The sequence below is a fragment of the Apteryx rowi genome, unplaced genomic scaffold, assembly GCF_003343035.1.
Source record: "Apteryx rowi isolate R43461 unplaced genomic scaffold, aptRow1 scaffold_27, whole genome shotgun sequence".
NCBI lineage: Eukaryota > Metazoa > Chordata > Aves > Apterygiformes > Apterygidae > Apteryx > Apteryx rowi.
Window position 1 is genome coordinate 3,318,494 of NW_020449085.1, and position 70,491 is coordinate 3,388,984.

Here is a 70,491-nt window from a genome sequence, read left to right on the forward strand (position 1 = left end):
CAGCAAGCTGCCACTGTTCATGGGCAGCAGGGTTTATCTGCTGCTGTGAATTATGATCTGATATTGCAGAATAGGGATGGGGTACAGATTCATTGAATCTTCTGCTCTCTCACAAGCTGCTATTATCCTATTGATAATCCAGACCTGAGTGATTATTATGTATATATATATTTTTTAATTTCTTATGATTGCTACTGTGATTAAATTATGTGCCAGGTTGTACTTATCCTTGCAGTAATTAGCCTCTACAAGCCATGGCAGAGTTTGTGTACAGAGCCTGGCATAATGAGACTCAGCTCTGAGAAAAGAGTGTCTTTTCCCATGGAGGACTTTGGCGCAGACCTGCAGAGCGATTTAGGTGTGTTGCTTTGATTGATTCCAGTTTTGGTGACTGTTCACTCATGCTGGCCTGGGTCCTGGGCTTTAGGTCAGTGGATTGCAATCGCTTTTGTTTTGCGGGCTCCTACAAACTTCCCAGCAGAGGTGTAGCCCCTGTGTAGCACGTTGCAGGCTCCAGAAATAGACTTTCTTTGCTTAGTTCCCTTCTGCAGCCCCTTTAGAAATTGCCCCGGTGCCCCTGAGATCACTGGGTCCTGGGTCTGTCTGCAGAGCAAGAGCAGCCCATCTTCTCTGTGCTTCCACTCCATGTCCACAAATTTCTCTTTCCGATAAAGCGCCCTGCGTACGTGGGGACACACTGGCACGCCTTGTGGCCGGGCTCGTCCGCTTGCCAAAATGTGCATGGCGAAGCTCGGGCGCCTGGCAAAGCGGTCAGGAGTGACAGCAGCCTGGCGCGCCGGCGGGCGATTGCTCCTCCACGGCAGGTCGAGCGGAGGCGCAGGCTGGTCACTGCAGTGGCTGGAGGCTGCTCTTTGGATCCCAGATCAGAAGACTGGCATTAAAAAAAGAAAAGAAGAAGAAAGAAGAGGAAAGCCGGGTATGAGCTCCCCGCRAGCTGAAATGCTGCAGCGGGTGTCAGCCTGGGTGTGTGGGGGTCATTGCGGAGCCCTCCAGGCACCGCGCGGGGCAGGGCAGAGCTCCCCGGAGCCGCTCTGGAGCCAGGCCTTCCTCAGGGCTAGGCTCCTTCGTCGCCCTCAGCCTGAACCACCCTGGGCACCGGGTTTCGGCCAGRCTGCAGAGTGCAGAACTGCTCTGGAGGATCCTGCTGAGCCTTGGAGACAGGCCAAGAGGGACACTGGCTTCTTCKCTCCTTTTTGATTTTTTTTAACTTATAATTTCCATCTTTTATACCAAGACCTTTTTTTWAAAAAAAAACCACTTTTATTATATATATAAAACTTTTGAAATTGCCAGGGCAATAAAATAGCTGACCTCCCTTATCAGCTTGCCTGGCCCAGTGAGTATGTGTTAGTATAAGCTGGAGGGAGCCCCCTCCTAGAGGCGCCGGGGTGACGGGGCGGGAGTTTCTGCCTCGCAGCACCCCCAGATTCCTCCACTGACACCTGGTGGTAGTCGTGGAGTGAAAATGGATCATTTCGAAAGRCCAGGTAACTAAGGACTCTCAGCAGTTGTTTTTCACGTACTGCAGAACCAAATCCATACTGTGGCATTGCTTTCTTTTTTCGATCTGATTTTCTATACAATTATCATCTTGGGGCCGGAGTTTTAACAATATTAGGCACCTAAAGATTCAGAGAGAAACCAAGTAAGATCATGTGTTTACACCCTTTTAATTATCCTAGTAGACACTTATCTGCATTTTAAATGTCTTTCAATAGCTGGCTATTAGGGCCAGGTAATGCTAATTGTATGAGTAATTCTGTTGTCTTAGTTACTCCCGTAAACATTGACAGAAGCAACCCCTCCTTAGTCAATATAATACACTTCCCGGAAGAAAATACAAACAAATTGCTCTTCATATCATAACATTTTAACACAAAAATATCAATAAGGAGCTAAGTCAAAACTGCATTTTAGATTTAACAGATTATTCAGCAGAAAAAGCCAAAACAATGAAGCTCTTCTGAGTATGATAATAAGCAAACACAGACGTATTGCTTTTTCAGATCACAAAATCTCTAAACCCAAGATCAGTAGAAAACTAAGTAGAAAATGCTTTTTATAGGATTCAAATTCCAATTAAATTAGAGCAGATTATTCAACAAGAAAGCCTACAAAATGAAGTCTCAGTTTATGTATTGGAAAGCAAAAATGCAAATATGTTGCTTTCCAGCTCGCAGGTTTTCAAACCAAAAGACAAACTTACTTTAAGTAAAAATGATTTCATTCAAATTCTGGGGGAATTGATTCAAGTAACTGATCCTCAACTGAATTATTCAGCTTTTTTATCAACAGACTTATTTCTTCCCTCTTTATTTGTAATTTGCCTATTCATAAATTCCACTGCTTTGTCAGTCATAAGAAATACTTTCCAGTATCTTTGACAAAGCAAAAATTAGCAGGGAAAAGAACAGGCACATAAATGCTTCACTGCAGAATACTTCCTTGCAATGTAAGATATTTTTCTCTTCTTGGAGCTTTAATGCCAGAAGAAATCAATGTGATCATCTAATCTAACCTTCCTGCACAGTGCATGCCGTGCGTACAGCTTCGGCCCAGTGTTTTTGGTTTGCCTATGGGGATGGTTCCCAGGCTGTTGTTAGCAGGGACCAATTTGTAACCAGTAACCAGTATTTGGTACCTGCTGGGGATGGGTGGGAAACCCATGCATCTGGTGCTGGAGTCCTGAGCCGAACCACTGGCCACGGCACCGCAGTACCAGTGTTCTACCGATGGTCCCTGCTCAGCTGCAGAGGCCAGCCGTGGCCTTGGGCATCACCAAGGGAAAAGCTTTTCCTTCAGAAATTCTGCTCCTGACTGAAAGGTCCCATGGGGTAGAACAACTTACTCTTTGCTAATCTGTTCTATTACTCGATTTCCTTTGCTCTTAAAAATCGGTATCATCTCGCCAGTTTGCAATTGCCTAGCTTTGACTTCAAGCCATTGGATCTCATTTTGTTAGCTTGTGTGGGTCACGGGTGTTTCCAGGGGAAATACCAGTGATCATAAATCTTTCCTGTTGATCTACAAACATCAGTCTCTGCTGATCTAAAGAAGATTCAAAGGTTACAGAACTAGGTAAAAATCCTAGTACTGTAATTTTATTAAGAATTGGAAAATATTTTAATAGAGGGACTAAATGTGTCTTTAAATATAGAGCTTAGAAAGAAGGGAGGAATTCGTTCAACTGACATAGCAGAGGAATCATAGGACCTTAGAAACAATTTGTAAAATGTCATTAAAAAGAAAGAATCTCTGTGAATCCATCCAGCTTTCCTTAAGAACTTTGAACCTTCTTTCTTGACCCCAGTTTGGAGCTGCTGAGCAATAACCTGCAGTTACATTCGTTTTCTGCCTCAGCAAGGTGATGTCAGGCCCAAGCCTGCAAATGCTGCAAGACCTAATGCCAGATACCAGGAGTCATCCTGGAGCTGCTCATGGGCTCCATACACCACAGGAGGTGCAACACATGATAATAAATGCAGTCAGGATCAGGTTCCCTCCTCCGTAGCCACTTCTGATTCTCCAGTTTCTCCAAGCGACAGTTCTCTCCATGAGGCAYTCATTAGCATGAAAGAATGAGTGGAAGGGGGAATATATGCATTTGGAGGTGGGACTTTTAGGGGCTGAGATGTGATCTTCCTTCTCCTCCCCTGTAAATATTACTTTATGGTATCTCCACCATAAACTATCTTGCTGTCTTTGTCTTCTGTTTGGAGGCATCACAAAAGAGAAACCAATGATGCTGTTGCTATTTTTGCTTCTCTGGAGAACAGGCTGGGAGAGCACACAGAGGGACCAGCAGGGATCGGAGGGAGTTGCCAGAGGAAAGCTCAAGGATGGTGATCGTGTGGGATGGGGACCAGCCCAGGGTCCACAATACATGTAGTCAGGCTGCTTTGAGAAAGAGCAGCAGAGACACGGAGAAATGTTGCCTTCAGAGCAGCAACCATTGCAGCTGTAACACTTAGAGGGAGAAGGTATTTGTCTTCTTGCTGTGTTCAAGCCACAGCAAAAGCTAGCAGCCCATGTGCTGGGTGGCATCTTTGACTAGGTTTGAACTTTGTGATGCCTCAGGTCAGGGCATGAGTAAGTGAAGGCTGCTCTCTTCCAGCCTCCCCTTCCAGCCTGGGGCACTGGTTTCTCTTGGTGGGACAGTTTGCAACTGAGGGATAGATGTCCCCTCTTCTTCCTCCTGCCCCACAGATGTTCCTGCCATCTGATGCAGTTGCTGCAGTGATGGACCATCCCTGATCAGAGGTGAATCATCCCCAAATCCACTTCCTTTTCTTTTTGCCTCATAATACCAATACCACCTCTCACCCCACTGGCTCTGATCAGGAAGGAGGCTTAATCCCAGTGGGTGTGCTAGTGGAGACAGCTGTTTTATACCTTAGCTGCATTGCATGAACCCCTAGCTCTGTACTTACCTTCCTTTACCCATCAACCATCCGGAAACTCATTTCCCAGAGGAGGTCAAGCATAATGCAGCTCTTAATCGCTGCCTTTCTCTGAGAATACAGAGTCTCTGAAAGACGGTCTGCCAGGAGGCTGACTCCATCTCTGAGCTGCTGGAATCATAAGCTGTCACCCTGGTAAGCAGCATCTTAGCCACCGCCGTTCAGAGATTCCCATGTGTTGCCACCTCTTCCTGGCGCCTCTCATCATCTGCAAGAGTACAGTGAGTGAGAGCAAGGGAGACAGAGTCAAATGTGCTAATTTGGCTGCTCCACTGCCGCACCCCCCCACCCCGTCCATGCAGCTCATTTACTTTGCATCACAAAACTGCTGAGGTTGGAAGGGACCTCTGGAGAGCGCCTAGTTTAACCCCCAGCTCAAAGCAGGGTCAACTGGAGCAGGTTGCTCAGGGCCTTGTGTCAACTCGCATCCAATTACAGGCATGCCTGCTGCCTAAATTATAGACAAGGTCAGACCCACTTGGCATATTTATAGGCCAAGCACCACAGGAATAGGGGTAGACTTGGCACCCCCTGCCCTGTCGGACAGCCGAGCCCTGCTGTGGCATGCCGCAGTCAAGGCATGCCATGCCGCTCCCGCGTGGCTCATGCTGATATTCTGTCCAGCCCATTCCAGACTTGCCGCAAATGCTCAGCGTGCTGCAGATTTTTGCCTCCTAGGATGTTAGAGGGACGCTGGAGGTTTTGGCAGCTGCACTGAGAGCAGCTGGGGTTTCTGGCACCCACGAAGCTATTGAAGATGGTTTACGTGTTTGCAGTAGAAACTTTTGGTGCTTGAGGAAGAAACATGTCTCAACCTTTTTTCTGCCTTGTTTCTTGCATGGAGCATGGGGGTTTACCACTCCTTGGTGTTCCGGTTGTGAGTGAATGAGCCATGGGAGTGGCACTCCTTCGGCACAGCTCTCCTGGTTTCCCAGCAGTTCCCAGTCTTGTGCTGACACATTCCAGCGTGCTGGCAGAGCAACCCTTGGCTGCCTGGTGCCATGCTGTACAGTAGTGACTTCAGGATGTGCGGTGGGGGACAGAGCTGGGCTAGAGACGCTCTTCTCATAGAGCAGGTAAACCCTGCAGCCTCCGCTGATATTTAATATTGTCTTCATGTTTCCCAGTTGTTTTTGTCTGTTGAGACAGCTTCATGGGAGCACCAAAGATTACCAAGTGCCCTAGGGAGAGGGACATGGGTTTTCTGGGAGAAGGGCTCAAACCACCCTCCTTCCAGATTTTAATGGCCAACTGACATGTAGAAGTTGGCAGCCAAGTGAAATCCTAGCTTTTATCCTCACCCCCATGTGGTCTGTGTTTTGTCTCTGGGTAAGGAGAGCAATCACATGTGCAGTGGAGTGGACAGGCTTGGAAAGAAGGCCTTTCTTCAGAATACAGGGGAAATTTAGGACACAGGAAGCTTCTCCCCAGCGGGTCTGACGTTGCTATGGGAATGCAGCAGAGATCCTCTTGCTCCATGGAAGAGACTCTGCCCCCCAGACCGTGTTGTCATACGGCTGAGGTGAGGTCTCAGTGGTCCCTCCATCCCCGTGGCTGTGCTCGGTGGGGTGCTGCAGGCTGCGCACTGCAGTGCCTGCCAGTGTCGTGTTGGAGGCGGTGTTGTCCATCTGACTGACCTGCTCGAAAAGAAGGCAGTGGCTGGGAACTGGGAACAATACTTGCAGAATGACAGGTCCAACTTTGAAATAGAGCATTCTTCCAAAGTCTCCTGTATATCTGAATATCTGACGTGAATCCTTGTGAGGGGGTGAGGAGGCAAGGAAACTTCTGATGCAGAGCTGGGTAGGAGTGGCTAGAAGAGAGACAAGCAGTCTCTGAGCCACCGACCAAAGGTGAGGCCACAAAAGATGGCTTGTTCCCCATGATGTGGCTCAGGGATGCTTTGTCAAACGCTCATCACTGACTAAGCTGCTGGCTTTTAGGTCCTGCCTTGAACACAGCAAGGGGCACGACTCAAGCTTTGCTGTAGGAAAGAGACAAAAAGCAGGGCAGGGACTGACTGTGCTCCTGAAGAGCTGGGAAGGGAGAGGCAGATGGACAGGGACACTCAGGAGGAGAAAGGAAGAAGAGAAAGGGAAGAGGAGACAGAGAAGAGGGAGGCAATGCAGGGCGGTAGGGAAGGCCTGCTCCCTCCATTTTGCTTCCCATTAAGATGGCGTGGCTGGCACGCAGCGTTCCCGCTCTCCGAGGATAATGTGCTTTCTGTAGAGCTCTCTGCTCCACCAAGAGGGAATGAGAAAGCAATGTCAAATATATGTTTGAAATGTCAACAGAAGGGCCCTCCAAGATTGACTGCAGTCTCGTGAAATATTTAGTTCTTTCTCTCCTCATGAAGAGAGACGTTATCCTGGATGAAACATTTATGCAGGGGGAGGAGGGAAAGAGAGGGAGAGAAGAGGGGAGAGAGAGGGAGAAAAAGCGTGTGGGGAGAGGGAGGGGACAGGGCTCTTTCCTTCTCTTGCTGCCTACCCCTAACAGGGCGCCTGTTTGATCTGCCTGCCTATTACTCATCGCTGGAAGTGTTGGATGTTGGTTCATTATCGCAGCCTCATTTATGTCTATCAGCATATTTTCTCCTTCTGGTGCTTCATCTTTGCGCAGATGTCTATGGCAAAGTGTCGGCCCACCTGTGTGTTGCCCAACAAGCCCCGAGACAGACCGTGTCCGCTCCTGTCCCCACCGGGGTCCCCAGCGCAGCCCACCCCAAAGCGAGGCGGGCAGGCGGGCAGCGGGGAGCTGGAGCTCGCGGGGGACACCAGTGGCAGGGATGCCGGCGGCGGGGGACACCAGTGGCAGTGTGGCCCAGCGTGGCACGCTGGCTGCCGGGGCAGCGGTGGGACCGGCCGCAAGCCCAGCAGGGAAGCTGCCCGCTCCCAGGACAGCTTCTAGCCAGGTATTTGTGTCCGATGCTGCACATCCAGGGGCGAGGGGTGCAATTGCGTCTAACCAAGCAGGCAGGGAAAGGAAATGAAAGGAAAATGTGCTTGTTATCTCCTTTCTCTGTTTGCTCAGTGGAGAGTGTAGGGATGCGGTATCATCTGCTCTGCGTTCAAGGGCTTGCTGCCTGTCCATCTGTTTCAGGTTTGGTGAATGGGGAGCCTGCRAATAGACAGACAGCTCTGGGCTCCAGAGGGACCGCTTCATCTCGGCTACTTTCACYGAGGCTATATTTAAACTATTACAGACTGACGGCAGTCGGGAGTCTTGTTCTTCCTCTTCTGTAACCTGCATCCTGTCTGCTTTCTGCAATCATCTCCTGACGGTGATGGCTGATCTGAAGGGTCTTATTTGTCCATGGGAGTTGCCTTCGTTCAGGGAAAACGCGCTTGGTCTCAGGAACGAGCAGGTGGGAGATTGTCCAGGCAACACTGAGCTGTACCCTGGGGCGGGAGGCCACCCGCAGCAGCAAGGCTGCGGAGCCACAGGAGGCGCAAAGGGGGAATGGGATGCRTGCAAAAGCTCAGGGGCCGTGCAACCTGCCGGATCGGGCGCTGCCGTGACAGGCCGTCCAGCTCTCCCCCAGGGTGCACAGCCTGGGGCGGATGCCTGTGGCTCCTGTACCTTGTCTCCTCTGCTGTGCTGTGCCTCATCGTAGAAATGCGTCTTAAAACATGCTTCTCTGGAGCCTCCTGGGCAGTGGAGCTTAATGCTGGTCTCTGGCATCTGTTGTAATGTCCGTAACAGTGATAATCAATGTGAGGTCATGTCAGCAAAATCAGAACCTGCTGAGGAAACATCTCCCCACCCCTGAGAATTTCTGAGATTTAATGGAAATGAATTCCCACCAGCAGCAAGAACAGGGATGTAAAATTTCAACAGCAGTAAGAAGTAAAAGCAAAAAAAAAAAAAAAAACCTTAAGGAAACCTTTTGATTCTACTGAATAGGTTTTTTAAAATAATTTCAAAACATTTTGATAGTTGCTTTTCATTTCTAGTCCTTTTTGCAAAACTATAAATTACCTTAGGTTTATTAACCTAAAAAATAGATTTTCTTTCACTTTGAACATGTCAAAAATGGGACATTTTGACCCTTTGGAGCCTTTTCCCAGAAGTTTTGTGAAATGGGTAATTTGTCACAATTGATCCTTTCTTGGAAGGCTTTGAATTTCAACAAACTGGTATTTTCTGATGAAAACACATTAGTTGACAAATTCCCAAACCAGTTCTGTTCAGACTGTAGCTGTGATTTTAGGTTTCCAGAGCTAAGCGGAGACAGGTTTTGGTACATGATTAGGAGCTTTTAGATACCCCGCAGGGAAGCATCGTGTGAGCAGCTGCAGCTCGTGTTTAGGGCATCTGAAGCGAGGTAACCAGGACGGAGGCTGGCTCCGCGCAGAGGCCGCCGCTCGCCGGGGCTAGCCGTGCGGCGCCGGGGCRCGCAGATGGGGTGCTGCCGCGTGGGCTGGGGCAGCCGTCCTGCAGCGTCAGTGCCGGCGCGAGCACGGCCCGCTCCCGCCTGCTCCTCTGCGTGCAACGCTGGCGTCCGTGTGAAGTGGTTTTAGCATCAGCACGAGCCAACACCCTGCGCAGAGGGCAAAGGCCTTCGTTTTGGGGCCAAGTCAGCACAGCACGGTGGCAAAGGCGATGGCAGAAGCAGCATGTTCCCAGCTCCCGGCCTCGGTCCCAACCCCACCGAGTGGGGCCGGGAGGGCCGAGCTAGCCCTGACTCCCAGGCATTTCAGGCATTGTTTTTTCCCGGCTGCAGGACACAGCAGTGATGGGGCACCTGGGCTTTTGGATGCCTCCTCCCTGGAAGCTGGACTGTCCCCGCAGCGGTGTTCACAGGGGCAGCAAACAGCTACTGGAGGGTAACAGCTTCCTGCTGCTGCCTCCCTCGGCCAGATTTAAAGCAGTGACCAAGAGCTAAAAAGGGTGGTAGCATCCCATCGCCAGTCCGCTGAGCCATCTGCATCCCCACCTTGTTCTGCTTAATGGCATGGCTGGCACAGGTGCGCAAGGCAGAGCAGCACGCGGCAGCTCAGAAACGCGTGGCTCCCCTCGCACTTCCCCTCTGCAACCACACGCAGTGGCATCGCTGGCATCCAAGCTGTTATACTCACTGCAGTGTTAAACCTTGATAAATGCCTTTAATATTTAATTGGTCTTTAAGAAACATAAATAGGCAGGATATTAAATGCAACTCCTCAGGCAGAATAAGGCGAGTAATATGTTACCCAGCGACCGGTGGCATCTTGCAAAATGCACTTAGTGTGGTTTGAAATCTAGGATCTAGGAGAGATTTCCTTTTCTTCTTTATGTTCATGAAAGCAGGAAGCTGACAGCCCCCAGAGAAAGCCTGTTTCCTTCCACCTCCGTGTCCATGAACAGCAGCCCAGCCCAGCTGTAGCCCGTGCAGAGTACTTGAGTATCATGCACAGTGGCRTGGTGAGGGAGGGATGGTGCAAGAAGGCAGGCCAGACTCCTGTTCACTTGCAAAAGCAGATGCATCAGATCTTCTGCACAGACCCCTGGGTCTCCCCGTGCCCCGAATGAGGGAGTGAGGGGAGGCCGTGCTGCTGAGCAGGCAACAGGGATCTCCGCTGCCTGCCAGAAATCCCCCCACCATGGCGTCCCGCTTGGTGTCACAGCCGCAGCAGAGGTCCCATGGTGCCAGGCTTGGCTGTTGTCACCTGAGATGTTCTGGTGTGGCCTACAGCTTTGGAGGAGAGACCAGCAAGGTCTGCCTGGGGACTTCTGGTGAGGAGGGATGTTCCCAGGCTTTCTTAGTGACCTTTGTAGGGGTTTTGCAGCCTGCATCCCACTGAAACTTTTCCCTCTGCCCAAGCAAGTGGATTCATTGAAGCCTGGGTTGGTGGTAAGGGAAGAAGGAGGGAGCAAAAGGAGACATTTGTGACTATTTGGTGAATGCTGGAATAATGCTTGTGCCTCAGAAGCACAGGACATCTCTTGTATTTGCATTATACCTCCAGAAAATTTTGTTTGTGGGATTGAGTGCAGAGGACATGGCTTGTTGTAACAGGCATTGTCTGTGGCTGCCTTGGCTTACCTGTTCAGCTTGAACTCTCTTTGAGATCCTTCCCCCTTGGGCTAAGGAAACACCAGGCAGGGAATGGGAACAATGGCCTGTGGATTAAATAATTAACTGCACCCTGTGGGCAGCCAGAATAATGGGTTGCATATATCCTGCTAGCTGGACCCCTATTGCATCCAGCCATGTTTTCAATCATAAGTGAATTTGTGAAAGTCCAGGTGTGCTCATGGTCCTCCAGCAGATGGGAGAGCCCAGCTTGCAGAAAGGATTTGCAGTCTCTTCTCAACACGATGTTGCATGACCCGAGTTTCCAAGCAGAACAGCAAGTGGGCTGTTGCGCTGATGGGCAGAAATCTAGGAATGGGCAGCTAATGGAGGAGCTGTAGCAAGGCAGAGTAACATGCTCGTGTTCCCACTGGAGAGTGGGAGCAAACTTTTTCTTATCTGGAGGTGGAGCCATCAATAACCAGTCACAGAAACTGCCCTGCTTGGTACTGAGACATGCAAGCTGATGCATGGCTTGTTCCTCAGAGTGGAGTTTAGAGGTGCTAAAACGTGGGCACTGCACTATCTCCAGAAATGAGACATGCACATTAGTTATGCATCCTCCATGGTGCCTCTGAAGCCATGTTGTATGCTAACAAGATCACCAGAATCCCTTCTGCTCTGACCCCCGTGGGCTGCCTTAGCTGAATGGGCGCTGTTAATTCTGTCCATTAAAAAATGTTTCCTGAGGATCCAGCAGTTGTTATGTAATTTCCAGTAGCAGGTAGGGATGAGAGATAGCCCTGGATCCTAAACACCTGTAAGTTCAGCTGGGAATAAGACTACGGAGCCAACTTAGGGGACTGAATCACTGGGCTGTATCCTCAGCAGAGGAAAACGGCAGCAGTTCCTCCAGCTGCAGTGCAACAGTACTAAGTTACATCAGCTCACAATTTTGCAGGATTTACCTGTGAATTCCCACCTTCAATTGTGCCATGTTTTCACAGGACTTCAAACCTACACATCCTGGCTTAAGTCCATCTCTTGCAAAGTCAGTTCCACTACCCCAGTGAGACACTGGCAAGAAATCACAAATCAAAGCTTGTACCTGGCTGTTGTTTCAAAGAGCAAGTTATGGAGATAAAGCAGCTGTATGGGCAGGTACACTCAGGAAAACTTCAAAAGCCCTAAAAAGCCCCTACTGAACCATCTTTGGAAGTTCACAGCAGATTCAGCTGATGTGTTGAGGGAAAATTTAGATTTATTAGAGAGGCTGGGGTTCAGTCATTCCCCCCAACCACCCGAGCTAGTAATCCTGGCAGCAAAGGTGGGAGTAATGCAAAGTGCTCTCAGCTAGCACACTTGTCCAACTCTTTCAGCAATGCCAGCGTAAGTGCTGGGTGAACCTCCATAGATCTAGAGGCTGATTTTTCAATCAGATGAGCACTTAAGCATCCCAAAGTTCAGGTACCTGTCTCTCCACTGCCACTCCTGCCTCTTCAGTGTGAACAAGTGGGCTGGAGATCCTGAGGGAATAAGCTTTCCTGTGAAGCTGCTAGTGCTTGGGGCTTGCGGGTTGGGTGTAGCATGAAAATAGCCGCTCTTCGAGTTTGGCTCCCCTGTTGTTCACACACAGCAGTGCCTGAGCTACCATCAGCCTTTTCTAAATATGGAGAAATGCTGCAGGCCTTCCCACAACAGCGCAGGGGAACTGTTGCTAAATGCTTAAGAATAATGATCTTGCTGCTTCCAGGCCCTGGAAGAACAGAGGCATCAGGAGGGAACAGAAGCAGTAATAATAGTAATAATAAACAAGGAGCACTCCAGAGTTTGAGAGCATTGTGAAAGGCTTGATTTGAATGGTGGGTGACAGGACTGCCTGTGTTTTTTCCTGCACATACTGAGAGAAGGGCCTGGGATTTATTGGGGAAAAGTAAAAAGTAGGGAGCAATTTACACCTAATCCTCATCACATTCAAACCACCATAACATCACTTAGTGTGTAGCAGGGAGATCCTTGTGCAGGCAAAGTCTTGTGGAGCGGACTGGAGTGATTTGCAGGTCTTGATCAGCCAGATCCTTCATCATGCAAAGCCTGACATGCTGACTGCCACCTTTGCTGCAGGCTCCAACCCTGAGGTGCGGAGGGCAGTCCAGCCTGGTCTCTCCCTGCTGCCTGCCCAAGATTTGTGCTGGCTGCTACTCCAAAGTGACAATTCCCACATGGACCAGAAGCACTAAAGCCCTTGATTAACCTGGGGTCCACTACACACACACACACTTGTCCTTTTTCTCCCATTAAGCTCCTCAATACCCGCCCAAAACAACCTGGAAAGAACCACCTTAGTGTTGCAGAAGCTGGCAGCTTTTGACTCTCTTCCTTTTCCTTTCACTCTTTTCTCCCCTCCTTCCTCCACTTTTATTCTCCTTTTTGCAGAACCAAAACATTTTGGAGACTCTGCACTCTGTGCTAGCCTATTATTCGCAAAACCTCCTATCTCCCTGCTTCAGGATGCTGCCTGGATCCGACCAATTACCAGCTCCCTTGATGTATAACACCATAAAACCCTTAACCTCATTATAGAAAATTTCTTTTGAATGGCCTTTAAAAACCATCTCATTACACAGGAAGAACTGTAATTACCTTTAACAAGACAGAGATATTGTGCGAGCGAGTGCGTTCGGGCTGTCAAAACAGCAGCGGTGGGAGTTCATCTCGAGCTGGCTTTACCACAAGGGCAAATGCTTTGTAATTCCTTCCCCTGTCCCACTCTTCTTCACAACCTTCCTTCTTGCCTCTCACTCCTCCCCTCTCCCCGCCAGCCCCGACTCTGATCTGCGGTGGGTTTGTGGTCGGGTTTGATGTTCCTCCTGCAGGAGTTTTGCTAATGCGGTGCCCTGTTGACATCTTTTGTGAGCTTAGCTGAAAAGAGGTAAGGGGCATGGAAGGACAAGGTAGCTGGTGACTAGGTAGCTGAGGTGTGCGGGAGTTGTTAYGGGGCATGGAGAGAAAAGCTGGTTTCTGGATCGGTGGGACAGGGAGGGGAGAGAACAGACGTGGGGCTGCTGAGGTCTGCTGGCAGGCCAAGCTGGCACCAGCTTACAACCCAGATTCAGCCCAAACTGCAAGCAAGCTGCATCCATGACAGGGGGAGCCAGGCTCCATATTCCTCAGTTTTATTTTGGAGCTCCCCGTTCAGGCTTCAGTTCTTAGGTGGGCAAACACAACTCCTTGCTAGGCATCTGTTTTTCAAGATAAAACCTGTTTTCCCCCAGTCTCATCTCTCTACTGCTCGTTGCCTCTGCAGTCTGAGCAAGGCTCTTGCAAGGCCCGTACCCCTCTGAAACAGCCAGTGACTGCTGCTAAGGACTGTGGTCCAGGGCTTCTGCATCATTGGGCTGTGGTGTGTGCTTGGCTAAGTGGCTTTCTTTGGGAGATGATGATGTGGTTACTAGGACTTGCTACAATCCAGTCGCTTCTGGGGCTGCAGGCTCCAGAAATGATATAGCCTCTTAGTCCAACCTGKGCTGACAAATCCCTAACAGCTTCCATTGCTGGCAGAGCTCTGAGCAAACAGCTAGGTCGTAGTGCAATACCCTAACATGAACAGCACTGGGAAAGAGCCATCCCTGTCGGCATGTCCCGAGCATCCTTCTCCGGTGTGCTAGTGAAACCTCTCCTGCAGCAAGAGCACTGCAGAACTCCAGCCTTGCTTCCTCAGCAGTGGTAGGTTTAAGGGGACCCCTTGCTCCATCTCCACTGCTCCCCGGGGCTTTCAGCCCAGTCATTCCAGGGCCTCCCAGCACATGGCAGCCCAGTGCCCAGCCCAAGCCACCCCTCCTGAATGCCTGGCTTGCAGAGCTCCAGCCGGCCACTTAGTGGGGCAATGCGTGGAGGTTGGGGCCTGAACCCTGCCAGTGGCTCCAGTGCTTGGGCTTCAGTCTTCAGGAGCCTTCTGCACCTCAGTGTGCAGCTTGACTGGAGCTGCTGGTGAGGATGGCGCTGTCTGAGGCCAGCCTGGGAGAGCATGGGCTGACCCTCATCCCTATGCTCTGTGTGTGCTAAAAGGGCTCTGCCCCAAACCCCAGACCTGACTGAAAACCGGGCTGAACCACCTGGCTCACGGGAAGGACATCCAGTGAAGAGGAAAAATGGTTCTTTGTAAGGCATTTCTGCTCTTTTTCTGCTAGTTCCAGATTTGGCCTCTATTTAACTGAAGGGTCAAAGGTCTGTCTTCGACATCCATCAGAAATTGTCTCTTTGCTGGTGTGTTATAACTTGTACTTGAGGAGGTGGGAACTGGAGGGGTTAAGTTGTTTTCATTTTTGCATGCATGTGACTCAAAAGAAGATATTTTTTCCAAACAAAATTTTTCCATCCCATCTGTCACTAATGTCAATGCACTCCTTTGCCCAGATCCATTTTTAAAAAAATCCTAAAATCTAACATTATTTTAGAAAAATTTGAGTATGTGTTGCCAGAGCTGTGATATTTTCCATGTCTCAGAAARTAGCTGTTGCAACTTTTAACCCTTCGTGTTCATCCTGAGAGGCTCCACTGCCCTTGCCAATCATAGACAATTCTGCCTCTCAATATCATTTCTTTCTTGTGGATTTTCTGGTTGTTCCTTGTTTCTTGCTATCCTTTAGCTCCTTTAGCTTTTCTGCCTCTAGTTTTTTTGTTGTTTTTTTTTCACATTAACAAAGGAGAAGCTAGTTGAGTGCTGTTTACCCATTTCCAACATTTCCATCTTGAGCAGCTCTAGTACTATTCATACTAGCATTACRTTTGGATAAAGCATTTGCCATATATTTCCCCAAGCTATGAACATTTACGAACAAATAAAGAGTCAAAAGCCTGATTCTATCTTACAGCCAGGCCCATTGCGTTCACGATAAAGCTCCCCTCTGCCCTGGCCTAAATAGATCCATTTCTAAATGACTGTGCAAGTTCACCTTTTGCAGAGTACAGACTCCTACAAGATGGGGCCGAAAGGCCCTGCAGGAAGTCCTTCGAATCCCAAAGCGAGAGCTACATAGTATGGACCATTCCTGATAGACATTCCCCTAACCTGATCTAAAACATCACTGTGCCATGTTCTGAGTGGTTCGCATATAAACACTGTATCATAAGTTGCAATGTTGTTTAATGATATAATGCAAAATTCCTTATTTGCGCATTTACGTAAGGGCGAGGGAATGGCACGACTGCAGTTCTAGGTGTTCAGCAGCGAGACCAGCCTTGGAGCTGCACTGAACGAAAAAGAACCATGTAGTGTATTTTCCCAGAAGCTGAGCCCATAGCAATATTTATACATGTATGGGTATATTCTCAACTAGCATAAATTAGTGTTGTTCCATTGAGTTGAATGGAGTGCCAGTAATTTACTCCAGCCGAGCATTAAAGGCCCTGAGAAGCAGGAGTGAAAGTCAGCTCTGCGGTGGCAGGTGCTAGGACTGTTCACTGTCAGATCTCGGGATGGAGCTGTGGTGGGGTTTTGCTGAACCTCTCAGCACTGGAGCTGAAATTCACACTAATTTCATTCCTGGTGGTATAAGCAAACCGATTTTACCTCACATTGAAATCAATTCAGGGGCTCACACAGTGCTTCCTTGTGCCTCACAAGCCATCTGAAAGCAAAGGACATAGCTTAAGCCTATCTTGACTGCCAGTGCCTGAAGCAGATGCCCACAGTAGGGGTGACCCTTCCTCTGGAGGTGCCCRTCTGAAGACAAAGTCGAGGGAACTAGCTGAGACTAGACGCCGACACTGCGTGCACCGCCCAGCACCTATTCCCATGTGGGTCTGGTTCTGCAGCGAAAGCAGCATGTTAGTGGGCAGTGATGAGGCCAGAAGAGCAGGATTTTCCCTCAGCACCCTTGTACCCAAATGATACCACCTGTGGATAGCAGGCTGCCTGGGTGCTCTGCATGAGGGCTTTGAGGTTGCTAATAGGCCTTAATTGCCCTGAGGAGCCTCACCTGGGGCCCCACCCACACCCTGCCCAGGAGCTATATTTAAGCTCGGGCTGGGGCTTCCAGGCTTTTCCTGAGCTCTGCTGTAGGAAGGCTTGTCTCCAGCCCTGTCTCCTTTGCTCCTGGCTGGGTTCCCTGGATGGACCTGGTTCATCGCCCCCGTGTCTGGGGCTGTCGAGGGACCCTGTTAGCAACCCTGGCTCTGYGCGGGGTGTTTGGACCCTGTGGGACTGCGCCCTGCTGGGGAGGGCACTGCCTCCGCTGGGGTCACCTCTGCTCCTGGCTCCCCTTCCCTGAGGGAGCAGCTGGCCTGGACAGCGGATTTCTGAAAGTGTGAGGTGAGTTTTGAAACCACAGCAGAGGACTAATAGCCATGCTCTGGAAAGGCACGGGCTTTCCTGCCCTGTGTTTGGCTAGCGAGTAACTGTTTGAAGTTTCTAGTGTGTATCTTTAGATTTTTTTTTTAAGTGTTCTGTAAACATGACCTTTGGTTGCACTAAGGGCCTAGTACGGAGCCAAGCCAGGTGCAGGGGAGTCGTCTGCCCAGGTGCTGCCTGCCTGGGCCTGTCGGCACCCACAGTGTGAGCGTGGGCAGTCAGGGAGACCCAGTCACAGAGGAGGCTTCGCTCCTGGCCTCTCTCTGACCCCTGGGGCAGGCAGAGGGCATGCCAAATCTTCCAAGAGATGTCTATTGACTTTCTGCTGCGCTGGTTGTGGCTGTTCCCATGGGCTGCATGATCACAGCCCTGCGGCGGCCAGCATGGCGGAGAGCGGCGGGTCGGGCGCAGGCATTGATGCTGCAGCGGGAGCTTGGCGCAGGTGCCAGGGGCCTGGCCCTGCCCTTCCAGGCTGCCGCCAGCCTCGGCCGAGGACCCTTCCCCAGCTCGTCACAGCCGCCCTGCCGAGAGCGGCCTGGCGGGGCCGGGACACCGTGACCTCTGTGGCCTCCATCTCTGCTCGCAGCCTAATCGGGCAGCGGGGGGAAACCAGTGGCCAACGGGAGCACAGAATACCGAAGAGGTCGGAGCGGTTTGGCGCTGGTGGTAGTTCACAGCCCCTGTGGTGGCGGCGCGTTCCTGCTCGCTGCCCGGGCAGGGCGGCGCCTCGGCGCGAGGCCCCGGGGGATCGAGCCCTGGGCGCTCGCTGTGGAGGCGGCTGGTGAACTCTGCGGGCCTACGAGCAGGTCTGTCGTCTCCCGTCCAGGCCTCGCCCTGATGCCGTTTGTTCGTCCCCCCCTTGCTTTGCCCTCTGTGTGTCCCCGGGGGGCACGCGAGCCAGGCACCGCGACCAGGGGGTGAGGAAGCAGCCAGGTGTGGGCCGCAGAGGGAGAAAAAGGTCTTTTAAAGACCACTTATTTCATCCTGCCAAAACTGTCATGGCAATTTACCACTGGAGGTTCCGTATCAGCCCTGTGCCGCAATGATGGTTATTGAAAACATCAAGCGGCACTTCATGTAATTCGCTCTCCTGTGGGCAGGAGGCATTTGGAAAGGACAACTCATTGAGCACAGAAGTGAAAATTTCTGGAGTGCTAGGAGTGAAAACAAAGGAGCAGGGCGAAATAGCGGGATGGTGCTGCGGGGCCAGCAGCTGGGTAGGGAGCAGCCGGTTCCTCGGGTGCCCCAAGGCTGCGCACCAGCACCCGCAGCAGGGACTTGCCCTGGAAGCTGCCTTCCTCATCTGGATGCCGATTCCTCTGCGGACTTTATGCCCAATTGCTGGGGCTTGCCAGAGTTTCTGGCGTAGGAGACTGATTTATGCTGCCTCCTTTGGTTAAATGGCTTGATCATCCTGTCGGTTCCCTGCAGCCAAGCTGCTGCGTGCTCAGCTCTTGCATGCACCTTTACCCAGGCCGTGGGCACCATGGATGTCTGCTGAGCCTGTTGCTTTTTACAGCCTGTGGTTGGTCTGTTTCAGATCCTTGTGTGGTGTCTTGGAGACAGTCCTTCATGTGATGTGTAGCTCAGTAAATATGTAATGTGTTGGTTTAGGGCTTTATTGCTTTTATGCAGCACTACTGTAACAGTATTCGGAGAGCTCTGGCGCTCCCATCACCAGCTGAAGTGGTGCCGAGGAAGGATGTTCTTCCTTTCCGAGCCCATCATCTTCCCCTCCTGATGCTCTCAGCCATGTTGTAGTGGTCTGAAGGAGGCAACTTGTCTCTGTTAGCACACAGCGTAGAACAGTCAATTGGGCCATTAGAAGTGGCTATGGATAGGCCTTGTTTTTGAAAGGGATCTAAAACACTTGGCCAAAACCCAGTTGGAGCTTTTCAACTCCTGGAAAACCTTCTGCTAAACAGTTTGGCTTCCCTGTTTCTAGAGCACCTACCAGAATCATGGTCTCAGGTTCATGGTAACCTCTATGGGGAAATGGAGTTACTCATAAGGCCGGCCTGGTTGGTGTTGTCAGCACCCTGCCCCAGCCCTATATTCCTGCCCCCACCCACATTTGGTGCAGGGAGGAGACAGGACTGTGTGGCTGGAAGAGAGGGTGAGGCTGCAGCAGGGGCCTCTTGCCTAGATCAGTGCGGGGTGGCGTGGATGCACAGCAGGACACATGGGGATCCTTTGATCGTGGTGGTGCAGGTGGCAGCCACACTGCTAGCTTCTGGGGGCATTATGTTCTTGTCTTACCAACGTGTGTCGCATGGGGTTGAAGATGCTTTCCTTTCTGGGGTTTCCTTTGTTCAGGGTAGGACTAACTCATGTGCCTATTTGGAGTTGACTCTGCTTCTTTCAGACTTTGCTGTGCTGCTTTCAGGCTGTTCCTGAGCAGGGGCATTACCCTGGCAGCAGGGTGGGAGCTGGTTTGGTGAAGGAAGCTGRCTGAAAGCACATCACTTAGGGTGAGTTTCCATCTGGGTTGCCCCTTTCCTGGTGACTGCAGTCATGCCTGTTTGAGGGCTGGCCCAGGAAGGGACATGGGCTGCATATACCTGGATGGTGAAGCTGTAAGGAGTCTTGATCTGGATACATTTAAATTGTCATGGAGGTGCACCCATGGAGATCAGCCCTGCTACRTGCTGAGCACTGTGCTCCAGCTGTGCACAGCCCTGGCACTGGGGCTTAACCTGGGGTGGCTGAGCTTGCTCACTGGGGTGCATTGGTGCTCCTGGCAGGCTGTGAAGTTACTGTTATGCTGGATTGGCTCTTTAGCACTTTGCAGGATTGGGCCCCTAGCAGATAATAATTCTAATGCCTAATTTTAGTTTAATGGCACTCATTCAATCTGCAGTTCCCAGAACRTGTTGTAAGTGACATAGATTAATATTACATAGAAAAAGTCAAGCTTCTGGTGCGAGATCAATAGATCATAACTTGGTGACATTTGAAAATACATCTTATTAGCAGTTCTTATTTTGGTGCTTTGCATATATTCCCATGAATCCCCCCCATCCCCCCTGGAGGCGCTTCTGTGCACATGGCTGCTGACGGCATTAAAAAGTTCTGTGAAATCATGTCACCCACACTGAGTGCCAGTTTGTGGCTTTTATCTTGTGGAAACTAAGTACACTGATGGGGAGARGTGAAAGGAAGTGCTGTTGGCCACCACAGTACAGTGACAGGAAGCCATTAATGTCTTGCAGCTGTAGAGACTAGGGCTTTTTCCYGGGCTGGCTCAGTGTCCAAATCTCCAGTAGATGCCTTGCTGTTGACATGGTACACAAAGTGCTGTCATGATCTTTCTCACAGAAAGATCGGAGTTGGAGAGCAGAGGGGAGCTTGAGGTCTCTGTTCTGCCCTAGATAGAGGATCATGGGAGAGATGGCATGGAGCGCCCTTATGTGGCCCAAGCCTGGGCTGTGCTGGTGGGTAGATGAGCAGAAGCTTTACGCTTTCAGGCTTGTAAACCAGCACGTTTATCAGCAGCATTAATGAGGAAAGGAAATAGGAGAGGCCCCCAGAGGCAGGGCGCTTCCTTGCCTCCCAGTGATTCTTCTGGTTTGCAGGAACAGTCGGGGAGGTGATCTTTGTAGATCTTGTTTGACAGCTAAAGTGACTTCTCAAGGACAGGATGCAAGGTAAAGGTCAGGTCTTGCTTTGACTCTGGAGCAGGGTCTCCCATAATTCCTGTGCTGATCTACTCTTCCCACATGCAGTGGATATGATGCTGTGTTGATTTGTCTGCATGAGTCAGGCTCTTTGGCAATGAGTTCAGAGCTGAGTTTTACAGCCAGCTATAATCATCTCTCCAGTGTATGCACACGCGTGCGCACACATGCTGCTCCCTTCACAGACAYGTCTTGCTCTGCTTTCTCCCTCTTATGAGAAATCTAATCTCCTCCAGAGCTCTCACCCATCAGAGCAGATTAGGCAGCGCTCAGCTCCTTCTGTGCTCTGAAGAAATTGCCAAGATCAGAAGCTGGGATCATAGCTTCAGGAGAGGGTCCCTCTTTCTATAAGACAGAATGAGAAAGGTGATGTGCAGTTATTTTGCATCAATGCAGTATGCTAGGAAAGCTGCATTTTTCCCCTGCTCCCTAGAGTTGACAGGAGCTGTGCTTAGTTTTGCTCAAATGGAAGATGTTTGTCTACACTCCTGTAAGCAATGAATTGACTCAGGTTGCCCACTTAGTCTTCTCTTTCTGCAGATTGTTACCAAAGTCCCTCTGGATGTGTTTGAAGCATCCTAAATAAGACCTGTGTGTGCTGTGCTCTGAGGTGGAGGCTGTACTGAGCTTCTCAGGAAAAAATAGGGCATTGCTTTTCTCATGCAGGCAGACATTTAAAGAGACTGTGCAGGAGGAGTGTGGGCATGTGGCTAAATCAGAAGTGAGGAGCCGTTCCCTCCTTTGGCACTTCACCTGCCTTGCTATGAAACAGGGACAAGAAGAAGCCAGGCTGCTGGCTGGCTTTTTTGGTAGTTTTCTCGGTGGCACTGGCTTCATGCAGCACTCCAACCACTCAGCAGAAATCACTGGGGAGAAACAGTTTTCTTGTTGCTTTGCCGTTCTGGGTGGGATTTCCAAAACTGCTCAGCTTTTACCTCTGCTCCCAGGAAAGTCAATGGCAAAACTTGCTGTCCTGAAATGGGATTAGGTAATCGACCTCACAGGAATCCCTGCCTTGCTCTCCCTAATCATTTTTGCAGCCAGATGCCCAGGCAAAATCCAGCTCTGCCTTTCAACCTGAGACACTGTCTTTTTACTAATTAAATGAGGAATATCATCTCTTTACATTTCTGTCGGCTGATTTCAAATTAAAAAGGGACCTATAGGACCAAAAAGAACCTTATCCTCCCTTTGGGGATTGCCTTCCTTTTTATTTAAGTTTTTTTGCAGACCGATAATTCCATCTGAAGGTCTCCTGCGATGTTGCAGTAACCCTTGGATGCTATTCAAGTGCATCCTGGCCCCTGGCATGTGCTCATTGCCTCCTAATTGCTCTAAATAAGTTGGGAATGATGAAATTAAAGTGCCATTGATATCAGGCAGCCCTGGCACACTGCAGTTACAGGCGTGTGAGGAAAGTGGACAGATGGGGAGATGTTAGGATAATAGGTATTAAATGCAGATTTTATCCTGTTTGGGATCCCAAGCTAAGCACAGTTCAACTTCTAAGCACAGAGTTTGGCAGCTTCCACTCTGGTGCCCTAGCTGAGCATTTGGCGCAGGTCGGTTACTTATGGGATATAAAACTGTGCCTGAATGACCTCTCTGTTCCCTTTAGATTTCAGGATATTGGGCTCTCTGGTGCTGAGGACATACAAAGTAACCCTAAGACCAACACAAACTCCTGTCCAAGCATGCTCTGTAAATCCTTGGGGAGTCAAAAAAGCCTGCTAGGGCCTTATTCCAGTCCTTGGGGGAACAGGTTAAACTGAACCAAGCAGGTTTGGGCTGTTGAGACTGCACTGGTTCAAACAGACAAGGCTTGTCCTTACTTATATTCCCTGTCTTAGTCTGTTCCTAAACACTAAGGCTGGTCTTTAACACATCTGTGTCCACACGTAAAAGATGCTGTCTTGTTTAAAGTTTAACTTCTGGCCCTCAGGAGTAATGGATTAAAAGCTGAGATCAGAGGCCTGGCACTTCATTTTCTGCTGTGTGAATGCAAAAGGGATCTGGGCAGGAGCATCCTCCCAGCTGCCTGTGCTCGTGGGAAAGCCAGCATGAGAAACCCACCTGCCTGGGAGCAGTGTCCTGCAGCGTTCCTGCAGCCTGGTCAGGCATCTCACACTCAGCTTTGCTTCCAGAGGTTTCCYGAGGCTCTGCTGAACAATTTGAGGCTTTTCACACAGTGATAACTGCTTTCCTTCACCTGCCTGTTCAAAGTGGAGACTGAAAATGCAAAGGTTATGCACTTCCTAAGCCTGTTCTCCATGGAGGGACCGTACAGTCTCTGAACAGAGCTCACGTTTGCTCTCTTGCCACTACATGTCCTCTGAGGATAACCAAAGAAATCAGTAGCTCACCACTCCTGTAAGCTTCCCATGGTGCCTGCTGGAGGGAGAGCACTTTCCCTGACATCTGAGTGATATTTCCATGAACATGACAGAAAACTAGCCTAATACACCTAGCAACAAATAGGGAAGGAAAAAATGTGTTTTCTGCCTTTCAGGGCCAAAAGTCTCATGGATGAATCATTTGAAGCAGTTAGGAGAGCAGGGGTAAGGGTTGTGGAGCTGTTTTCCCATGGCTCATCCTGGGCACTGTTGATAGCTGGCTTTTGGATGATGCTCTCTGGGCATCTTGATTTTTAGCAAGTGTCTGTAGTCAAAGGGAAAGAGTTCTGTTAGCAACATAACTGTGTCCCATAGGAGCAAGGGGACATGGTTGGATGGTCTGGATAGTACCTGGATCCAGATCCTAAGAGAAGACAGTTATGTGGGTCTCTGTTCCCAGCCAGAGCAGACTTGCTGTGTAACCCTTATGGAGAAATCCATCCAAGCCAGGGCTCTGCCCAGCTTGCCATGAGTGTGCAGGCCAGCAATTCAGCAAACTCATCCCTGTTGCTCTGTGTTCCCATCCCTGATCCTGTAATGAGAGCTGCCCAGGTGTGGCAACACGATGCCTCAGAGGAGTGCATTGGCTAAAGGGCTCTGTTTTCTGAGCCTGTGAGGGCAGCAAGGGAAGGCAGGAGGGGTGGCTGGTCCAGGGAAGTTGCAGGCACAGGGAAGGATGAGCTTCCTTAGTCTAAAGCACTTGTGCAGTCGAGGAGGCTTACAGGTGTATCCAATTTTATGATCATGTAGTCAGTTTTCTGAAGATGGATGGCAGGTATAGAACAGCAGTTTTGTTTCCAAAAATATGCCGATCATTTTAATCACTTGCCTAAGATTTGGGCCGGGTCCAGCCACCTGGATTTGGATAATAACTCTCCCAAGGCTTCTTGAGCTAGCCTTGTAAAGCATCAGTGTTATCAGGACACTTGAAATGAATGGGAAGCACACTGATGTGGCAGCCAGCTGGCCCGCAGAATGGATGATTGGTTGCAAAGTGATGGAAAGTTGCAATGGTTCAATCTGAGCCAGTTCTATTCCTGTAATGGGCCTAGGCCTCAACTTCAGGTGTCACAGTTTCCCCATGGCTCATCAGATGAGTGCCCTGCAACATGCTCAGCCAGGATCCCTTGCTCCAGGGCAGCCTTTCACGGTCAGGTCTGGACTTTCAGAGGAGTTCTAGACCTCTAAATTTCACTTGTTGTATGTTTAAGGAAAGAAGAGACTATTCATGACCTACCAGTCTGACCTGCTACACAAGAGAGGCCAGAAATTGGCTSCTGATGATTCTTTTGTCAAGTGCAGCAAGTCTCAGGGGAACGAAGATGTATGGTTTCCAAAAACATCCTATCCCACAATCTGGGATCTGCAGGATCTTGGCACTGCTGACAGCTGAGAGGTCTCTGAAGTTGCAAAGGAGCAGCCATTTGTTCCTGAGACGTTTGGAGCAATCCTTGGAGCTGGCCTCGGTGACAGCCCACGGTATGTGCGGCCTGGTCGGTGCTGCTGGTGCACTGCTTTGGTGTGGAGGCTGCAGAGGGGTGAAGCAGCCTGTTTGGATGAGAGATTACAGAAGCTGCACTGGGCCAGTTGCATGACTGAGCGTTCAAATATCTCTAACACATGGCCCCTCCAAGCAAATAGCTCCCACTGCACGGGACGGTTACAGTATCTGTAGATTCCTACAGACAGGAAAAAACGATGGCTTTGGAGGGGGTTGGTTTTGCTTTACTAAGTTCACTTTCCTGAAAGGATCTACGGGCTGTCTGGTTGTGGGAGCAATGCTGTTTGTGCTTTCCAGCTAGCAAGTGGGCCAATTTCCCCGTTGCCCATCACCTTCCAGCAGTGGGGTGCCTTTCTGCCCCATCCCTGGCCTTCCCTTTGCTTTTGTGAAAATGCATGCAATGCCAAGTTACAGAGAATAAAATCCAGCAACTGTAGCAGTGCTACAGCCCTCAGCCTTGCTGGTGTCTCTCCTCCTGGTCACTCCTGCCACTGCAGTTCCATGGCCTCAGACACATTGGCCCTAGCAGAGGGTCTGGGGGGAAGCTGGCAGCTCTGGTCTGTCTAGGTGGAGTCWAGGGGACTCCACGGGGTTGTGTGTTCTCAGTGCTTTTGGCAATGACACCGTAGTTGTAACAAGTTGTAGATGGGTGGATAAAACAACTAGGAGCTGTGATGGTGGCTGGGACCAGGGATAGACTATAAAGGAACAGAAAAGGCCCCTTGGTCCAGCCAAGCAGCTTCCAGCGCATCCTCCTAACTGGCCAAAAAGTTCTTAGCCCAGAACTCCCTCTTTGTTACAGAGATCTCATAGATGCTTAGCCTTAGCCAGACATTTTGGAGAAGGCCTTTTCAGTCCATCAGGCTGGAGATTGATGCCCATTGCCCTGCTATGGCGTACTGGGGAGTGGGGGGGCTGGATCACTCTGGGGGTTCTTCATCCATCCCCCTTCAGCCTCTGAAGGAAGCAGCCTGCCTTTGGTTGCAGCCCCCCCCCCCCGGCTCTGCTCGCTGACCCAGCGTGCTGAATTATTGACGAAAGCTAATGTGTGTGCTGGTTGGCACAACGCACCGTGACCTTGAGATCCCGTTTCAGTGCACCTTGCCTCCACTCCTGCCTTTGTGCTGGTCAGAGCTGAGATAATCCCTTTCTCTTCCTCCTTCTCACGTGCGTGTGCTGGCTCATTCGTGCTCTTGCCTTATCTTCCTCTACCTTCCCTTCTCCTCAGCCACTTCCAGGAGGTGACTGTCCCCTGGGCTCAGCACCCTGGGCAGAGAGGAGATGGCCACCCCCTGCCCGGGGCCTGAGCCGGGGCTGCTTCCAGCAGCTTTATTCTCGTTGGTGCTCTCCTGGCACTTGGCAATGCCCGTGCTCCTTTGCTGTGCTAGCTGCTGTCACGCATGGGGCACAACCTGTCCTTGCCCAGAGCTGTTAGGTCTGCAGGCAGGACACAGCAGGGCAGGCACCGGAGGCAGAGCCTGGGGCTGGTGTGCCCCATCCTTACCTGACGCTGTATTTCTCGGGGTAGGATCCCAGGCTGGGGCAAGAGGTGCTGTCCTGCTGCATCTGCTGGAGTAAATTCCAGCTGTGCAGATAAGAGAGGAAAGATGTCGCTGGCTGCTTGTTCACACCCCCAACCCTCTGCTAGAGCCAGTCACCCCTCTGCTTGTGGCCAAGCGCAGCATTGCACTTTCCTGAACCTGCAAGGAAAAGGGTCCCCCTCCTTGCTCGTCAGAAAACAAGCCAGAAACTGCTGCAGCACCAGGGAGGAGGGGAGGAACAGGGAAGAAATGGAGAGGGAAGGGGAGGGCTGGGAAGATGGTTAGCTTGGAGCTCATGGGTATGCTGGATCTTTGCCAGGGCTAGGGTTGGCTGTTCCTGCCAGAGGAAGGAACAGAGCTGGGTGGAAAGCCCTGGTGAGCTGGGTTAGGTGTTGGGACAGGAGGAGGAAAGGAGCAATGCTCGCCACTCCTAGGAGCCACCCTCTGCTCCTCTGTCACCCCATAGGACCCCCTTTTCTGGCAGCTGCAGCCAGCCTGGCTATCGAGGACAGTGAAAAAGGCAAAGCAAGCAGCAAGGCTTGTTTTGCCACCAGAAGCCGCTCAGCGCTCTAGATTGCTGCCTTGCCAGTCTGTGTCGTGCAGAGCCCTGGCAAGGCTTRGACTCGAGCAGCATCATTTCCAGGGAGTGCTTCCTTGCATTTGCTCCAAACAAGTGCTCTCCCAGTGGTACAGGGCGCAGCTCTCCATGCCAGGGCTCTGCTAGTTAGGGCAAAATCCAGCATCCCATGGGCTTTGCATCCCCCCTGAACAGGGCAGATCTCAGACCCTGTCTGGCACTGAGCTGAGCTCAGCTCTCTGCAGGTGTTAGTTTCCCCACTTGCCCCAGGTTCCCAGAGATGTCCTGGCACTGCCCTTCGGGGGCAGTAGGTAAGAGGAAGGACTTTTTCCCAAGTTGTTCCCCCTCAGCTGAGATTTCATGGAACCTTTCACCCAGGCTCTTGCAGTGGCCACCTTTAGCAGCTGCTTCTCTGCACCATGGGTTGTAAATGTCCCCTTAATTTAGTGCCTGCAGTGCACTAAAGCAGCAACCTTTGCAGAGCCTATGCATAATAGCAGAGGAGGCTCGGGATCCTGTTGTCTTGCATGCATGGCTTCTCCCCTTGAGTGCTGCAGCCCAAGGGGCTAATGTCTCGCCCTCGGTCCTGCCGTCCTGTACACACACACGCACAGCTCGCTCTCTGCTGCGTGCTGCAGCCAGGTTTGCTTCCAGAGATGATGGGAGGTGTTGGTGCTCTCTGCCCAGTGTCTGGAAGACATCTGCCAGCATTACAGCCAATGTGTGCAGGGCCCCTCATCAGCTGTCTCAGCAGAGGGTGTGATGCGCATGTATCCCACAACATCTGCAGCAGCCCACAATTAATCAAGTTGTCCCATAACGGAGAAGCTCTCTTCCCACTGATCTCCCTGCCACACACTCCTTCCATATGCCGGCTTTCTCTGATGAGCTTTCCTCTGCCTCTGATCTCTCTCATCAGTGAGTGCCCTGTCTGGTTTCTCGAGGCTGCTCTTGGGCTGCTCTTGGCTTTGTTTTGCTCTTCCCTCCATGGAGCAGCCTGTTTTGTGTTGGGCACTCCACTTCCTGAGTGAGGAGTGGGCCTGGATCTGGTGGAAAATCACAGTGCTGGGGCTGGAGGAGATAAGAAGCAGGGAGGCAAGGAGAGAGCTCCCTTAGGAAAGCAGCCGGGAGGGTGCAGGCTCCTGAGGAGTCGGTGGGGATGCATGGGGTGTTGCAGGTGCAGATGACTGCTGTGCAAGCCCTCCCTGCAGCACTCGGATAGCGGAGGTCTGGCGTTATCTCCACTGAATCCCCCCAGTGTCCCTTTGTCCCTACTGTGTCTCCTCCTCCCGCTCTCAGAGCCCCTTCCCGGCACGGGGTGGGACTGTCATGCCAGGGCTGGGCTGGGGGCTGTGGTGAGGGAAGTGGCTCTGAGGGAATAGCGGTGCAGAGCAGGGCTTCCTGGGCGTGATGATCGTGCCCCATCCTGCATCCCAGGGGGCTCCCCGTGGCCCCTGTCCCCTAGGGACCGAGCCGGTCACTGAAGCACCGTGCTCTTCCTTGCACCGGGCCCATCTACCCCAACACCGAGCCTCCCCATAACTCACTTTGTTTAACAGGGAATTCTCTTTTCAGAGATAGCCTAATCCAACCAGGCAGGTCAGTCCAGGCAGTAATGCATTCCCTTCCCCACTGTTTCATTTCTTTTGGCTAAATTTACTAGTGAAAGGTTTTTTTTTTCTATCCTTCACAGAAGAGAATAACAGCTCTGACCTTGAGAGAAAYGATGAGGGTTCAGAGTTTTTCCTTTTTTTTTTTTTGTTGCTATTTTTCTTCCAAAATATTCAAGTGAGAGGGATTTTTGCTTAAACAATTTATGCCCAGTGAATAGATTTATTCCATTCAGCAGCCAGCCACAAGAAAGCCCTCTTATTCCCTCTGGCATGTTTTTTTCAATGCTCATAAATACTCAATGATAAATCTGATGAGTTTTACTCCTTGCAAACATGAGGGGCTGCACCTCCTTTGCTGGCCCAGCACAGCCTGGCTTGCGGTGCTACGCAGTACTCGGTGCCAGGTACCCCGCGTGGTGCGTGGGCCCTGTGATCCTGGCCTGGGCAGGACTCGCAGATCTTCCTCAGTTTCCCTGCAGGCTCCCCAAGGAGCCTCATGCTATTCCCTAACCCTGCAGGAACTGCCTTCCTGCTCCTGATCCAGTTCTGCTGCTTCAGTATTTCACTCTCCTAGAGATAAAGGCTGTGTAAAAATTGTTTTTTTAATGTCCTGGCACCAAGAGGTGCTTTGTAGGCAGCACCTCCAAATCCCACCTGGCTGTTACCTCCCACACTTCCGTTCCCAGCCTGGCCTTGCCAATGCTCCGCTGTCCTGACTTTTAGCAGGAACTGGGCAAAAAATGGATTTCCTGGCTGGCTGGGTTTTTTAACATTGTTCCTTCATGGGAAAAGAAAAATGTAAGGGTTCAATTTGGGTTCAGGATGATTTATTTCAACAAATGTGTCAGAAATTCAAAGCAAGTGTTTGGACTTGACTGAAGGATTTTCTTTGGAATTTTGGGGAGGGGGGAATGTTTTAAAAAAAGAAAGATTCTCAAAATGAAAAGTGGGCCCAAGGAAAAAAAAAGAGTAATTCTCTTCTAGACATGTCAAAACTGGCCATTTTTAACACTAATGATTGATTGCTTAATAGTCTTTTCTGAAAAACAGTTCCACACTATGAGGTGCATTTGCCAAATGCTGGCACTGCTGTGCTGGTGGTGGTTGCCGAGCTTGCGGCGCTGGCCTTTCGGGGCTGTCGCCGCTCCATCTGGCACCCAGGAGAGTGTCTCCACAAGCCTTCTCGCCTCGCTGGCGCCTGCCTCAGTTTCCCTTCCCTCACCGGTGCCCTTTGTGCAGCCAGTCCGCGGGGTCTGGCAAGCCCAGATCGTCTCTTCTCGTCTCTGCCGAGGTTGGCTGATGCAGGGGATTTGCGTGCTGCTGGAGCTCCCTTCCTAAAGATATTTCCTTTTTTACTTTCTGGTGGCAGGGAAGGTCTGCACTGGGATCTCCAGACTTGTTCCAGTAGTGAGCTGGGACTCAGCATCTCTTCCCTGATGGACAGCTCATTTGCTCTGTCTTCTGAGCGCTTTGGATTTCTTTATAGCTTAGATTTTCAGCCTTCTCACCTCGCTGATAGCACAATATTTTGGGAACAGATGGGCTTAATTTCCGATTCCCACCCCCCTGAACTTCGGAGGAGGTTTGAGTTTAGATCAAGTCTGTCTCTTATTCCATGTGACTTAATTTGRTAGACTCCTGTCTGCAGACAGCTATGTCTCCTGCCTGCCCCGATGGATGCCGAGTGGTTTACTGAGGACCTGGCAAATGCCCATCTTTGCACCAAGGAGGGCTCTCTGAGCAAACGTTTTCTCTCTTAACGGATAAATCCATCTCCGTGCTACCTAAGCAGTAGCAGTGGCTGGGCATCATCACATGGCTTGATRCTGTTGAGATGCTTAGTCTAAGCTTCATCTAATCCTCTTTCATCTCGAAATCAGGCTAGTGATCTCGCAAGAACAGGGTTTCTGACACCAGCCACGGTGTTTTGTGGTGTGTGCTTGTGCTGGAAGGGTAATGCTTCTTGTAGTGTTCCAGTGCCTCTGCTGCTGAGCTGAGCCAGAGGCAAGAGGGAAAGAAAATGAACCAAAATCTCTCACCTGAACTCYGTATGTGACTCTTGGATCTCAGGTTTAGGTGTCAGCGTTTGTTTTATAGGGTTTTATGGCATCTGGTTTTCTTAGCTGGCCTCTTGCATAGTATAAACCTGATTTTTATAGCCATGACTTTTGGTTGGATTAAAACTTTTTCAGAACRTTCTCCTGAATCTGAACTATTTTGCTCATCCCTGCCATGCACTGCTGGTGTTCTTTGCATTTCCATCGTGTTGTGCTCCTTGGGGAATCCTACAGCTCTTTGGGGGACCAGCTATAAGAATATAGCCATGGAAATGCAGGGTCTCTAAGGTCAGCACATGAGAGTAATTTAAGACAGAGAGAGAAGAAAGAATTTAAAAAAAGTTTTAAAATTTCTCTTCCTCCCTTGAGGTCTGAAAGACCAAATTCGAGGAAGAATTTGAGGCTGCCAGACTTCATTTGGACTTCACTCATGCTTGAAAGCTCCTGGATTGTGCACTTTGCAATCAAAAGCTGATTCCTGCTTGCTGAAAGCTGGAGGCAGGCTTGTGCGTGTGGTTCAACAGGCTTGTTATCCTCCTGCGTTGCAATATCCCCTAGACGTCTAACTGGTGTCAAGGCCTCAGGGCGTAGGGATGGAGCGACTTGCCAAGGTCCTGTTACAAGTCAGTGGCAGTGACAGGCAATAGCACTAGACCACTTGCCTGCCTCTCCTTAGGGCTCGGGGCATGGGAGGGGCCATGAGTTTGCTGCCAGTAAGATTTGCCCAGCCCTGGGCCGGTTCCCTGTTTGGGGATTAGATCATCTACCTGGGATTAGGTTTTGGCCAGGTGTCCGGGACTAACATCATCCCTCCTCTTKAACAAGAGAGGCCATGTGGGCAAAGTCTTCCTCAATCATCTGTGAACCCTGTCGTGATGTTGGGCTAGCTGTAATGGCTGTTGGCCATAGGCACGGCTGTTGGTGGAGGAATTAATCCCTCTTGTACATGTTCTCCAGCAGTGCAGGTCCTCCGCTTGGGTGTTTCTGGTGTGGTGCTTGTTTGCCTTCTTCTATCCCTCATAGCCATGGGCACAAAAAGCCCTGTGCTGGAGAGCAGATGGACGAGTGCACCTTGAGAGTAGGGTAAGAAGAGATTAAAATCCTTGGCATGGGAGAGCGTGGTGTCAGAGAACAGACTGAGCAGGTGGCAAAGAGCCAGGCCTTCGCGAGGGCCTGCGCCACTGCTCTGACACTGCTCGCTGCCACGACCTTGCTCTAATCCCTTAACCTCCTCTTGGCTTTGGTCTTCCCTTCCCCGGGTGAAAGGGGGGCACTAACGCTCGCTGGCACCTGGGGTCAGAAGGGCTAGGTGGCAGATGTGGGTCCAGCACTCTGAGGAGAGAGAGAACTGAATTAGTGCTGATTATTTCATTACCTCTCTCCTCCAAACATATTGTCACCTGCTCGCAGCGTGCCACGTCCCTGCGAGGGCTCCTGGCTGCCAGGCCAGATTAGAGCTGCTTTACCAGGACTGGTGACTAGCGGGTCTGCCAGTTTCGCAGGCAGAGAAACCAAGGAGTGAGGGATATGATTTTCTTCTAGGGACACTATAACAGGACAGGGGCCTAAGCTGAAGTTAGGCTCTGGCTTTCCCTTGGGTCCTGCTGCCTTGGTCAGCTGGGCCCATTTGKGCTGTACAACCCTCAGTGTGAGTGGAAGCTTTTCCCTGTCCTGCAGCCCGTCACACCAGGTTTCCAGCTCATATTTCCTCCTGTGCTTTGGATGCACTGAAAACTCAGGTCCCTTGTACACCAGCCAGGATTAGGCCCACAGGGTTTGGGAGCTGCACTGACTTGTCAGCGCTGTGGTTGGCCTGTTTTACCTGATACCTCCCTCCTTTTGTGCCCTAATTGAATCTTTCTCCCTTCAGCACCTGCTCATCCTCTCCCTGTCCTCCTGTCTTGCAGGGAAGTGTGTCCAGGATTAACGGAGCTGCTCCACGTTGGGTCCCATGAGACGGGCAGGACAGCCCTGTCCTTCCTGCCTGGGCCTGGGGACACAGCACCATCCTCTTCCTCCTCTGCACAGGCAGCCCTTCCACTTTCTGAAACGAAGCCGTGAAGGTCTGCTGCAAAGGTAGGTCCTTGGACTTGTCCCTTCTTGCCGGCTGTGTCTCCTGTGGAGTTTAGCCAGCTCTCCTGGCAACCTGGCCTTCCTCCTGCATGTTTGTGCTGAGGCTTCTGTCCCACTGTGCCTCACGCGTGCTGACAGGCCAAAACTGGGGAATCCAGCCCTGCCCTCATGGAAGGGAGGAGAGCTGGCATCACCCATCAGCTCTGGGGTTAAAAATGAGGAAAATGGGAATGAACTGTTTGGCAGAAGGGATGTTAAACCCAGAAGGGAATGAAGGGGGCAGAATGGGATGCCCCAGGGAGAAAGCGGGGTGACTGCGGAAGGGAACGGATAGCCGTGGCGGGCGCTGGCTTGTGCACTGCTTCCCTGCAGCAGGACTTGCTGCTTGCTTTACTTTCCCGTTCACCCTAGTGTGCATTTCTCTCTGTGCCCCAGCAGGATGCACAGGGTAGGGCTGGGCGAAAGGTTTTGAGTGAACAGCTTATGCATCAGATAATTCGGGTTTCAGTCAACAGAAACAGCTCACGAATTCAGGTCATATTTAGCAAGCAGTTTTGGCTGGGGAAAAAAAAAGAAAAAATGTGAAACATTGAAAAGTTTCATTTTGACATTTTCAAAATGAAACCTTTCAACCATCTGTTTCAAAATGACATTTCATTTTGAAAATTTTTCTAGCTTTTTTTTTCTTAAGTGCGGGGGGGGGGAAGCCACCTACAAACAAAATGAAAGCTTCATTTCAGACCAAACAATGTTTCATTCAGTCCCAGATTATTACTGGTTTGGGGGGTGAGGTTTTTTTCACTTGTCCTCTGGCCAAGAAAAAATATCTGATTTCAGTTGACCTAAATTACTTTCTTTTCTCACTTTGGCCACCAAAGCAAAGCAACCAAACAAAAACTGTTTTTGCAGCCCGGGTCTTTGAAAATATATTGCTGTCGGGGTTGAAAGCTGAAGAAATGGGTTTCTAGAGCAGGGTTTCTGGACTGGTGGGCCACTGAGACGATTTGAACAGCTACAGGAGATGTGGCCCCAAGTGAGATCCGTCTCTGGGTTATGGGGCATGAAACCAGCGTCAGGCTGGCTGGAGACGGAGCAGGGAGGAGAGGAAGGACAGGTTTCCGCTCAAGGACGTCCCTCGCTGGGGAAGGGGGCCAGGCGTGCTGGGGAACAGGTTGCAGGGGTAGGAGGYAGTTTTGTCATTAGTAATACAGTGTAGAGAGCGGGGAGTGTGATGGGTGTAAAAACTGCGAGGTTATTTGTTTTGTGTGTGCGTGAGGGCGTCAGATCTGAGGCATGTACTACGGATTGATTTTTTTCTTTTAATTATTTTTTTTAGAGAAGTTGGGAAGAACCTGTGGTGGCAGAACACGTTGTACCAGTGACTTAGGGGATTGCAGGAGAGACTTTGTGGCAGCTAAATTTAGATGAGGCAGAAAGCTTATGCTGGCGTGTGTGCAGGGAGCGCTTGGCGACGAGCCACCCTGAGGACCGCTGCTCCTCCAGGGCTGTTGCAGCCCCGCGGGGGTCGGGGGCGGCTGTGTCTGGTCGGAGGGGCAGGGTCCATGTTGGCTGTTCTGGCTCTGTTCTTGCAGGGGGGTTTTCATGGGTGGCCAAAAGGAGCAGGGCTGGATTGCTGCTGCTGCGCAGGCTGCCCCCGTGCCAGCACCCTTTGCTGGGGTGATAACTGCCCGGCAAGTCTTAGCCAGCCTGGTTTACTCCCTGCAGAAAGCAGCATGTGCCTGTATCTTATTTCTTTCCCATCGAGCATCTGAGAAAGTCCATCTTTCCGCAAAGTCAATTTCTGGCTTATATGCACGTTTTCTGCTCTCCTAATGCTCTCAAATCGTGTTAACTGGATCCGTGCCTTCCCCCCCCCCATCTCCAATCTCTGACCCTCCCTCCTAAGCTCAGGGAGGCAGAAAGGGGGACACTAATCTTCTCTTTGCAATCTTGCTGTGCTTCGAGGGCAGGACAGCACTTGCTGGATAAAGAGCTGGGCTAAAGCTGCGAGAAAGTTGGCCAGCTCCAGCTGACTGCCTTATTGCAGCGACTCTGCCACAGAGAGTTTATGGGATTAGGACCAGTTTGATCGCTGCCGGCGCAGACAGAACAGACTTCTTGTCAAAGAAGCCATAGCGAAACAGCTTGGCTTGTGTAACTCCCGCAATCCACAGAGGTTGGTTTGTGATATGAGCTGCATAGCTTGTCCTGCTGCCCATATCGGTGTGGGAAGCCACAATTTGGTCAAAGCAGGGACTGAGCCAGGCAGGTGGGGAGATCAGTGTGACACTGAAGGGACTCTCTTTTTTGCCTGGAGGGTTTTGTGCAGTTGGGCTTGCCTGAGCAGGAGGAATCCAGCCAGGAAATAAGCCTCCTGGCCTAAGCAGGGAGGAGAGAGAACAGAAAAGAGTCGTGGAAGTTGCAGGGAAGAAGGGACAGGAGGGCTCTGGAGTAGCAAAGGGAAATGAAGGGTTGGTTTACATTGCAGGCATGGCAGGAAAGGTATAACATGGGGTTCAAGTACGTGTAGGCTTGGTTTGGGGTCAGAAGATGTAGCAAAGTCACRGGAATGAGCAGGAAATGTGTTCTCCCAGAAGCATCTCTGGCTTGTAGAGCAGCAGCAGTTGCACACTGAGGGCCACAAGCTGCCAGTGAAAGGAAGATGGATGGTATCATCTCCCCCAAACTGTGCCCAAGAGCCCCACCCATCCTAGCTGCAAAGAGGCCTGGATGGTCTCCTCTTTTCCCATTAATGACAAGAAAGAGATGGGCTGGTGGTACCTGCCAAATCCCATTGCTGTTAGCATCTGGATAGCCCTTCCAACCATGTTCTCTGCTCAGCTGAACATCTGAAGTTACTTAATTAGAGAAAGAAGCTGTATCTTTCATTGAYTACACCCCCTTCACCCCCAGCTTATCCTAAGCATGACCTTAACATTCACACTGCGTAAGTGGTCATGGAAACCAAGGCGCACGTGTGTGCACTTTGCCAAGCACTTGCTGGAAGTGAGATTGTTGTGCTTGGCAGAGACCCCCAGACTCCTCCCCAGTATGTGGCTGTACGTGCCCCACGTTGGCTGACGCCTTTCATCAGGAAGGAGGCATGGAGGGTTGGATCACAGTGGGAGAGTAGGAGAGACCCAAAATTGTGACATAAACAAAATCTGTGCTGCAGTGCGGGGAGGAAGCTGGATAACGTTCATTGCCGCTTTCTTAGGAGGAGTCTGCTGCTGGCACATCCCCCAGCTCCCAGCATTCAGAGCTTGCAGGACTCCCACTCCCGCAAAAAGGCTTAAAATACAAAGAGACTGGGCAGGTGTCTTGGTACTTGGGATACGTGGTAGGACAGCAGGCATTTGGCATTTATTCTCATGTGCTCCTCATGCATTTGTCAGCACTAGCTTCTTTCTGAAGCATTTCAGGCTTGCTGCCTTTGTCAAAGGCAAACATTGGCCTTTGAGCTATCTGAGATTGGAAGGGATGAAGAGCTGCAGCTCTGAAATCAGTGTCTGTCCTTCTTTAGAAGGGTGTCAGTTCTGCCTGAACATCTGTCATTTTGCAGGTGGGCTTGAACCCGAGGATCCTGTGTCTTTGAACCTCTTTCTTGCCTGTTGGGCTGTTAGGCCCAAGGGAAGCTCTGACTTGGTTTTCATGGTTATGTGAAATGGGGAGAGGATGTAGGTCTTCTAAGGAAAAGGGACTAATCCTAGGGCTGTATAAGTGGCCATACTGGGCAAGACAGTAGAAAGTAATGTTCGGTAAGGGACCTCAATCCAGTGTCCTCCAATCATCAGTGTGTTCAGCGTATGCATTACCATAGGACAGCATTCACTTCTGGCCACTTAGAGGAGGAGGAACAGGCCTGAGGTATTTGTCAGACACATGGGAGCAGAGGCTTGTGGAACTGTAAACTGAAAGATTACATGAACCAGGAAGATAGTTGGTCTCCCCTGGGAAGCAAGGGGGGAGGGGGCGAGTTGCTGGAGAAAGGGGTGTTTATTCCGCAAGGAAAMCATCCAGGTTGCTTTGAGAGGGGATGGAAGGGTCTTTCCAAAACCACTTTGCCCAAGTCCAATACTGGAAGCCTCCTGAAATTTGCTGAATCCTTTACCTCTGTTTTTGTATTTATTATTCCTATCTCTYATTCTTTCTCTCTCTTTTTCTCTTTCCCTCTTTCTTTTTTTTCCTCCCTTCATCTTTATCAGTAGCTAATGAAACAGGCAGGGAGAAACCCAATTCGTGCAGTAATTAAATTTACTTAGTGGGTATTCAGCTGGAGTAATGAGAAGTTTAATTCAATGATTAGTTTTTTCTTTCATTAATTAAAAATGGAACAACAGTGCAGTTACAGTGGGCTGCATTGATCCTCCCTGTGGAAGACTGCTGATGGAGGAGGAGGAAGGACTGATTTTGTGTGTGGGTTTTTTTTCCTATCCTCCCTTAAAAGAAGCATCCTCTATTCTTAGATCCTTGCAGGCCGTATATATGTCTTTGCAGCCTCTCTGTGCCCCTTCCAGCCCAAGAGGCTGGGGCAGATTCAGCCACCTGGGTGTATGCATCACCTGTGCCTTGTGCACCCTCAGAGGACACAGTGTCTCAGGGCCTGTCTGAGAGAACTTGGGGGGCCACAAGCAGTCTAAGAAGAAGCGTTTGGGATTGAAACTGCTTGTTTCAGGCCATCTCTGGCTGTTGGATACCCTGGAGAGGAGAGCTTTGTCAGGCTTGGGATGCCATCAGAGGGCTAGGTGGAGGACCTGGGGATGGCATTGATGGCTTTCTGGGAATGAAGGGGTAAAAGACRAGCCACTCTTTGGCTAATCTCTGGTGGAGGGATGGTCTCTGGAAAGATGTGGCAGAAAGTCCCTTGACATCTGGAGGTGATCCTGAAGGACAGCATGTAGCATGGGTCTGCAGCGTGGCATTGACCCTGATGGTAGAGGAACGGTGCTTGTCTGGTCCCAGGGCCTGGCAGTGGTGGTCTGTGCTCTTCCAGGCAATTGCAGGAGTCCTGTTGGCTCTGTACTGGGTGAGTGGCCRTGACAGCAAAGACCTTTCTGGATGAGTTGGGCTTGTGGTTGGAGATGCCGAGAGCAGCAGGCTTTTCTGGGGCACTAGATTCCCAATTTAGGCCAAGAATTTGGCAGCTTTCTTGCCATGGCCTGGCTGCAACTGCCCCAGAGGAGGGCACAAGAGCACRCTTCAGCCTCGTGGGGAGGGAAAGCCCCCAAGTGCAACGCGGGAGCTGGCTGCTGGTGCCTCGGCCTGGCCCAGCCGCTCAGCGATGGCTCGGCTGCCCCAGCAGCCCTGGCGAGCAAGGGGTGAGCAAAGCAGCCTTGGCAGGGGATAGGGGGCAGAACTGAAAAGCTGTGGAAAATGMTTTCCAAAGGGCTTTTTGGATGGGAACAGAGGCCTGTGAGTAGCAAATGTCCTGCTCACAAGCACTGGCGCTGGCTGAGRCCGTTCCACATACAAGCATGTGCCAGTTGCCAGGCCCCAGAGGTGGCTGGTTTTGGAGCCTGAGGGAGGAACTCAGCTCAGGTTCTTCCATTTTCTCCTTTGCAAACAAATGAGTGAAGCTGCAAGTGATGCTGGAGTGGGAGAGCGTGTGCTTCTGTGATCTTCTCTCCTGCTGCTCCCTCTTCTTCACCACAGTCTTGCTTGCCCCATCTCCCACTTCCTCTCCATGTATTTTCTCTCCCAGGTAGTCCTCCCCGGCTTGTTCTCCCTGCACACATGTGCTTTATTCTTCCCCCGTCTCCCAGCTGACCACAGCCTGCCCACGTCTCTTCTCTCCTCTCTCGCTGCTTGGTCAGGGAGGTTCAGGGTAACTGGGCAGTAAGTCTGTGCAGGAGGGAGCTCCCACCATTTGAAACCCCAGTGTCTCCCAGATGGCATCTTCAAGAGGAAAATGAAAGGTCTTCCCTCTGTGAGGAGGCTCTCGGCTCCACTGGTTTCCCTGCAGAAACATCTCCCTGGGGACCAGGCGAGAACGGCCCCGGTTTCTCATCAAGCTCCCCACACAGGCCCTGTCCCCTAATCAGTCACAGCAAGCGGCCTTGCCRCTTAAAAAGGGATTTGAAATACTTGCTGTGGGTGGAAGATTGAAAAGCATATCCCAGCCCACAACAAGTTTGGGGTGGGAGAGTTGTTTTCCTTCCTTGCTAAACAGATTCTGATCCATCTGAATACATTAAATTCATATACATGTTTTTAGTCTTTTAAAGTAAATGATGTGTACAAGCAAAATATTAGTAAATCAAATAAGTTTTTGTTCTCCAGGCTCTTGCAGTGATGCTAGGACCTCTGATTTCCTCTGAAGCACAGTTGTGCAGGTTATGTTCCCCTGAAGCAGGGCCATTGGTTTGCTCCTGTTACATTTGAGGGTGATTCTGGTAGCTTTGGGGATCATTGTATGATCTGCCCCAAAGCATCTTTGTCCTCTGGACTACTTTGCAACACTGCAAATTCCCACACCAGTTTTGAACAATGAAGCTCAGAAGTGGCCTGTTGAGTGAATAATCGGAGGTTTAAAATGTCTCTTGGAACTGTGTTTTAAATCTGTGCTAAGTATATATGAGTTCACAAAGAATTGCCATCAATAACATGCCTGAAAAAACACAACCCAACAAAAAACCATTAACTTGCACTATAAATCCTGTGTGTGCAGGAGGTACTTGGGTACAAAAGTTCCTCATGTGGCTGTGCATGGGAAGGGAGGGAGAACACTTCATCCCATTACTTGTGTCCTCTCTGCCACTCCTGTTTTCCAAGTCATCTGTTCATTTGCTGCTGTTGTGGGGGATGTTTTGATGGTGAGAATTAGCCAGGGGTTGTGAGCACCCTGGTTGGAAGCCAGTAGGTGCTGAGGATRCTCAACACCTTTGAAAATGAGATGTTTGCTTTCTGCGGACTATCTCATATGATAACCACTTCTGAAAAGCCTGGTGCAGACCAGATCTTCATTGTGTTTAAACCCTTGATTTCTGGGCAGCTGCATCCATCCCATCACAGGAGAATGTGCTGCAGCAATGTGACGTTTCACTYGTTCTTACGCTGGGCTTCTGTAAACAGGAAGGGCTGTAGAAGAGCAAAGTGCTGTTACTGAAAGACAGCACCACCATCCTTGRAAGAGTACAAAGCTGCCAAACTGAAAGGCAAAGGAAGCACGCACATGGTGTATGAGGGTAGCAGAGTGCACAAGGGCTGGAAATGCGAGCAGCAGAAAGTGCCGGGGGAGCGGGCTGCTACTGACCTGGCTGTCTGCCTCCGCGCCACTTCAGGGCCGGCAGGGCAGCTCTCTTGGTGCTCCTGCGGCCCAGCACCCCGCAGCATTTGTGCTGGGCAGGCAGAGTGGAAGAAGGGCAGAGCAACCAGGGAGGTTGCTCTGTTCATGCGGGCGAGAGGAGACCTGCTCCTGCTGTATGGTGGCGAGAGCCAAGCTGTGTCTCTCTTGCAGGGGGGAAATCAAGCAGTTCCTCCAGGGTTTGTTACGTGGGGTTGTGATGCTGTGTGGGATTTTGCACTCGTTGCCCACCATCCTGGAGACAGGGGAGAGCTTTGCAGTTTCAGTTTTGATTGCTAATACTTGTGTCATTGCCTGCTGGCATTTTTTGAAACTGGGAGAACGTGGCAGTGGGAAAGGTGTGAGATGCTCAAAGGAGCAGTGGTTCCCTTTGCCTTGCTCAGAAACACATCTCAGCTCTGGGAGGTATGGTGGAGGACCTGCTCCCATGAGAACAGGGCCACCATGTGTAGGTGACCCTGGCAAAGCTCTTGCCTCCTTCTGTAGGTGCTTGCCAGGGCCTGCAGGTTGACTTTGGAGGTGGCATTGAGTCTGTGTCCAGGTGGATCGGTTGTGGTGTCCCTCTGCCAGGGAGAGCACCAAGGGGTGGAGAGACCTCCCTGGCTCTGATGGGAGGCTGCACACCCACCGAGGCTGGAGAGGACACATGGGATCCCACAGCAGGGTTGGAGCCTGCTCTGACAGCGTGAATGTCTCCTGAGGCTAACTTCTTACAGCCTGCTTGTGGAGCTACCCAGGCCTTGGAGAAATGACTTCCTTATTCCAAAAAAGGATGAAAACGTCCCCCTGCCTCTACCTCATCCCCCACACCAGTGAAAGTTGTGATAGCAAATGATTTCCGGGAGAGAAAAAAGGGAATGTGGGATATTCCTCTTCCTCCAGCGCACGGGACGGAAAGTCAAAGCTGTCATACTCATGTTGCTTTCCTCTCCTCAGCATGTGCCTTGGCTGTGGGCAGGTGCGAGGAAGGAAGGCCGAAGGCTGGCGAGAAGCAGACCTGGGCACTGGGCCACTGGCAGTCTGTCTGGGCTGTGCCGTCTCYCACGCGTGGGGTGGTTATAGGATGGGGCAGGGAGCAGGTGGAGAGGCTGGCAGATCAGCGGTCCGTCAGCCACATACAGGACCCTGCTCTGCCCTGGCGGGACAGAGCTGCGGTGGTGGCCTGCTCCCCTTGCCTGCTGGGGAGGGAACGGGAAACCCCTGGCCTCCCGTGGCTCACCGGCGCTCTGCGAGGGGCCAGGAGAGCGCGCGTCCCCCAGGCAGCCTGGGCTACTCAGTCCTGTTGGTTCCTCAGCAAGTCTGCTTGGCTGCTGGGCAGCGCTGGGGCTGGGCAAAGCACAGGGGTCCYGGTGCTGGTCCAAGGGTGGTGATGCTTCGGTGCTGGTCCTGGTGGCATCACTGGCGGCAGGAAATGATGGCCCGGTGTGCTCTGGGGCACTGCTGTCTCGGGAAGCAGGCGGGATGGACAGTTTTCGTTGCTGCCAGGCTTTGTAGTGCTGTCTCCCCTTCAGCTTTCCTCTTCATCCCTCCTCTTCTTTCTCCTGCCTTTGGATATTTTTCTATCATCCTCTCCTCTTTTGTCTTTCTCTCTGTTCTTTCTTCTCCTTATTCTTATTTCTTTCCTTTCTTAGTTTTCCATTTCCTTCCTTTGCTCTGTGCAAGCCCACCTTTTGAGAAAAGGAGAATGCCAAATGCAGCGTGGGCCTGAACCAGGCTCACCACTGCTGAGGGTGAAAGCTTATGGCTGGAGAGTAAGGGCTGCGAGCTGAGGCCATCTGCCCAGGGCRGAGAGTTCAGACTGGCATGTACCCCTCAAAATCCAGGCAAGCGGCATTTCAGTTTCTGTCTCTGGAAATATACTCTAAGGGTGCAGCCAATACTGGGGAGCATGTTCCTGGAGGGGCTGAGCAGTGCACTGGTTCCCAGGCCTGGCACTGAGCATCTCGCAAGGCGATTGCTGTGGATTTGAAGATGTGGGTGGGTTTCCCCAAGTATTTGAAGACCATCTTGTCAGTGATTTTAGCCCCCGAGGACTTGATTTGGTGGATGTCAGATCTGTTTTGTTCAGTGCTTTGAGGCCCATCCAGGCCACCTGCGTGAGCGCTGTGGAGCAGTTTTGCAGTGACATGCAGAGTGGGCAGAGCTGAGACCTCCAATGCCTGAAGCAAAGCTGGGGCAGCCTTGCTGTCCCTGGGGCGGCCCTGGCGCTTCGGCTTTCCCGTTTCCTTCATGGTGCCAGGCTAACCGGCACCCTGGGACTGAGCCCCAGTTCTCACACCAGGGACCTTTCTTGTGTGGTGGCCAAACTGGACTTATGCCAGCAGCTGGCATGAGCTGAGCGTTTCTGAGGCTGGACTGAAACAGGGAAAGGCAGAAGTAAATGAAGCTGGTAAGTGAAGCCTGAGGCCAGCATGTTCAAAGGACTGCAGATCGTGCTTTGCTCAGGGCTGTGTTTTGGACTGTTGCTGGTTGTAACACAGCAACTCCAAATCCCCAGTAAATGTGCAAGAGGAGCCCAGAAACATCCTGGGTCCCTGGGACCCAGAGTCCCCTAAGGCAAAGCCTCCTGGACTCATTGCTTAGATCCTGATCTGCAAGACCATTTGCAACTCTGTGCTTTTGTGGTATTGTGTGATCTGGTCATGTCTGTGAGAGCATTTTATTACCCTTGCAGCCCATGGAGCCACGAATATTGGAACAGACATGGATGCAGCCAAAAGCAAGCTGTGGGCCTGAGCTGGTGTCACAGCATGGCCCTGCAACCTCCTCTCTCTGCTGGGGACTTGGAGGCTCCATGAGCCTCAGCTGCCCAGCAAGTGTCTCGGGCTTTTGCAGAGGACTGAGACAAAAATTCCCACAGCATTATTTTGCAAGGGGAGTTTTTAAGARGACTTTTACATGCATGTATTTCTTGAGACCACTGCAAGTGATTCCCAAGTGTCCTGGCCCAAATCTGTCCCAGAGCCAGCCCTGTAACTGTCAGTGGATCAATGCCCTGCCAAGAACAATTCTGCTCCATTTCCATTAGAAAATGGCTTCTATTAAGCAGTTCATTTTGGTCCTTTCAGCAGCTACTTAAGAGAGATTTAGCTGTAATATAGTTGTCCCAGGCCTACTGAATTTTGGTAGTCATGCTTTTTTGTCCTTTGCAGTGTGATTTATAGCTTTTAAATATTAGCTTGGATGAAGATTATGCTCTGAAAAGCTCCTGTTTTGGGAGGGAGAGGGGAAAGGCATTCAGAGCTTTTTAATTTCTCTACTGCTTGCTTCTGTTAAATGCCAGGTTTAAAGCTCTAACTGTGATATTGTTTCTTCCACAGTGCATGAGTGGAAAGCAAAGGAGAGACCGAAGCCCGCTAAGCCTCTGGCATCCAATCCCCCAGCATCCTGACTTCATCTGACTTGGGTAGGTGATACACGAGCTCGGATGCGGTTGTATTGCCAAATGTATGGTGCTCACAGGTCTCAGTCATGCCAAGTCCAAATCTGGACTAGYTTCTGTTGCCATAAGTGTGGTAGAAATGCCCTCCTCTCAGGGTCTGGGGCTGCTACCCAGCCCTTCTGGGGCATTAGCTGATGCAGATTTTGACCAGAGGACTGGGGAAGACTCTACCCACATGTACTGGAGGAGGTAGGTAATATTCCATCCATCATGTCCGCATGTGGATGGATTTTACCCAGGGTGGCTGAGGAAGGCATGTGACATGTCTGCAATCTTTGGACAATTCTTTGAAACCATCATGGTTGAGAAAGGGGTTTTTGTCTAGAGGCTGCTGTCATCTGGGCATACCGCTGCTCTTAGACAGGTGGGTTCGCTCGAGCTTAGGTTGCGGCGGCAAGGGGCAGACGGGTCTGCACGCTGCCTGCAGGGATGGCTGTGTGTAGTGACCTAGGAGGGTGCTGGGCAGAAATAGTGCTCATCCTCCAGGAGAGGGCAAGCGAGAGTGCCCTCAAAAGCCAGCGCTGTGCGAGATGTCTCTATTACCATTGCACGGCGCCGCGCACTCTCCAGCTCAGCCTGCTTCCCAGCTCTCTCGCCAGGACAGCCAGAGACAGGAGCAGGTTTCAGCTTGTACCGTACATACAAAATCCGAGACTAAAATCTGTGAACTGTCAGTTTGATGCAGGCAACGCGTGAGACAGCAAACATCAGAGCTGACTGGGCTTAGGCAATTTCCCAGAATGTCAGTCCTCTGGAGAGAACAAAGGGATCTTTCGGTGAAGAACAGAATTTAGTTTCCTAATAAAGAAAAAAAAGGGGGGAAAAAAAACCTGGGATGATTCAGGCATCTTTTATATACTGGAGCTGGGGGGTGGGGATGGAGGGGAATTATTCAAACTGGATCTTCTCTAACCTGGTATAAGATGGCAGAGCGCGCTCTGCTCTGTCCCCCGCAGAGGGAGAGCCGCTGTCAGTACAGCGGGGCCAGCCGGGAGGGATGCTTTTGCTTGGGGTACGGCTCAGAGGGAGAGCAGAGGCGCTAACCTGGGGCTGCCCATGAGGCACCATCCYGTGTCTGCGTCGAGTTCAGAAGAGGGAATAAAAACAGCGGGCCCAAACTGGCTTTCATGCACACACACATGCATGTGGATATATAATTTCCCCTTTACATCATGTTCTTTGCTCAAAGCAAAGAGCAGGCTGCATAGGCTCAACCTGATGCATGCAAAAAAGGGACCCGTGTCCTTATCGTGCCTCCTGTTCTTGTGCGAGAGGGGCTTGCAGAGACGTATTGCTAGTTTCTTGTTGTCGTTGCCTGTTTTACTGTAAGGCCATGTGATGTGTGAGCACAGAATGAGACCCAAAAACAGCTTCTGGGCAAAAGAGACCAGCCAGACAATGACAGTGGGGTTTTATGCCATTTTTATAGTGTGGAGCATAAGGAAAGTGAGCCTGTGGGAGCCGAGCACTCGCATCCAGTCAAAACTGAGTAGGGGCTGGAGGCCGAGCCCGTTTGGCTCTGCTATGAGCCCAGCCAGGCATGCAGAGTAGCTTGCCCAAGGCGGCAGAGCCCAGAGTCCAACTGGGAACTCATCTGTGCTTTGAGGTCTCTTGCAGTGGATTGAGATGGCAGGTGGCTTGGACAGGCCCCAGAAGAAGAGCTGACTGCTCCTGGGAGCCGACTGCTTCTGGGAGGAAACCGAGGTGCAACAGAAAACYTGAGTCCAGGGATGCAGGAAGAGCCTTGGTGAAGCAGTGAGGAAAAAGGGGTGCTGGTCCAGCCGAGCAAAGCCCGTGCTGTGGTGGCAGATGGGTGTCTGCCTTTGGGCTGCAGAGCAGGAATAGATCTGCTCGCCCTTATTCCCGCAGGCGCTCGTTCGCAGGTTGGACCGAGGCTTTCACGGCGCGCTGAGCAGCATGTTCAGCCTCGGCGAGTGGGGATGACGGGGACAGAGAGCAGTGATTAGCCGTCAGGCCTGCGCTCCATCATTGTGATATCGGGAACAGATGCCTGAGGAGTGGGATCGTTTGTCGACGGCATGTGCGTAGCGCACCTTGGTCAGGCCCCGGCTGGCAAAGGAAAGGCTGCCAAGCAAGGAGGGGAGAATACCTGCCCTCTGTCACCTAAAGGGAGACACTTGCATGTGACAGGATGCCCCAAGGGTGCAGAAGCTTTGGAGGAGCAGAGCAGACCATCCCATGACTAAGGGCACTTGGGACCTCTGTTATTTAATTAACTGAGAGCAAAACCCGGTGTGCCGGGCGCAGGGAAGACTACGTGCGAAGGATGTAGTTATGAGGAGTTCCCACAGTGTCGGGGCTGAAGTTTGTAGATGCTGGCAGGGCAGGGTGGGGGGACCATGGAAATAGTCAGCAGTTTTCTGCCAAAATGCTTTCTCAGCAGTAAGTCCAGAAATGCATTTATTTTTAGTGATCTTTTATCAAAACGGAATTCCAGGGGGAGATTGTCAGGCTGGTTGAAGTCCTCTCTGAAAAAACAAGCGCTGAAAGTCATTTGATTGTTTTGGATTTTGATATTTTCTTCCAGAGTCCCAAATGCAAAAGCTGAAGTCTCTCTCTCTCTCTCTCTCTCTCTCTCTCTCTCTCTCTCTCTCTCTCTCTCTCTCTCTCTCTCTCTCTCTCTCTCTCTCTCTCTCTCTCTCTCTCTCTCTCTCTCTTTAACTAGAAATGATATTCAGAAACCCAGGTGGTTTGGTTTTCCTTGTGTTTTTTCCTTTCTTTAATTAAAAGAAGAAAAAAGGAAATTTGGGATAACATAACGGAGGGGAATGTGATCTGCATTTCTCAGCCAGATCTCTCCACTAACAGGTCCGTGTCCAGTCCAGGCAGACCGGATTCCTTTCCAAGGCTGCAAGCGATGGGCAGAGGGAAGAGCCGCTCTTCCCAGTTTGGAAAGCGGAGGGGAGCTGGTGTCACCTGGCCAAGTGCCGGCAGGACCCAGTGATGGAAGAAGGGATCTAAACTTGAGCTTCAAGCTTATGAGTAAACTCTCTCCCCAAGGAGACTGTGAAACTTGGGGCCGGATGATGTGGTCAGAGGTTTTATTTAACTCTGAGACAGGGCTGAACCTGAGTGGATTTTTAATGCATGAATTTTTAGTGTTCAAACTGAACAAATCTTTGAACCTGCGTGGTTTCAGAGGGATGTTTCTCTTCCTCTGAATGTGCGTGCCATAAATGCTTCAAAACCATCCTCCCTCTCCTCTTCAGCATTGCTGGCTCTTGTGATACAGTTGCAGACTTGCAATAGGTCACGTTTTCCATTAAGCCCCCTTGTCACAGGAGCATCTCAGACTTTCTTTTTCTCAAGTAAGCTTCCAGCATCAGGATTATGGGAAAAAAAAAACCTATAAAAGTGGACAGGGGCAGCCCAGGGCTCAGCAGGCTGAAAGGCAGATTTATGTAGTTATTTTAAAACTCTTCCTTTTTAGGGCAGATTTAGGTAGGTCCGACCCATGACAGCCCTTCCTCGAATTTGCCCCGTGGCTAGAGGCGGAAGCAGGGAGTAGCTCCCTGCTCCCATCCCTCTGCCCTGCTTTCCTTCCCCAGACCTTTCCGGAGCACAGAGCCTTTCCCCTTGGCTGCAGTGCCGGGAAGGAGCTGGCTCTGGCCCTTTCCCCATCCTCCAGGAGGTTCCTGAAGTGCCGCATTTTCCGGCCAGGCGCTTGGCCCGGCTGCCCCCRACGGCCTCGGCAGATGGGCTGAGCAGCGCGCGCCCTGCACGGGACCAGCTCGCCAGGCCGTGCTGCCGGTCTCCCGCGGGCCTGGGATGGGGCTCTCCGAGGTCAGCAGGAGGAAGGAAGGAGGCAAAAAAGAGCCTGGYGTGGCAGGGAGCCGGGTGGGGGAAGGAGCCGGAAGGGAAGCAGCTCATCTGCAGCCACGCGTCCATCCCRGGAGCGCGCGGCATTGCACCGGTCAGCACTTCTCTGAGAATGAACAACGCGAGGTGTCAGGTGGCAAACATTACCTCCCCAAGAACTTTATTTTGCTGAACGACGTCCTAGCTCGGAGCAGGGAGAATCAGCGCGAGGGAAGCCAGGTTCCTCGCGGTGCGGGGACCTGCCCGTGCTGCCCCGCGCCGTCGGGGACCGGCGGGTTTTGTGCAGGAGCGCCCGCCCCGCGCGGTGTTGTGGGATGGTCGGAAGGGAGGTGGCAAAGGGGGAGGCAGCTCGTGCCTCCCAGGGCTTTGCAACTCTCCCGTCCGTCTGGGCCGTGCCAGTCTCGGCATCCCTGGCGCTGAGCCCCGCGTCTCGAGGGCATGGGGTGCCCCATGCCTTAAAAAGCTGCTGCACTGGTAGCCGGGGTGGGTGAAGGTGGGGAGGCAAAATGAGTTGGGTTCACTTGCTGCTTGGCTTTTCTTGGTTCCCATCTGCTCTCGGAAGTCACAGTGTGCTTTAACCTGACTTAGCCACCTGGCAGGTGGTCGCAGCTAGCACGGCTGGCCACGGGGAGCGGGTCTCCCCGCCATGCCCGGCTCCAGGATTACCCTCACCCGGAGCCGTCCCTGAGCCTCCGGCACTGTCCAGTTCGGCTGCCATGGCTCGTGCGTGGCAGGCTGCAAGCGAGTCCTGCACCGGGCCCTGCAACCTGCCTTTCCGACCTGTTGGTGAGCTGCCTGCCAGCAACCCAAAGCTGCTCCTTCGCCTGGTCCGGGCCAAGCAAATTCCTGTCCGAGTTCCTCTTCCAGAACTCGCCTCTGTCCTGCCCAGCTTCCTAGACTAAACCAGATTTCTGAGTGTCTTACTCAGAGGGCTGACAGCCATTAGCATGGAGAGATTTTTATTATTATTATTATTTTTTTTTTTTTTTTTTGCTAGCACATTAGCAATTGTGCAAAATGCTAAGAAGCGAGGTGGGAGCCCGGCTGTGTAGTGCCACGATGTGTTGTGCGCGCAGCTGCTGTCCCTTGGCACGCAGGCGAGCGTGAGCAACGCGGCCCCCGCTGCGCCGGGGGGCCGGAGCCGGCGGCGTTGCGGCTGCTGGTGTGAGCCGCTCCAAGGAGACACCGGCTCTGGAGAGCTTTTCAGTGCTGACATTTCATGCTAGGTGCCTGATGACCAGCGCTTTGCCATGACTCTGACCCCTGCCTGCCCYGGGCAGCCTGGCGGATGCCGATGGGGACCGTCCTGGCGTGAAGGTGTGCCCCCAGAYGGGTGCTCCCACGGCTGGGTGGCCCGGAGCGAGCAGGAGAGCGCAGCTGTATCCTGGAAGCGTCCCTGGGGCGAGCGGGCAAGGCCCCTGYGGAGGAATTTGGGGAGCCAAGTTCCCCAACAGCCAGGCCTGCGTTTGCAGAAACACCGCTGGACTCAGCATGTTCCTCAGCTGGGGTGATTCTGCCTGTCCTGTGTGAGTCTTTGCACTGTTTTGGGACACGCTGTGGTTTATTCCTGGGGGAAAAAAAAGTAGCTGCACTACAGCTTTGAATGCAGCCTGGCTTCCTGTCTTTTCTGCCCCGTCCTGCCCAGCTGGAGGTGGGGAGGAGGAGGAGGAGGAGGTGGTGCCCCTCAGGCAGCCTGGCCCAGGACTTGCGGTAGCAAGACTCGAGGGCGCTGGAGGCTTTCTGGCAGTCGAGGAGTGGGAGATGGGATCCCGTACACGCAGCTCAGGAAGTCGCATTAAGTTAAAGGAGGAGAAGAAGCCGGAGCAGGGAAGTGAGGGCGAGCAGGAGCTGGGCATGCACAGCACTTTGTTTCTTTGGGTTTATGCTCTGATACTTTCTGCTTAATTACGCCCTGACATGCACAAAGGAGAGAAGGATTTTTAAAAAGCTTGAAAAAATTACCTTCCGTGAAATATTTAGGACAGGCTAGTTCCTTCTTAAAAACTGGCATAATTACTCCTGCAAGGCTTTTTCCAGTTCTCCGGTTTTCCTGGTGTTTGGAGAGAGGTAGAAGTTTGTCCTCGTAAGCACGGGAGGGGCTGGGCTGGCTCGTGCTGATTAGAGCAAGGTGATCACTGTATTGAAATACTTGGAGATGGGCGAGGTGGCGGTCAGTGGGTTTATTTGCTCCCGTGAACGTTTCCCCCTGATGGGCTGGGGACGCAGGAGGCAACGGAGGCGTTTTTAGTGATACATTGGGGCGTCGCAGTGGCGGCAGGCGAGCTCGCTGCGGGGCCAGGCGCGAGTCGGAGGGCAGCGCGGGGAAGAGACGGCGCTGGGCTGCGGGAGCCCAGCCGCCTGCCCGGGCAGAGAGGGGCCGTGCTGGGAAGCCTTCTCGTGACGCTATTAGGCTTAAACCAAAATTAGCATCCCATTCACTTGCTCTTTGCTGTGCTAGCTCTGCGAGGCTAATAGTGCTTCAAAAAAAAAAGTCTCTCGTCACCAAACTCAGCAGCTCTGACTCAGAGTACGCAGAGGGAGCAGACTTGCTGAATAAGGCACCGCTGCCGTCGTCACGCCTCGCCTGGCCGCGGCCGCCCCGTGGGACTAGCCTGAGGTCGGCCAGAGAGCCGGTGTCGGAGCCGGGCCTGGGCCCCGCGGTGCCCTGCTCCGCGGCGCTGCCCCCTGAGGCCGCAGGCGCCGGCGTCCAACCCAGCCAAACGGAGGAGCGTTCCCAGCGCTGTGCCCCGCTCCGCAATTAATCACTTCCACCCACATTACACCTTCCCCCTCCCCTAAATCCTCCCTCTTTCTGGTACTGGAGTGGGGARCGGAGGCAGCTCCAGTTTTATGAATTAATCAAAGACGATGCCGGCTTCTGAGAGCCGCTGATTTAGAGAGCCCTTTGCAAGCATGGGTGTAACGTGATTTCTTAGCCGAGCCCAGCTCTGGCCAAGCCTGCCAATAGGAACCATTCCAGCTCCCAGCCACATCCTGRGGAGACGGGCTGAGTGGTCTTTTCATCTACAAATAAAACAAACAGGAACAAAGAAGACACTAATATTGACTTTCATCATTGATATTCCCATTTATCTCAGTAACAATTAGTAATTCTGTTGCTGCCAGGGTATAGCTCATAATCTCACTGTTTCAGGGGAGCTTATTAATGTCATCGGCAAGAGCAGAGAGGCAGAAAGCTCTGGGCAAGTGCAGCGGAGCGCTGGAGAAGAGCTGAGCTGGATGTGGGGGAAGAGAGGCGGAAAGGGGCTGGAGAGAGGCATTGGATCCAGGCGGGAGCGGTGGAGGAGCAGCGCCGGGGAGAGGTGCTCCCGGGGGCACGGGCAAGGCCTGGCTTTGCTCCCCGAGGGCAGCTGCCCCCCCCCCCCCCCCGTTGTCTCTGCGTCGCTGGGGCCAGCACCATCCTGCTGTGTGTGGCGAGGGGCAGGGGGGCCGAGCGGACCGCTGCCTGCTCCGGCACGGCCAGGATGAATCCCCCGCCTCTCCCCTGTCGCTGCCGCGCTCCATGCAAGCCGCGCTAGCCCTGGGCGCCCGGCGCGAAGTGGCTGCCTTCCCGCAGCCTCCCTGCTCGCCCTGTGCATAGCAGCCTGTCCCACTGGGATTGCATTCGGGCAGGGAATGCCGGGCCAYGGGAGGCTTTGGGGGAAACCAGGGCAAGTGCGTGTGTCCTGTCCATAGGGCTCCCGTTCCAGTTACGCCTCCGACCTTCCCAYGGCGCAGACAGTGCTTGTTGTTCCCTGGCTCTTCCCGTTAGTCATTCCCTGTCCTCTTTGAAAAATCCTTGCTGTGCCGCCTGTCGGTGCCTTGTGTTGTTGGAGCAATTGCTGCTGCGTGCCTGGCTCGTTCCTCTCTGCCCTGGGCAGGGRAGGCGGGAGGTCCAGGAAGGGAGCGGAGACCTTTGGGATGAAGTCCAGAGGAGGTGGGATATGGAGGAGTTGTCACTGGTGCCGCTGACTCTCCTGTGCTGCCCTGGTCGCTTTGGCACCCGACTGCTCTGTGCATCATCCTGAATCGGTCTGGAGGTCCGTTTCCTGCATCTATTTTTTATCGTCCCGTTAAGCCAAGTCCCCACCCTGTCTCTGAGAGATGGTTTCCGGTGCACAAAGTCCCGAACATTATCAATTCCACAGGAACCGCTGTCACAGCAGCCGCGGGGACCAGCGAGCAGTGAATGCAAATGCAGGGCAGTGTTTTTATTAGGATTTAAATGAGTTTAGGGCTGTTTAGAATTACAATGTGATTTGAGCCAAGAGGGCCTTATAAAACTGGTACGAGTTCATATATTATACAGTAAATGTGCCAAATCCCACAACTGCGACTTGAGCGCCTGCCTTAGCAAGGCAGGGAAGCAAGCAGGCGGCTGCCGGGGCCGAGCCSGGCCGCGAGGCTCCCCGCGGCGGGGAAAGGGCCGTCGTGGGGGGAGGCAGGCCTAAGCGCTCGGCCCCGTTCGCCCGCGGGAGCTGGAGGTTTCCAGGCGCGGCGCTCGCTGTTCACGGAAAAACAAGCCTGCGGTGTGGTGTGTTCAGGCAGTGAGCAGCCGGCGTGCCCGAGCAGCTCTGCCTCCTCCTGCGCGCTCGAGCCGCGCGATGCAGTAYGGGGCTCGGGAAGTGACCTCTGCAAAGCGAGCTTTGCAAACTGCTCCCGCCGTCCCCTCCAGCCTTCCCTCCTACTGCGGTGCTTTCCTGGGGCTTGGCAGCCTCCGGGCTGCGGCCTTGCTGCCACCGGAGCAAGACCGAGCAGCACACGGGTGTCTGGGGGCAGCGGCCAGCACCTGCAGGGAGGGTGCTGGCAGCACGGGTGAGGTGTCTCGTGGCCGCGGCCTCCGCGTGCCCCGGGAGCGGCATGGGGCTGGCAGTGTGGACGTGGCGTATGCCGTGCCTTGGGCATCCCAGCTCTTAGGGCTTTTCATCTGCATCCCGACCAGCAGCAGCCGAGCTTGCTTTGGGCGGTCATCCCCGTGTGCGCCAGACCCGGCTTGCTCATCTCGGGAGACCTCGTGGCACCCAGATCAGCAGCCTGTTGCATGGCATCACTCAGCGCACTATGAATGTGTGGCTTTAATGGCCTTTATTGTAATATATCACAGTGCAGGGCTTTGCGCGGAGATGGAGGGAAGAGACAGGAGACATGACAGAGCTATAATTCTGTCCACACGCGTCCCAGGGCTTGTGACGCCTGGGAATCACAGCCATAGGGGCGTGATGAATTCCTCCATCCGCTCCGTTAGCCAGGACAGGAGCGAAAGCAAAGTTTGAGTTATTGGCTGGGGATATTTGTGCCTAGCCTCATTTGCGGCATTTCAGTGTTATGCTTTTGATCTCTGAAGGATATAGCTGAATATGTGAATGAGAAATACACRGTTGTATTGAAATCCTCGACAAAATGCCTTTTGTGCCTCCCTGCATGTTTATTTGCGTAAGCGAATGTTTTGTTGGAGAAACACAGGAAAGGTGCTCGAGGGAAAGGCAGGGAAGGCGGGGGTGAGAGCATTTGGAAACTTGCAGTAGGATTTCAGGACACTTAAGAGCCTCTTACTGTCAGCGGCAAGACAGCGACATCAGAGGCTACTCAGGCAATTGTCTGAGATAAATTGCCTTATTTGATGTATTTGTTGGTACCTCACTGGTTAAGCTTCTGGGTTATATATCTATATAAGGCATAGGAGAAACCTAGAAATACATATATACATGCGCACATGCATATACACATATGTCTATATCCATATTTGTAGTTATTTCTCATGAATGACCTTGCAGGCAGGAAATAATATCATCAGCCTACATTGTGCTTATGAATAGCTGGCTGCTTGCTGTTTAGGTGCGCAGCGTTTGGGAGCTAGCCCGCGTTCGCCGGTACCTGCGTGAAGCTCGCTTTCTCCCACTCGAGCAGGGGTGGGAGCATTTGCTGCAAAAGGGAGCATCTCCCCTCCTCCCCCGAAAGAAGGGCTTTGCTCGCTTCAGTAGGTGCTCAGGGATGAGCGTTTGCTCACAAGTAACATGCTGCCAAACAAAGCTGCTTTCCCTGTAGAGGAAAAATTGTTCCCGGTGCCCACAGGAGAGGTGAAGGTAGAGCTGTGACAGATAGCAACCCAGCTGTTTCCTTCTGCTCACAGGAAAGATGGCATGCCAGGAGCACAGAGGCATCCCTGATGCAAGGGCAGAAGCAGTGGTATAAAATTACGGGGGAAAATTGTCCCTGTTTTGGTACATCTTTGAACCGTGTTCATAGCTCTTGATTGACAGGAAAATCCTTTGAGCAGAGTGGAAGCTAAATTCCTGCGCTGCAGGCACTGCACTTGGGCAAGAAGACCTTGAATAGGTTCCCAGCTTTGGCACAGACCTTGGTCCCTTCTCTTAGGGGATAGCCTCCCTGGGCTGTCATCACTCTTAAAATACAAAGCAATTCAGCCTTACCTGTAACTAATATAGACTGAGAGGCAGCGCTGAAAGGAAATTCCTGTGGTTGCTCTTACGATGCTCCAAGATCCTGCAGGATCGTGAGGAGTTTTAACTACTAGGGCACGTCTGGGGTAAGAAGTCCACTCAAACATCCTGTCATTCGGGTTTATAAATTGTCTGCAATGATAAGAGGGGCTGCGTATCCCTGTAGATAGAGGGCAAACTGTGTTGTGACCATCTGCTACAATCAGCAGCAGATATATAGCGCGTGACTGTAATGTCACGGCCAGGGAGGTGTAGCTCCATCCTCAGCAATGCGTGTTGTGGTCCAGTGCTGCGGCCTCTCCTCGGTGGGAGCACGTTTTCGTTCCCAGTGGCCTGGCTTTCAGTGCGAACCCACTCGTGTGCTTCAAACCCACTGGCTGGATTTAGATAATGGTGGGGAAGAAGAAACTGCACAGCTCCCCTCCACCTTGCGTCCGAAGCAGCGACCCGCAGAGCCCCCTTTGGCAGCCCTGCCCATGCCAGGGGCTCTCCTTGCTCCATCCCTAGGGCCCGTGCTGATCAGCCAGGGGAGGCACGCTGCCGGGGTCGTGCGGGCAGGGAGAAAGTGTTCACTGCATACAACAGCAGCCTGGATCAAAGGGACCTCAACAGGTGACATCCGCCAGAAAGCTTTTAATGCCTAGCCCTGGAGCAGGGGGATTTACGCAAGGGACTCATTTCCTTTCCTGATCAGCCTTTTCATAAGAAACTGTGTCAACTTGACATTCAGGATTTTTTTTTTAATACCTTTTTATTTATTTAACAGTTTAATTGCAGTGTTTTTTGGGTATTTTTATATACTTTCTGATTCCTTCCGACTCTGTCCTTGTATACACTTTGTTCTTTAAAGTCATTTCATTATGGTTATTTATTGCCTCTGCTGGTTCTGCAAGAGGATTTCGGGACGGGAGGAGGGGTGCCAGTGACCTGAAAGCCGGCAATGCGGGTGAGCGTGCTCGCCTGTGTGCGCGCAGCGTGCAGGGGCAGGACGTCGCAGGTGCGTGTGCACCTCTGCAGGGACACGCAAAGGTCAGGCCTCAGCTGCACATGCGTGCATGTGTGGTTATTTAAAGATGAACGTGGATCCGTGTTTGTGGAGGTTCAAGGAAAGGTTCTCAAAGTCTCAGCACGCAAGCACAGACCCCTATGCTGAAATTTACCTCTAATGTCGGGACTGATGGGGAGGAAAAGGGGCTTAAGGGTTTCCCACCTCAAAAGATTTTCAGCTAGTTCACGCTGGCATTAATCCTCCTGGAACAGCTCTGCCAGAGCTAAATTTGCAGAACTTGTGAGAGGCCAGAGATGTCCCAGCAGGCAGGACCAGCCTCGTTCCCAGTGGGTATGGTGAATGGGGAGGTCTCAGAGCAGTTCCTAGCTCTGCCCGGCTTTCCTGGGGACCTGGGTCCCATCACTTCTTCTCTGTGACCAGGACGCTGGGGGAGTGAGCCAGGATGTCCTGCAATTTCTCCTGTCCATTGGGCCATCCTCAGAGCAGGGCCACGTGGTGGCAGCTTCTCCCCTGCCTTCCCTGGTCGCGTCCAGGCCCCAAGGCTTTCTGCAGCTCTTGGTGCCCTGGCTGCTTCCCCCGTCCTGCCTGCCCCAGCTCTGGCTGCTGTTCTTCCTAGATTTGGACAAGATGGTCCATATTCCAAGAGTTTGCAGTCGCTTCTTGGTTTTGCCAGATTGTTTGTTCAGAGTGGAAAAACAAAAACAAAGTCAGAAAATGTCCCAGGGTTTCACTTCGGCATTTTCTAAATGAAGTAATTGTCATTTTCCTTTAGAAAGAAAATGTTATTCGGAAATTTCCTTGACTTTTATCTTAAAGAAATGGGTAAATCTTTACAAATGCCAAAATTTAAAGTGAAACACTACCATGCCTCTGTACATTTTGGATTCACTAGTATTTAAAAGGTGACATTTTTCTGATTTATCCAAGCTAATTCTTACTAAATTGTCAAAAAGAAAAAAAAGGAAAAAAAATGACAATACTAATAATTGCACTAATGATAATGTGCTTTCACAGCCTTGGCCTTTACCACAACTAATTGCGCTCTTTCATTTCTCCTGCTCTGTGTCTCATCTGTCTCCCCTCAACTCAAACCTTTCAATGAGGGCAGCAGATCCACACAGTCCCCCCATCACCATGAGTTGCCTTGACACAAACTCACAGCTGCCCTGGCCCAGTTACATCCTGAAGTGACTAAGTCTTGCTGGAGCTGCCTCTGCCTGTGATTTGCCAGATAGATGAGTTTAAATGGAGTCATCCTCAGCTTCCCTGCACTTGCATCCAGCCTTGCATCTTAGCAGTGCTTCTCACAGCATCCTCTTGACCTTCTTGCAGACTGGGCTTTTGATGCACAACTTTGCAGAACCTCTGTCCCATCCCAGAGCTGAAGCTCTGATTTCTCTTGCCCTGGTTTGATATCACTCTTGGCTGTAGTTGGAAATTAGCTGGCTCCACTGAGCTCTGGAGACCTACCCCTCACTCTGGCCCAAGGACGTGTGGATGAGGAGGTTGGGGCCAGGCCAGCCTTGTCTGAGCTGGCAAGTGGTGAGAGGCACCAGCTGCTGGCCCAGGTCAGCAGCGGGCTAATCCTGACAAGACACCCTTGCTTGCCTGCCCAGGTAAAAACCCAGCATCTTCCCCCCACTCTGCTCAGCAGCGTGGTGGTGTGGTGCATTTCTGCAGAGCCCTTTGGTCTCCCCCGAATGTGTGTACACAGCAGGGGGAAGCTGGCACGGTGCCCTGAGGACACCCCGCAGCCCCGAAGGAGCCCGTGCCTCTGAGCTGAGCTGCACAGACATCTCACGTGATCAGAGACCGTGCTTTGGAGGAGGCACCATACTTTTGTTCATCTGCAAATTCACCTTCTGCAGCCCAGAGCACTTCGCAGCCCATCGCCTCTGCATTGCGGGGCGGTCTAGGCTCCTGGCCTGTCCCGTGCACTGTCTCATGCATGGACACCAGCAAGGAGCTGAGGTGAGGAAAGTTGTCAAGAGCTGTTAGGAGATATGAGTGAGCTTATATAAAGGGATCCATTTTCATTCTCCTGCCTGTCTGCTTCAGTCAAAATACAAGGCCGCAGTTAACCATGTTTTGCGTCGTATCAGACCACAGCTAACTAATGTACAGGCTGCTGCGGTACGCGCTGCATCTCTGTGCACCACAGCCATCCTGAGCCACCACCACACGTTGCTGGAGCTGCCTTCCCCACCTCCACTCCCCTCGAACCCACAGCTTGCTCCAGGATGAATCATGTCTTCCCCCTGAGCTGTGTCTCCCTGTGGGCTCTGCAGCTCCTGTGCTGCCAACCACAGCCCTGCCAGGCTTGGCCACRTCTCCCGAGAGCTGACACAGCCTCTGCTGTTGGGGCTGCCCCGTGGCGCGCTCCGAGCTGCGTCCCTGCCCCGGCCGAGTGCTCCTTCGCTCCCACCTCGCCCAGCCCCCCATTTGTGCTGCCTTCGAGAAGCGGTGCAATTGCAGACGATCCAGGCATGACCCTGTCATGGGGGAGCAGGGGAGCTCGGGCCACCCCTGGGGCCCCCCAGGGTCCCTGGCAAGGCTGGGGAAAGGGCCAGCAGCAGGTGCTGCTCCCAAATCTCCTGGCTCCTTAGCTGCCCTGCCTCATGGTGCAGCACAGCTCACCCACTGCCTCTTTCCTTATGTCCTCAGGGCATTTGTCCCTCTGCCGTTCATCCGCGCACACAGTGTCTTTCTGGTCTGTCTCGTCTTGTCAAGCTGCGTTGCTGCTGATCTCTTTCTCTTTGGCAGACACACACACACACACACACACACACACAGCTCCAGACTGGGCTACCGGAACGCCCTTGAAGCGTCTGGCATCTGACGTCTTCATCTCCATTATTTAGAGGCTGTAAGGAGCATCTCTGTTTGCCTGTCACTCGGTGACATGCTGTAGGGCCGTGGGGACGGCTGCGTGGCTGCAGAGGGGCACGGAGGGACATCTCTCGCTGACTTGGGCGAGARGGCTGGTGCCTGAGGCAAATGGGAGGCAGTGGAGGCTTACCAGGCTCGAGCCATCAGATCTCGAGCCCTCATCTTTCCCAGCTCGGAGTGGTACAGCACTGTGCTACAGAGCAGGGCCCTGGCTGTTATGTCCTAAGAGATGCAGGGAGATGAGAGGCATCTGCAGGGACCYGCATTTCCTTTCTCTTTCTCCCTTCAGGGTGTCCTTCCCCCCAGTTCCTTGACAGTTCCTTGAAGTTGAGCTGGACTCTCCATTTTGGGAACATTTGGCTTTTCTCTGCACCCGTCTCAGGGCAGCAAACATGTCCCAGTTTGTGCAGGAAGGCGGATCTGCAYGTGACTGCTTGAAGCTGCTTTAGAGACAGGCTGGGGGCTCTGCTGCTGCTCATGGTCTGTTCGGGTTTGGCTTCTCTTGTGCTTTTTCCTCCTCTCCTTTGAAAGCCTGTGCTGTGCCTGTTGCATCCCAGGTGGGTGCTGAACTGAAGGGCTGGGTCCCAATGGGCGTCCTGTGGGGCGCAGGCACTGCTCGCCCCGATGGCCAGGGTGCCGTGGGGCGGCTCTCTGCCCATGCTGCACGCCGGGGCGATGCTGCAGGGCTCGGCGCCGGCCACGTAAACGCTGAAGGCTTTATTCACTCATGGGCTGTGCCAGCCTGCAGCGGGGCCGGTGCGTGGCACGAGGGACACGGGCTACCCTCCTTTAGCGATCCAGAATCCAGGCTGAGGCTGAAGGGTTTGACGCTGTCACRGTCTGGCCGTAGGGACAAGCGGTGGCCCTGGGTTGTTGCAGGCTGGAGAAGGCCATTTATCTGCGAGGCTGCTGTGGATGGCTCTGCCCTCCAGCTGGGCTGCTCAGGGATCTTGCATGATCAGAGACCATTCTTTGGAGGAGGCCCCATATTTTTGTTCTATATCTGCAAATTACGCACCACTGAGGATGCTCTTCCACGAGCAGGGTCTGGATACGAGACTAAACAATATGAATCATGAAACCTCAAKGCACCTAGCAATTTTCATCAGAGGTTTTCACACCTTTCTTTTCCGCTCTCTTTTCTTTTTCTTGCTTCTCCTCTGTTCAAAAGACATGGGAACAGTCTCCTGAGTTTTGACTGCAAGCTCGCCACCACCCCCTGCCTTTGATTGGCGAGTGTGGAGCAGCTGGGCTGCAGGGAAGGCTGCGCAGCAGAAACCAAGCTTGCATCTCTGCCCAGTGCTGCCTGGACCAAGGCAGAGGGCACCAGTCGTCTCCCRTCCCTTCCCCCCAAAATGTCACTTGCTTTTAAATACACTGGTAGTTTAAAATAAGAATAACCTGCTCCAGGGCTTCTTAAACCATGGAATTAAATATGGTTCTGGTCTCTAGGCAGAGTCTGACTCTTCAGTTCTAAATCTGCTCAGCCAAGCGAAATATTACAGGGGGGAAAGAAATCAATATTTCTCTGGCCAAGCACAGGCAAGGAAGCTGCCTGCGTGTGGCTGCAGGCCTGCGAGTGCTGACACACAAGGGCAGATGTGCACGCGGGAGGGTGGTGTGGGAGCGTGCAAGCGGCACGCATGAGTCTGTGTAGAGGAAGGAGAAGCATGGGTGAGAGCAGGTGGGAAGGGAAGGAGAGGATGGTGTTAGCGATGCCCAAGTGCTGAGTGTGTTTCTGTGGGAGAGGTATGTGCGTGAGTCCGTTGCACTCATCGCACACAGTGTGTGTGTGTGTGTCTGGGGGACACAGCTGTGTTTCAGTCTGGTACTAGACAGAATTTCCCATCACAGTCCCGTCTTTCAGATGTAGTTGTCTAATGAGAAAACGCAGCTTTCTCAGTTTCATTAAATGTAATTTAGCAGCCAGCAGAAGGTCGGGGGGTTGCACTGTGGTTGCCCTGCTTTCTGATGCTCCTTGGGCAGAGCTGAGCTGCACAGGAGACGTTGACCTTGGGAGCCCGGCCTCAGGCTGCCTGCCTTCCCCTGCATCGACAGCTCGTGCCCCCGTGGGCAAAGACCCTGTTGGGCATGGTGCCCCCTCGGCTTGCAGAGCCAAGCTGGGAGAGGCAGTGGGGAGCGGGGATTTGGGCAGGGCACTTGCAAGGCAAAGCAGTGGGTCATGGTCAAGGAGAACAAATTTGCTTATGAATCTGGGCATGTTTAGAGCAGGTCCTTGTGTGTGCTGGGCTGGATTTTAGATCTTGCTAATCCAGACTGGAGATCCAGGCCTTTGGAGAAGCAGTTTTCCTTATAAAATGGTGTGAATGCATGCACAGCTGGGTACAAGTGCAGTCATGAGTGTGTGTGTATGTGTGTGTGTSTGTCTGTCTGTCTGTCTGTCCCCTGGGTGAATGTATAACCCTGCATTATGCTTAGGACGGCAGCTGTGAGTGTGTGCTGAACAAAGGTATGGGCGACGTGCCTGGACAGGGGTTATAAACGCTATCTTGGTGGGTGGGATGTAATGGAGACCTGGGATAATCAGGACTAGTCAAGGTTTCTAGACAAGCAAAAGAATTTCCCTCGCAATGTCCAGGCCTTGTCGTTTGGAGGAGGAGGGTGTTTCAGGTAATTGATGGGGTGCGTGTGTTCTTGCTGTCGGCTGTGTGTGTCATCTATCACTCGGCAGACGTTTCTGTGCTACGGCAGGGCCTCCCACTCTAAGGACCGCTTTAGATGCACCATGTGCTCCATCACGCTGCCCGCTCTTCCCCCGCCTGCGGGTCCATGTGTCCTCAGTGCCAGGTGCCTTGGGCGGAGCCGTCCTTCATCCAAGGGCTGCTGGTTGCCTAGAGGACACTGGGCTGCCTGGGGAATGGCCCCTCGTACCTGGCCAGTGAGGTTCACTGGGGCTTCCCGTCCTTCTCTGCAAAAAAGGAATGTGAAGAATCAGTGGTTGCTGGCTGTTGTTGGTCTTTAGCATCTCTAAGAGCCGTTTATCCCATCAGCCACAGAGTTCGCCTTTGAGAAGAGTTTACAGGGCTCAGTGCAGCTGGAGCCCCAGACAGCTGCCGTTTCTGGGTGGCTAAGCAGGTCTCRGGGCTTTCACAGCACTTTCAGATCTGGAGAGAAATTGAGGGACAGGTATGAATTCAGCAGGCAGCGTGTGCAAAGGAGCGAGCTGGCTCTGTTGGGGAAGCTGATGTTTTAATCTCCTCTTTGGAGCGTAACAGGGATGTTTCCTCTTCTACCTGCAATCTTGTACCAACCTCCCTGGCCATCAGGAGCCCTGCGTTTCAGGCCAGACTGCCGGAGCAGGGGGATGCAGCCGCCAGGCAGCTCCCAGGCCTCCTGGCTCATGCCATTTCTGGAGGCCGAGAAGGGCAAGCTGGCTTGAGCTAGAGCTAGGGGCTGCAGTTCAGGGGAAAGGTGCAGATGATTTTGGAGATCTAAATTCTTCAGGTGGTTTTCTCTGCACCCCCTTTCCTCGCCGTCGCTTTCTGCTGAGTCCCACGTGTGCTCCCTCTCTGCAGCCATTTTTCTTCCGTGGCACTTGTCTGTGAGAAGAGGGAGCTGCAYGGCTGCTTTAGGATCAGAAATACAGGAAGATATCCATCTGCAGTGGAGAGGGGAAGGACAAACGGTATTGACCTGCTCTGGCATCCGACCAAACCACGGACACTCACCCCTCCCAAAAAGCTTCTCTGATAGCTTAATTTCCTAATTGCTGTCTGTGATCAGGATGTCAGCTCTGGCTCTCCTCCAAGATATGTCACTTCCAGCAGCCCAGGGCTCTCTACCACCTTGCTTGGATGCTACTGTCGGCTCACCCGCTCAGCCTGCTGGGGGAGCGTCCCATCTCTGTGTGGGCCACCTCCACCTCGCTGAGGGAATCGCTTCCTGAGCGAGGAAAGGGTGCTATGGCAGCAGCCTGGGTGCTTCAAATGTTGAGGAGTCCAGTTGCAGGGTCTCCACCCCAACTGTGTACCGTGCTTTGGCATGCCAGAGTCAAGGGATGGAGTCAGGCCATGTGCCCACACGTCCCAGCTGGAAGCACAGTGCCTGGAGAAGATAAGCTGCTCAGATACCTGGTGATGGGCACGGGATAATCTAGCTGAAGGAAAGCAGGCATGGCACAGGTGCCTGGAGATGGAGGCACAGGGAAAGGATCCAAAGAGAAGAGCAAGGCAAGCTACCCTCTGCAGTTTCTGGAACTGTGCTGCTGGAAATTCCTGGCAGCTCCAGCCCTCCCAAGATAAGGCAGTGCCRTACACACATGCGGCAGGAACTTACAAGCTGTCACGCAGCGAAGCTCTATATCTCAATAAGCAGCACTCTGAGGCAGACCCGAAAATAAATATTTGAAGAGGAAATAGTACTCTGTCTTCTATTGTCTCTCTTCCTTTTCTCTCTCTCTTTCTCTCCTCCTTCTCCTCTGTCTTTTGCATTTGACTGAACATGAAAGTTCATTGTTAAAGGGATTTTGTTTTGTTTATTTTTTCCCTTTCTCTGTTCTCCCAATGAGGAAACTACAGGAGATGCACTGCTAACGATTCAGACCTGTATAACAGCAAGGGCTGTCTTCATGCCAGGCTTGTCCATGTTCAAGTTGCTGGGTGCTTGTTTTTCTTCTCTGTTGCTTAGTTTGTTTGCTATGATAAAACACAAGTAGACACGGCTGTTTCTTCTGCAGGGAGCAAAGATACAATAGAATCAAACTGTCTGAAAAGAAGACTGTAAGTGTTTTTCAAACTGTACAATAATTTTCCTTATTGTTAGTAGCTTTGGCTTCATGCAAGATACAGCAAGCAGATCAATGGTGCCATGAGTGTTACTGTTCCTGGTCTCTCTAGAGATGCTCTYTCTTGGTCTCTCCTGTAGAGACCAGGAGAAATTTTCTCATCTCTAGGTGAAAAAGGTTAAAACTGGATCAAGAACAGGCATCTGACCTTATGCCTTCCTGGAGTAAGAGGAGTAAGACACTGCATGTAGTCAAAGTATAGGTAGAAGATAGGTTGCTGAGGCTGTGGATTTTGACCAAGGAGTGGAAACATCAGCCTCTCCTCTACTGCCAGATGCTAACTGGGTAACCAAAGAAAAGGGAGCTCCATATAGAAATGGGAGAAACCCCATGCAAGCTGGGATGGGGGTTGTCAATGACACCCTTCATGGACAAGAGCTGAAAGTAGGGGTGTCACGTGCAGAAGTTGGTTGATGATTGGTAATGATTGGATGATGACTGGTAAGTGATTCCTGAGAGCCACAGTTATTTCTGGTGGGTTGCCTGGGACACGCATACGGATGTGTTTGGAAATAGACCCTCTTGTGTAGTTGACCTTGGACTGTGTTGCTTGCCAAAAGCACGGATGTTGGGGCTCGTGGAGGAGAGAAGGGAGGCTGGTGGAGAGCAGGGGTGAATAACTCCATACAGGCAGAGGCAATTAAATCTCCCATTGCCATTACGTAGGTTTTTGGGCCACTTTTAGAGGAGGCCAAGAGACGTGAAAGCATAGAAGGAACTAAAGGWGCCTTATGTACAAAGAGGAGGCAATAGACTGCGAGAGCCATGTGGCTTATGCAAGCTTCCCCAGTTTGTTTGATCTCCCCCTGCGCATTTGAGGATCTGTGGGCTGACAAAGGAACGCTGTCAGCATCTAGAGCCCTTCCCTCAGTGTGMAAACAAGTGTAAGGAGAAATCAAATGGAAAGGGAGAAGTGAAGAGTGGTAGTGAGAAGGGAATGGGGGGGAGAGAGAAGGGAATGACTCCAAAGAGGAAGTGGGACTGAAAAATGCAGAGGTGCTTAAGGATATCAGAGACTTCATGGGCAAGGCAGAAACTCCAGGGAAGATGCAACTTTGAGAGAAGTCTTCTCAGCCTGGCTGCAAATGTTTGCTAAGCTTCTCTGCTATATTTAGCAGCCTCCATGCCCTTTGGAGAGTTCTCCAAGCAGATGGCGAAGGGACGGCTTGCCAAATGGTGGATGCCATGTTGCGTCGGAAGGGGGTGCCCGGTGTTCAGGGAGAGAAGTTTAATGTTGTCTTCGCCCTTTCAGCAGCGAAGCCAAATGGTTTGCTTTGCTGCCCAGTGGATGGTGCTGCCAGATGGCTAAATATTTGCTTGTAAATTAGCAATGGGAAACATTAGACATAAAGCCCTAAATTGAAGAAACACAGGGCCTGTATTGGACTTTTTCTCCTGCTGAAGACGGTCTCTGCAGAATGGGGTTGGATAGGTCCATTACTGGAGCAGCACAAGATCTCAAAGCAAATGAGGGTGGATGCTGCATTGCCATCTCTCTCCTGTACATTGGCACAGTCGCGGGCCATTACTCAAGCATGCTCAGCCTCTGGCTGTGTTTCCTTTAAACCAATGTACAGAGAAACACAGCTTTTCTCTCTAGGAAAAAAATGCTTCTTGTTATGTAGCTGTGTAGTATCTAACTGAATGGGATATGACTGGAATGAAATTTCCAGGCACTAATGCAATATAAGTACTCCTAATTTGTGTGTGTGCATGCGTAGAGATAGGCGATGTTAATGTTGCTGTGTTACACAGCCCTGAGCAGTCTCACATGCACGCCTGCCCTTCACAGGCACGAGCCCGTCCATGAAGTGGCTTCATTCCTCATTTGGGGGCATCTCTGTGCCCTGCCTGGTCTGCAGCTTTGTGCTGCGGGAGAAAGGTGGGGAAGGAAAGCTTGAAACATGCTGAAAGACTTGGTGCGGGGATGGGACATGACCACACAGATATTCAGAGAGAATCTCATCAAACTAGTATTGCTGCCCACTGCGAGACCTCACAAATCATGGGGCTGCACAACTCTCCCCTGCTCCCCGCTCACCTCTGCTCTAGAGGCAGAAGGTTATTTTAAAAACAAGTAGATATTAAAATTAATAAATGTTGGTTTCCTTTTATTTGCCATCTGGAGGCAGAGCTATCATTTTCTCATTCTCAGGCTTTTCCATGCAACCAGGAGGGCTGGGCCCTTTCCTCTCGGTTTGGTTTCTAATGAAAGCCAAGGTTCTCGCATCTTAACTTGACTCCAGGGGCTGGGGCTTTGCGAAACTCTACCATTGTACTGCTGGCAATAAATTTGTAAGAGTCGGCTACACTACTGTAAAACTTTTATTGCTGTGCGAAGAGGAAAAGCGAATTCTCCCTCCCTTCTCCCTCTCTCTGTGTGCTTCCCAGGCCTCGCTCCTCTCCCTCCTCCCGTGGGCCTGTGCTTTTGTTCCAAGCAGCACAGGCAATCTCTCATTTCCTCCTGCTCTCATTCTCCTTGATCCCCTCCAAATCCTTCCCTGGAGCCTGCATCCCCTTGGATTGCTCTGCCATTGCTTCTTCCTTGCTTATGGTCTCTCTGTGCCCTGYGGCCGCAGGTCTGCTCTTGCGCTGCACCCTGCTCTTGTCCTTGCTGATTTGTCAGAGGCCTGTGCATCAGCTCTCCATTTGCGGCATGATCTAAACGACAAGAGCTCTAATAGCTCCCCTCGTGGTTAGGCCATCCGCCTGTATTGAGTTTCATGGCGACTAAGAACGTTGTTTGCCTTCCCACACCATCCCTTACTGTATTTATAGATCACAGTGGCATTATCCATGTGGATGCAGATTGCGCATGATGGTTTTCTATAAATACAAATGCTCTGTAATTATCGTTAGAACTATTTAGCCCAATTCAAAGGTAGATTAAATAATGAATGTGTGTGCGATATGCCTGTCGACATCAACAAATGGCAAGAGACATCTCTGCATGTGCGTCTCAAGGTTTCCACGATGAAGTTGGCGGAGGAGAGCTGGAAGGGGGATGAGCGTTCTGTGCATGTCACTGTCGCATGTGTTCGGGTGCGCTCTGGTCCCCGATGGGGTCTCACGGCTGGGAGCGGGGCGCACGGGAAGCCGGATGTCTAGCCRGTCCGAGATACACCCGTGCCAAGGGAAGAACAAGAGCTGAGCGAGGATTAGCACATGCCAGAGCCACTTTGTATTCGCCACTGCCCACCCCATGCGTCCCCCCCGTTGCTGTTGTACCTCGGGAGTGTCGGGTAGGTAATTTCAGGCTAGGCTGCGGATGGAGTGGAATCGAAGGCGTATGATAAGGCTYCCCAAAGCCTCTTAGACACTCATTTGGTATGGTAATTGATTTTCTCAGAGGTCGTGCGTGCCCCAGCGTGTTTCCCTTTCTGCCGGTCTCTCTCTGGTTGCAAGCTGTTCCAGCAGTGAAGTCTGGGGCTGGCCCAGTCTGCTGGCGGCTGCGTTTCTCCCACCCCGTGCAGCCATGCCCCTGCCCCGTCCTCTCYGCGTGGGCCCATCTCATGGCACCAACAAATCTGCCCCCAGAAATCTGCTCCCCTCCCAAGCTCATTCCACCATGCTAATTTATAGCTAATCACAGGGGGAAAAAAAAAAAAAGGCCTAAACCATCTTCTTGCGTGATTGTATCCAAGCTATCTGTTTCGGTGTCCATATGGGTAACTGCGCTGCTTCCCCACTGGATCAGAGCAAACAGTGACAGCTTGGCGAGGAGCTGACTCACCATCCGCCGAGGGGAGCAGGGGGAGCTTCAGCAGCGTGAGCCCAGGGACGGCCCTGCACTGGGGTCCTTTGGGAGGATGGACGTGGTTTCACCGGCATCCCAGTGGGGTGTAGCAAGGGACCACCTGCGGAAAGGCCAGGGTTTGCACGCTCAGGAAGCGTTGCGGTGCTGGCATTTCCAGGAGGGGTTGTCGACGCCAGCCCCTAAGTGCTGTGTTTGCTCCCGGCAGCAGCCACGTTATCTCAGATTTGGCCGTGAGGTCTCGGCCCCTTCTTTGGCCCTGTGCCACGTGGCAGGCTGGTCCCATGCCCCAGGGCTGCCGGCACTGCGGCCAGCAAGCGTAGCGGGGCTGGGAGGAAGGGCTTCATCACAGTAACTAATAACTGTGCGCTGACAAATTGAATTATACCTTTTCCAGTTGCCTGCACTATTGATCAGAGGAAAGGTTTGTGTTTTTCTTGGGGTTTTTCTTTTTTTTTTCCTTTTTAAGTTACAGTTGCAATGTCCTGGGGGCTTATAATGAACTAAATAAGGTCAGGTTAGCAGAAGAATCAAATACGCTCTGGCAGCAGGAGCGTGGGTTTTTCCTCATAACTTTGAGCAGAGCAGAAAGCAGCAGCGAGAGCACCAGCGCCTCGTGCTCCTCCGTGCCCGGGGGAACCGTCCCGCTGCATGAGCCCCCAAGACCCCTCGTCTGCTCTCGAGGAGCCAAGCCGGGGAAAGACACGCAGCAGCTCTGCCCAGGCCGCTGCTGGCAAGGGCTGAGCGAGCCAGGAAGCTCTCCTGAAACCATCAGGAGCAACATGTGGAGCGAGAGGAGCCCGTCCCTGCTAGGAAATCAGGGGACAGGCAGGGCAACATTTGTTAGTTTTAATATCTGCTTTTTTAAGATAACCTCATGCCGCTGCAGTGGAGGTGTGTGGGGTCCAGAGGAGAGTTGTATCTGTGTATATATATGTATAATTATATAGATACATAGAAAAATATAGCGCCCTGCTCGTGCCAGGCACTATATGGAGAGCTGCTAGGAAATGGGGGTGACACCCCAGTGGGCTGCAGAGAAAGAGGGCGATGAAGCCAAACGCCTGAAGACGTGCAGGGACGGCCGTGGTGCTGCCGTGCCTCGGGCCGAGGGAAGGGGCCCCTCGGGGACCGGCCCGCTCCTGCCTCTGAGTCACACAGATCGCAGCGAGCGTCTTGCCGTGGGCTGTGGTTATTCCAGCCTTGGCGTCGCCTGGCAGGAGTCGTCGTGTGGGATTAAAACAGTTAGAGATATGGCGCTAATGTCGGCTTGCATTTTAATTGTTCTTGGCCCGAGCCCAAGCAGCGCGTCAGGAACACTGGGGGGAACCCGTGTTCGCGCGGGTCTGGCTGCCGCCTGCACTGGCTCGCGCCGAACTGCAGCTCCCAGGGGCTGCTCGCACCGCTCCCACCCTCTCCAGGAGGCTGCACAGGTGGGGATGAACAGGGAGACATCAAGGAACCGGGATTTGCCTGGGAACAGCATTTGCCCAGCAGCTGTCTGTGAGGCCCCTGCCCAGGAAAGATGACAGTGTTTGGTTCCTTGCTCCGATGCCGGGATCCTGCTGTAAACTCAATTAAAGCTGTACTGGGGGAAGGGGGAATAAATTATCCAGATGAAAAGGATGAGGAAAAAACACACACAGAGAAAAGCCAACCCGCCTGTGAAAGGTTTTATTGAATTCACACACAAGTCACCTTGTCAGCGTCAAAGCTGCTGGGAAGAGGGGAGCCCTGCTTTAGAGCCATCCCTGGTCTCTACTCCCCATGGCCTCACCCTCAGGCTGGGACCAGGCGAGCAAGCGGTGACAGGCTTATGCAGGCATCTGCCTGGGCTTGGGGAAGCAGAGGGTGCCAAGGTGATGTGAAGATGCCAGGCCACGGAACGAGGTGAGGAGTTGCTAGAAGGTGTGCTCAGCGAAGGTTTGCCATGGTAGCATCGGCCTAGGAGAGAGAAAGGGGGCTGGAGGCATGGGCATTGCAAATGGCTCTGGCTGTCCCACTGTCTTTTGGGGTGGGCATGATCCAAACACCCAAGGATCTGTCCCACTAGTCCCCAACACCTTGAGTCTCCATTCTGTGGCTTGAGTTACTCTCTGATGTTGCTGGAGGCCAGCAGTTCTGGGTCGGGGTTGAATTTGCTGAATCAGGGCCATAAGCATTACAAATAGAGCGGCTGCCATATGGGAACAAGCCATGCTTCCGTCAGCTCTGACATCCAGCTGCCTGACAACCAGAGCTCAGACTATTGTAGCAGTCTGTTCAGGGGCCAGCTGGCAGATAAACCCTGTAATGGTGGAAAACCACCCCAGGCAGTCAGGAAGAACAGTTCTGCAGGCTGGACCTAGCACATGAGCTGCTAGCTGGACAGATCTGCTCCTGGGTTGGGGAATCCGGTGGCCCACATAATGCAATGGCCAGCTTTGGAGGCCTGCAGGCTGGTGATCTGAGAGGTAATCTGAGGGCAAGTCTCAGTGAGTAGTAGAAACATGGACATTGCCATCTTCTTTTTGTGTAAGTCTGTTTACAAAGATCTAGATTGAAATCTCAGCTGCCCCAGGGTGGATTTGGACCATCTCCAGAGCTGTCTGTATGCTAGCAGAGCTGACGTGCTCCAGACGGGCGTGTTTTCCCGCTTTACACGCAAGTCCTTGTCCCTGGTGAACTGGGAGCCTGAGGCTTGGGAGTGACTGCTCTTCCAGGACCCACTCCCCAGCCTGCCTGGTGTCCTTATCTGCTTACATCAGTGCACTCTTCTCTCCTAAACTTCCTAAAATTCACAGATTGCAGAGAGGGACCAATTATCTTGGACTTCCTCTCAGTTTAAGACCCAGGATGGGAGTGAGGGAGGAGTGGAAGGAGGAGGCTGCGCTGAGACTCAGCCTTGCGCAGCACAGCTGTGTGTGCTCGAATCTGGGTACTGGGAAGGGATGAGCTTGGTGACCTACCAGACCACCGAGTGACCAGTGACTCCCTCTAGCACCCAGATCCTGGATTAACACAGGGAGGAGACAGGGATGAATGATGTTTGTTATCCTCCCAGCTCTGCACTGCCTTCCTCTGTCTTAGCTTATAAGGTCTTGTGGATAAACAGGAGCTTGTTTCCCATGCAGTTGTCCAGCTGGCCTGATGGGCATAAGCTGAAGGCTCTAGCATGAGTGCCAGGTTTCAAGATGTGTGTGTGGTGCGTGCAAGTGTTTGGCAGTTGGCAAAGCTGCTTATCGTTTCAGCCTATCACCAGGAAGGTGAAATGTCAGTCCCTTGACCAGCACGTATGTCATCCAGGGCCTTAGCATGGTTTCTCTACACCCAGCCCTGAAAACCAAAGTAAGGGCAGAACAGATGGCTCCCATCTTGCTCAGCATCGCCAGGTCCTGCGTGGCCTGCCAAGGTGTGACCAGCAGCTGGCGCACACCATTTGGGCAGAGACCTGACATCTCTGCTCGTAAGTGCAACCTTTCTCCTCCAGCACTGCCCTGCTTGAGAGTCTGGCCACATCAGGTACCGGATTAACATTCCCAGCACAGAGTCACTCCATCACCATTTCTATTAAACTCATTTGCTATCTAAAGGAATTCATTTTCCACTTTGTTTGCCCACAATAAAAAAAAAAAGCCCTCTTAGCTGAGGCCCTGGTGGTTGAAGGAGAAGAGGGGAGGAGAGGGACAGAGCAGGGAGCTGGGCTGCTGCATCCCCTCCTTCTGGCCATGTGCTGGGAGGAGGCCAGGGAATTCCCATCATCCATGCAGTGAAATGCCCTTGTTTCTGCATGCTTCAACCATGCATTTGGAAGGAGGATCTACCCCACTGTCAGCAGCTCCAGAATTAAGGCCAGTGCTTGGTTTTTCAAGCAAATAATATATTTACACCCTAGAATGAGGCTTATCAACATCATATTGGTTCAGATTCTTTTATTTATGCAGGTGGCATTCCATATCTGTTCATATCCGGCGTTATTCAAGGTGAAGAGAAAACAGAGTAATTAGGAAGCAGTGTGGCCTAGTGGAGTGTGCTGGACCATGCTCATGTTACCAGGACAGAGCTCTTTGCACCTTTCTTCAGCTGAGCCACATTTGGCCAACTCGGTGTTTGGCCAGCACCTAGCCCAGTCATGTTAATGTGGGACCAGATCTTTTCACTGGGGACATCCCTGGCCTTCAGGAGACTGAAGTTACAGACAGATTAGGCTCTCTCTACCCACTCCTTCCAGCTTCAAGTGCGATAAGTCTTTCAGCTAGCTGCTTTGCAGCAGGCTTGAGGGCTGAATTCCTTCCTCTGCCTGGGGATCGGGTGCTGTGCATGTGTTTGGGTGCAAGAGGGAGAGAGGAAACAGGGGCGTGGGGGTGTGAGAGGGAGAAAGAGTGTGTTGTGTGCATGTGAGCAGAGTTGTTTTGTGCATGCAAGAGAACACGCGTGTGGCTGTGCAGGTGCATTGTGTGCGGTGTGTGTGCGTGCGTACGTCTGCTCCAGCGACCACTGGGAATCCTGTTCACAGCTGCTCCCCGCAGTGTATCGCGGAGCCTCCCAGCACGAGCACCTCCTGCTGGAAAACAGGAGGGAAGGGCTCTGCAGCCCTCTGCGCCACCACTTTCAAGGTCAGAGGCTGCTGGTAATTGATCCACAGCCTCGCTATAAATCTCGTGGCCAAGGGGAGCGTTCCCCGCTGGCTCTTGACAGCAGCATCCATCCTGCCTGGCTCAGCCAGCCTCGGCCGCCGGCGAGGGGA